This window comes from Cajanus cajan, chromosome 9 (assembly GCF_000230855.2).
Source record: "Cajanus cajan strain Asha chromosome 9, NIPB_CcT2T_4, whole genome shotgun sequence".
Taxonomy (NCBI): domain Eukaryota; kingdom Viridiplantae; phylum Streptophyta; class Magnoliopsida; order Fabales; family Fabaceae; genus Cajanus; species Cajanus cajan.
Window position 1 is genome coordinate 50,906,578 of NC_138525.1, and position 60,948 is coordinate 50,967,525.

At 34.9% G+C, this 60,948-nt stretch overlaps 4 protein-coding genes across 6 annotated transcripts in view; all 4 read left to right on the forward strand.

The window, feature by feature from the left end:
• The window catches only part of LOC109796032 (ubinuclein-1), a 16,271-nt gene extending 15,231 nt beyond the window's left edge, over positions 1-1,040 (forward strand). For both annotated transcript variants that reach the window (XM_020355640.3, XM_020355645.3), the window contains exon 13: positions 430-1,040. In XM_020355640.3, the coding sequence (XP_020211229.2) occupies positions 430-888 (459 nt within the window). In that variant the 3' untranslated portion in view covers positions 889-1,040. The remainder of the gene's footprint in view (positions 1-429) is intronic.
• Positions 1,041-13,529: 12,489 nt separating this feature from the next.
• Positions 13,530-15,180, forward strand: LOC145952155 (uncharacterized). Its single transcript, XM_083064381.1, has 4 exons — positions 13,530-13,553; positions 13,610-13,752; positions 14,099-14,247; positions 14,339-15,180. Exons 1-4 carry the CDS (start codon positions 13,530-13,532, stop codon positions 15,178-15,180), a joined length of 1,158 nt encoding a protein of 385 aa, XP_082920507.1.
• A 491-nt stretch (positions 15,181-15,671) lies between these two features.
• Positions 15,672-58,725, forward strand: MEI1 (transcription coactivator). Of its 2 annotated transcripts, none has more exons than XM_020346832.3 (17): positions 15,672-16,071; positions 16,142-16,184; positions 16,358-16,479; positions 29,522-29,629; positions 38,617-38,761; positions 38,847-38,938; positions 39,741-39,834; positions 40,732-41,221; positions 41,392-41,534; positions 41,671-42,002; positions 51,202-51,369; positions 52,817-53,107; positions 53,277-53,696; positions 53,814-53,858; positions 53,957-54,042; positions 57,961-58,048; positions 58,254-58,725. In XM_020346832.3, exons 1-17 carry the CDS (start codon positions 15,892-15,894, stop codon positions 58,332-58,334), a joined length of 2,928 nt encoding a protein of 975 aa, XP_020202421.1. In that variant the 5' UTR covers positions 15,672-15,891; the 3' UTR covers positions 58,335-58,725. The 2 variants fall into 2 exon arrangements, with proteins under 2 accessions (XP_020202421.1, XP_082919336.1); XM_083063210.1 differs by having other exon boundaries at positions 52,919-53,107.
• Positions 23,856-28,831, forward strand: LOC145951640 (uncharacterized). Its single transcript, XM_083063211.1, has 4 exons — positions 23,856-27,055; positions 27,143-27,955; positions 28,046-28,164; positions 28,251-28,831. Exons 1-4 carry the CDS (start codon positions 26,065-26,067, stop codon positions 28,713-28,715), a joined length of 2,388 nt encoding a protein of 795 aa, XP_082919337.1. The 5' UTR covers positions 23,856-26,064; the 3' UTR covers positions 28,716-28,831.
• Positions 58,726-60,948: the final 2,223 nt, after the last annotated feature.

Below are 60,948 nucleotides of genomic sequence, written 5' to 3' on the forward strand. Positions count from 1 at the left end.
TATCTCGTCCTGCTATTTAAGCTCAAGTCCTTATTAAAAACATTAACCATCAAACCAGTTTACTATTCTACCTAACTGCTATCTGGGCCCTATCATAGTATGGTTAATTTAAATCTGTTGGTTTATTGTTCAAACTCTTAAAGCAACGTAGCTTGTCAAAGGTTTATCTTGGTATTTTCACTAGATATTTATTAATAAACCGTTTCCGTGTGGCTATAAAATTGGGGGTGGGGGTAGGAATTGGTTTACATGGTGCATTTAATTTTTCATGATTTAAATGCTATGAATTTACCATTGATGTTCTGTGAAGAATTGGAGAGCTTTTTTTTGTTCTTGGCACACGCGCAGATGACAATCAGGATTTGATATTTGTTTGAGGATGATGTTTTTAGTTTATTTCTATCTCACTGATTACAAATATATTGTTAGGATCGGGAGAAAATCAAGAAGAAAAAGTTATTGGCTCCTCGGCAAGACGAGAATGTTCAATTTGATGCTAGTCCAATTACTTCGCAACAGCACATGCGAGAGAGATTAGCTACAGACTCTAGCAGTCATACTCATGCTCCAGTAACCAAGGCAGTTTCTAATACAGTCACCGCTGCACGGGTTATCAATCCTTCTGTGAATGGTCCAAAACAAGAAAAAGCAAAGGGAATTTCAGGTGGTTCTGTGGATGATGTCAGGGGTGCAGATGGTGTTTTAATAAAGAAGAAGGTAAAGAGAAAGCTAGAACAGGGCTCAGAAGGAACTCATTTTCGCTCCGAGAAGATGGCAGCTTCTTTGCAAGGAGAAGAAAAGCCTAGGTCCCTGAAGCAGTCTGCAGGTGTGCCCCTCAAATCAAACATTCGGCCAACTTCTCTTCCTGGTCTTGAGCAGTCAAGTTAACATGATATAACTAGGATGTTTACACAACAGAATGTCTTCATATCCCCCTAATATTTTTTGGCTCAATTCATATCCTACTCACTTTTACCATTTTTGTAATTAATGTCCTTGCAAGGTTCCTTGAAATATAGGTAGATTCGTTTGTCAAGTCATATTGGCATTTGGCATTTGTTTGTTAGATAGCCTCACTATGCTTCTCGCAGGTTCTGCAGTGAGCGTGAAATTTTGATAAAACATACTAATAATCTTGAATGGGGTTTGAGTTAACGAGCAGCAGTTGCCCCCACAATGTGTTGAATAAGGGTGGGCAAAAAAAACTAAACTGAACTGAACTGAACTTGTGGTGAACTGTACTATAAAAAACTGAATTGTTTGTAAAAAAAACTGAACTGAACTGTTTTAAAAAAATTGAACTGAACTGAACTGTTGTAAAGTTGAACTGTACTGAACTATAAAAACTGAACTGAATTATAAAAATTGAACTATTTTTATAAAAGAATAAAAATTAAATGTGTTTAACATGTTATGTCTTAATAGATTAGCTCGATAGTTTAATAGCCAAAATTTTAGAAAAAAAGTGATTTGAAAAAAAATTGTATCAATTTTGTTGAACTTAACGGATCAATTGAGCTATGTTGAACTACTTATTTTTAGGCGTAAAATTCACTGAGTTTGTTTGACTTAATTTTATATTTTTTTCCTTTGAAAAATTTAAATAAAATAAAAAATAAAGTAAAGTTGACAAATGTGTCCTATTTTGATAGATCAATGAGTCAAAATTGTTCAATTCAAAATATCATAACAGTTTAGTGCAATTTAAATTGCAGTTCAGTTCAAGTTTTTATAGTATAGTTCAGTTCAGTTCAATGACACAAAAGAATAGTTCAGTTCAGTTCGTCTGAACTAATATTTAGTTTAGTTCAGTTCATATGAACTACTTTTAAGTTCAGTATAGTTTTTATAAGTTCAGTTCAGTTCGTTTTGCCCACCCTAGTGTTGAATAGGTCCGACGCTGAATACACAACAGATATCGTAATTTGGTCTTCCAGAGTTATATGCATTAGTAGTTCTTTTTATATATAAAAAAATACTAAAACAGTGGTTCATAAAATTGTCGTCAAATCACTGGTTCAAATATCTAAAATGTAACCAACTCACGATGGTCTTTGTAGAGGATTAAAGTAATGGGAGATAGGGTGTTTATTACTGGTAACAGATTAAACTTTTTAAGAGAAAATTTTAAAATGTTAACATTTGTCTCTATGGAAGAGTGAGGCGGTGATAATATAATTTGAAAGGGACTAATTAAATATTTAGGGATTGATTGACACTTTAATGACTAATCAAAAATTCCAACCAATTAGAGGTATAAAACCTTCTAAACCTTTATTATAGATATTGACCAGAGACAAGGAGGGTAGAACCAATCAAATGGTTTTAACTTACTTGTCCTAATTTAACTTACGGATTATTGGGTTGATTTTAGTTTAAGCATAGGTTGGAATTTATTAAATTGGTCTGATGAAAATTTAGGAACAGGTTAGGGTTAAATATAATCTGACCAAATCTATCCTTATATCTTTGTAATGATTTCATTTTTTGTATTTCATCGGAATTTTTTTAGCCTATTTGCTTCTTTCATTTATATTTTTCATACTAATGTCAAAACCTTTTTTTTTTCTTCAGCAGATTATACAAGTCACCATCATTTAATTTATACAATATAATGAATAATGTTGAGATGTAAATTATTCTTGAAATCTCAATTACATTATTAATAACATACTTATTTTATCATTTGAATATCATTCAACAGGATTTTTTACACTTTTTAAAACAAAAATGTAGAAGTAAGGGAAGGGATGAATTGACAATCAGTTTCATCTAACGTGAAAACAAATATACGTTAAGAAGTGATAATTTATATTACTTATATTTTGAGTCAATTTAGTCTTGTTGTAAATGAACTTGATTTTAATTCTACTCGTGAATTATTGGATTTATTTAAATTTAAGGATGAGTCAGAATCGAAAATTTGACTTGATTAAAATTTTAGGAGAAATTAAAATGAAATATAAACAATTCAACTCGAACTTTGCTCCGGAATGCTAACCTTATTTGGATAAAAAAAATTGTACTTAATATCTGTACAGAGAAAGAATCATCCATTCTTTCTACCATACTTACATAGTTGCTGTGAAGTTCAACAAATTAATTAATGTACAACTCTTGATAATTGTGTACATGCAGATACATTGGTCAAAAACCAAAAAAATATGAATTGCACTTCCCAACAACTAAATCTAACCCAACTTGCAAACTTTGCCAAAAATTAACGTGCGATTTCTTGTTCCTGTAGCAACTTATCTAATAACAACACACAAGGTAACAATTGCTAGCTACTTTCGTATGCTTAACCAATTCCGACAGTGTATGATATACCCTCAATTTTAGATTAAAAAGTTTATGAATTCCAAAATATATGCAAAAGATAACTACACTAGACTCGTTTTTTCATACACTACCATGTCTTTTTAAAAGTCCTATAAAACAATTTCATTGACCGGTTTATCATTTCCCAAGTATACGAAACAAACCATTTTTCTCAAATTTATCCGTATTAGATACTGTGTTGGAGGGATATATGTCATTTTGAATTAATTCCACTTTACATCTAAACTCTTTCATTAGAAACATTAATTAATATCACTTAATTATCATTAAGTAAATTCTTTGGGAATGATATCGCAAAGAAAGAAAAATTATATGCTTTTGCAACAATCTCAAATATAGAAAGCCTAAAATTCACTTTCATTTCAATATAATGCCACAATTAACAACACTTTCATTATTTCCTACACTCTTAACACCTAAATTAAACAACTTCAAATACATCACACACTTCCATCTTTTCCTAATAACCATAACATGGTCACTGTTACATTAAGTACAAGTAAAACAACACAACTAAACATGAAGAACTTCAAGCATCTTATACTTTTCTTTAGCAAACTCTGCATTGAAACCAACTGTCTCCTTTATCTCATGATTAGGATATCCTTTCGTCAGGAAGTCATTTGAACACCATTCAAAAAAGTTGCATGTAACACCATCATCTATTTGCTGCAATGAAAAAGAACAAGTTTTGTTAAAGAACATCCTAACAGGAAAAATGTATTGTTCTCCATTAAGGCTCTTCAATAAAATGTCTTTACCTTGCAATACCTACATCCCTAAAATTTTTGCCCAAGAATGGTATCTGTTAAAGTTGTATGAAAAAAAGAAGAAGCCATTACCCTACAATAATGACATATAGGCACGCTTTTTCATGTTCCACCATTTGACCCATGCAAATGAAAATTTAATTGTTGATTTTTTGAATAATTTGGACTTTGGATGTCCAAACCATGACAATGCACTCATTGCGGTCATTATGATATGAGTTTTATGGGAGATGTAAAATTACAAAAGAAATTGGAAAGAATTTCACTAACCCCAACCATTTCACAATTGGGAAAGAATTTCATTGATCTTAATCGTTCTTGTGTTAGGGACTAGGGAGGAATGGAAGAGTAGCTTCAACAATACAAAACATGTGGATGTCAAGTCAAATTGTCTTTAATATATTTAATGTCATGTGGATCTTAATCGTTCTTATGTTACAGCTAATTTTTTAAATCAATAAAAATGAGCAAGTGTAAATTTTCTTTTTCTTTTCACTTTCACTTTTTTTTTCTTTTACACTAAGTGATATGTTTTTATTAAACAAATAATCTAAGTATCTTATTCTTTTTTTCTCACTAAATACTGATTCAAATGTTTCGAATTGTTTTGTAGAAATTAAAATAACTTTGAAAAAAATAATAAGATTTTATAAATTTTTTATTCAATTTATTCCTCATAATTTGCACACAATTTATAAAAAAAATCTCAATTCATCATGGATCATAATATACTTAAAAATATCCTTACTAAATTTGAGTATTTTGTATATATATTAAAAATTTTAGGAAAAATATATTTAAATAAAAAAAATCATGAAAATCAAACAATTCTAAAATTAATTGTTCACATATTTAAAAAAAACATTTTCAAAACCCTTTAAATATAAAAGCTACGATAGAATTTGTCGGATAAACGTGCTTTAAAAGAAAAAAATGTTAAATAGTACAAAGGAGTTTTTTGACGAAAAGGTACGAAATGATAAAACAATAGCTCACATGATTTCCATCCAATTCTATTTTATTATTCAAATTTTGAACCAATATTAACAAATAAACTACGCACTACATTTCGCAAAAAAAAAAATCGTAACATATGGCTCTGCTCTTAATATATATATATATATATATATATGTTGGAAAGTGATTGCTAAAATGAATACTGATTTATTATCACAATGAAGTGTATTTATACACATTACAATCTATAGAGCTAAATTGGCAAAAATCTAATTTAGCTCTTCTTTCAACTAACTTCTAACTAACCTGAATTAACTAACTTCCTAACACACCTCCTTAATTCAGGTTATCCATGTTTATGACTCCAAGTAGTTCTCTCATCATCTTAAATTTCTGTCCACCAAGTGCTTTTGTAAGCACATCTCCTGCTTGCTGTTCTGTGCTGCAATATTGCAGTTCAATTTTCTTCTTCTCAACTTGATCTCGTATGTAGTGGAATTTGGTTTCAATGTGCTTTGTCCTCCCATGTGCAATAGGATTACTAGCTAAGTTGATAGCAGATTTGTTGTCCACCTGAAGCTTCACAGTAGAGTTGAGCTTCACCTTCAAGTCCTTCAACAAGAATCTGATCCATGCTGCTTGACAAGCTGCTGAGGCAGCAGCTATGTACTCAGCCTCACATGATGATAGGGCTACCACTGATTGCTTCTTTGAACTCCAACTGATAGGTACTCCAAGGAACTTGAACAAGTACCCTGTAGTGCTTCTCCTGTCTTCTGCATCACCACTCCAATCACTGTCTGAGAAGCCAACCAACTCAACCTTTTGTTGATCATGTTTCTTTGGAAACAGTAAACCAAATTCCAGAGTTCCTCTTATGTATCTTAGGACTCTCTTAGCAGCAAGCAAATGTGAGAGTCTTGGATCACTCATAAATCTGCTGATCATTCTAACAGCAAATGAAATGTCTGGCCTGCTGTTGCACAAATACCTCAAACTCCCTACAATCTGCTTGAAAAGAGTTGGGTTAACCTGCTTTTCTTCTGAATTTGACACGAGCTTCAATCCAGTCTCCATTGGTGTCACTGCAGCATTACAGTTTAACATGTTAAATCTCTTCAACATCTCAGTAGCATACTTCTTTTGATGAAGTATCAGGCCAGCTTCAGTATCTCTAAATTCAAGTCCCAGGAAGTATGACATTCTTCCTAGGTCAGTCATTTCAAATTCCTGCATCATCTTCTTCTTTACTTCTTGAATCAATTTTTCATTGCTGCCAGTGATAAGTAAATCATCTACATATAGACAAATGATAACAACATTATCTCCCTTGGTCAGTGTGTACACTCCATACTCTACTTTGCTTTTAACAAAGTCAATTTTCTGCAAGAAATTGTCAATTCTTTTATTCCAGGCCCTTGGTGCCTGCTTAAGACCATACAAGGCCTTCTTCAACTTGTACACCTTTCTGCCATCTTCACTTGTACTGAAACCTGGTGGAGGAGTTACATAGACTTCTTCTTCTAGAAATCCATTCAAAAAAGCAGATTTCACATCTAATTGATACATTGGCCAGCTATTAAAACTTGTCACTGCAGTGATGATTCTCACAGTCTCCAGTCTTGCTACAGGAGCAAACACCTCATCATAATCTACTCCTTCTTTCTGTAAAAAACCCTAGCCACCAATCTTGCCTTGTACTTTGCTATAGTACCATCAGGATTCTTCTTTATCCTAAACACCCACTTTAGATCAATTGGTTTCTTCCCCTTTGGTAACCATGCAGGTTCCCAAGTCTCATTTCTTTCAATTGAGGCTAACTCTTCCTTCATTGCATCTCTCCAAACCTGATCTTCTTGAGCTTCTTCAAAACTTATAGGCTCAACATCAGCAAGAAAAACATAGTGAACTTGTTCTTCCTGCTGCTGTTGATCTTCCAGAAATTGTTCTTCAACCAGTTCTCCTTCATTAGTGATAGCACTATCTGGAAAGACATGATATTCCTCCAACCTTGTTGATTGCTTCTTAGTTCTTTTAGGCCTTCCAGTTCTTCTTTCAACTTCATAAGAATTCTGCTCAGTTTCACTTTCAGTGTTGTTTTCTATTGGAAGCAAAATTTGATTCTTCACATTTTTCTCCTCTAGCAGCTCCCAATTGTATATGCCATCTTCATCAAAAACAACATCCCTGCTAATGACAATCCTTCTAGTTCTTGGATCAAAGAGCTTGTAGGTTCCTGTGTGATGGAAACCTACCAGAATCATTGCTTCACTTCTATCATCAAGCTTCTTTCTCTTCTCTGTTGGCACATGCTTGTAGCATAGTGATCCAAAAACTTTCAGGTTACCAACATATGGCTTTCTACCAGTGAGTGCTTCCTCTGGTGTTTTATTCACCAGCCTTTTGGTTGGTGACTTGTTCAGTAAGTAAACTGCAGTTGTTACTGCTTCTCCCCACAACTCCTTGGGCAACTTCTTTGCTTTCAACATACTCCTTGTCATGTTCAGCAGGGTTCTATTTCTTCTTTCTGCCAAGCCATTTAACTGTGGTGTGTATGGAGGAGTGATCTCATGACTGATTCCAGCTTCTTGACAGAAACTCGCCATCTCCTTTGATGTATATTCTCCACCTCCATCACTTTTAAAAATTTGAATTTCATATCCATACTGTTTCTCCACTGCCACTTTGAATAACCTGAATACACTGAATACTTCTTCCTTCTTCTTGATTAGAAAAGTCCAATTCTAGTAAATTCATCAACAAATGATACAAAATATTTGTTTCCTCCCACAGTAGCAGGCTCTATGGGACCACAAACATCACTATAGATTATTTCAAGTGGCTTAGTAGCTCTTTCAATTACAGCTTTGGCAAAATTCTTTCTAGGTTGTTTACCTAGCAAACATCCTTCACAAATTCTAGTTTCTGTTTTAATCATAGGTAGCCCTTTTACTAAATCATTTCTTTGCAACCTACTCAAACTGTCATAGTTGAGATGTCCATACCTGAGATGCCACAACTTAGCATCATCATGATGAGTTGCTATCAAGCACTGGAAATCAGCCACATCTAGCTTTGCTTTAAAGGTCTTGTTTGCTGTAAGAGTTGATTTGAAAACCAGATGGTGTTCTTCATCATACACTCTCAGCACCTTCTTCTTGGTACCAAATTCAAAACCTTTATGAGTCAATTGTCCAAGATTGATCAGGTTACTCTTCATTGCAGGAACATAAAGTACATCTTCTATCACAGCTGGCTTGCCATTCTTCCTCTTGATTGCAACTTTTCCAAGTCCTGCTGTTTTGGTAAAACTTCCATCTGCAAACATGACTTTATGCTTCACTGTTGGATCAACATCAAATAGCCAATTTCTATTTCCTGTCATATGATTAGAGCATCCTGTGTCAAGATACCAGAAATCTTCGTCACAAGCCTTTACATCAGTAGTGATCATCAACACAATTTCTTCTTCACCAGAGTCATCACTTCCTGCTGCCAGATTAGCCTTTTCATGCTTCTGATTGCCCTTATTATTCTTGTTGAACCAGCACTCTCTACTGAAGTGACCCTTTTTGCCACAATTATAACATTCTATCTTCTTTTTCCATGTTGGCTTTTGATTATCGTTCCCTTTCTCATTCTGATTCGAGCTCTCACCTTGTTCCTTCTTTACTGAACCATCACTATTATTCTTCCAATTTCCCTTCTTACCCTTATTACTCCAATTTTTCTTTTTATCAAACTTCTGTTTTGTTACCTGTGTCTGTAGTGCTTGCACAGTGTTCTTTTCCCCATTTCTTTCATTTAATCTTTGTTCATGAGATTCCAATGAACCTTGCAGTTCTTGGACATTCATCTTTGCAAGATCCTTTGACTCTTCAATCGCTACCACTATGTGATCAAACTTTGAGATGAGAGTTCTCAAAACCTTCTCTACCACTGTTTGATCTGTTATCTCTTCTCCACAACCCTTCATAAGATTGATTAAACTCTGCAATCTTGTGAAGTATTGACTGATAGATTCTGATTCTTCCATCTGGAGCAACTCATATTGCCTTCTCAAGGTCTGAAGCTTAACTTTCTTGACCTTTTCATTTCCTGAATAAACTTGAACAAGTTTATGCCAAGCTTCTTTTGCACTTTTGGCAGAAGAGATCTTCTCAAAATGAGCCACATCCACACATTGATGAATGAGGAAAAGGGCTTTACAATCTTTCACAAGTTCTTGAGTTCCATTTTCCACGACTTCAAGCACATCTTGAAACCCAAACAGAACCTTCATCTGCACCTTCCATCTATCCCAGTTCTTGCCATTCAACACTGGTAGATTACCAAGAAGATTTCCCCCAAATCCATTACCATTAGTTTCCATTTTCACCAACTTTAATCAGAATTTCGGACCAATGAGAAGAATGATGAACACCTCGTGGAATCTTGAAGATCTTGCAAATTGATCACCACATTCAATTACAATCCCGGTCCTCAATGATCGAACCTTGCTCTTGATACCAGTTGTTGGAAAGTGATTGCTAAAATGAATACTGATTTATTATCACAATGAAGTGTATTTATACACATTACAATCTATAGAGCTAAATTGGCAAAAATCTAATTTAGCTCTTCTTTCAACTAACTTCTAACTAACCTGAATTAACTAACTTCCTAACAATATATATATATATATATATATATATATATATATATATATATATATAAGTGACCATTTAAAAAATTTTAAAATGGAGAACCAATGTGAAACTACAAATTAAGTTAAGTAACCAAGGTCTATTTTAACCTAAATAATAATACTTATAATTGGGATAATGTATTTCAAAAAATTCTTATTATTGTTTTGATTCTCTATAAAATAATAAATTAAATATAATTTTATTCTCTTAAATAAGTTTATTTTTGTTATTCAAATTAAAATTAATCTTTTTAGTCTCTCAAAATTACCTATGGAGAGGATCTTTAACATTGTTGTGTCAATACAAATTAAATTGGTTGTGTTATATCAACATAAGAAATCTTAACATTTTAGGATTTTTGGGTCTCATTAGGAATTCATGTGGTGATTGACTCTTGAATTTTTTTTAGTAATTGTGATGTTACTACTACTATGCAACTTTTGGCTATCTATCATTGTTGATGAATAGTTTGGGATGTTGATTTTAGGAGAATCACTTGTAAGACTGATTTTTTAATGACAAATAATTTAATCCAATAAAGTTATCTTCATTAACACACATGTAATTCTTATTAACCAAATCAAATTCATCATAAGACAACCTTGACAATTTTTCTTTCGTCACATTTTAAAAGAGAGAAATAAATGTGTATATTGACCGGTTAAACAAGTTTCTTCTTGTTTAAATCTTTTTTGTAACATGTAAAACTTATTCTCCAAAGCTAAATTTCAGTTGATGCCATAAGTATAGCTTTTGTTTAACCTTGGTTTATCTTGTACTTTCCTCAATGATAAAAAAAAAATTATTTGTGTAATATCACATGATTGCGATATTTTTATCAAAAAAAAAATAAGTAGGACAGTTTTATATAACAAATTTAGAAACATATGAGTTTAGTCATTTAAGATCACATCTAACACAGTTGACAAAATAAATTACATCAGTAGTAAAATATCATATTTATTTAATGCGATATTTTTATAAATAAAAATATTAATAAAATGTCAAAAATTTTGTATCAAATAAATTTTATTCAATAATTTCACTAATAATATTTAAACATGTGAAATAGACTTTTTTTTATTCAATTTAAATTACATGATTAAAAAATTAATTTAAAAATTAAAAAACTAAAAATAAATTTACTCTCTTTATATATAAATAAATAAATATTTATTTATTTTACATACTTATAAACATGATATAAAGATACTAACTAAATGCATATATATCGACCTTTTTTTTTAATATACTGTTTTTTTATTTGTTTAAATAACCTAAACTGATTTATATTTACCTAAATATACTATTTAGTTTTTTAGGTGAGAAATCGGTTACTGGGTAACCGATTTCTCAAAGGCCCATTTTTTTTTTGAATAATTTTTTCCAGATTTGTTATTTTTTTTTAGTTTTTCAGTTTAAAATATTTATATTTTAAAAAAATTATAAAGAAATTTTAAAAAATTAATTTAGTTATTCTTTTTATTTTAGATTATAAAAATGTATTTAAATTAAATTTTTATGAATAAAATTGAATAAAAATAATTTTAAATAGAATATCTAGAAATGAAAATATTATGATAAATGACAACTTTAAATAAAAACAACATTAATTGAGTTGAACAACTTGAAATAAAAACAAAATACAACAATAAAATAGGAGATCGAATAAAAAAGAACAACAACAGAATTACAATCCAGTAAATTACAATCCAAATTTAATGATGTCTATGGTCACCCGTTCCACACCTCAGAGGTTGTCGGTTCCTTGTTGGGTTTCGACGACCAATGCGTGGTTGTTGTGGTTCAACCTGGTCCTTGTCATGTTCTATAATAACAGTATCGGTGACTGGATTTGACGAACCACTTCCACCGACCTCAGAGTGATCAGACGAAAATGAAGGGAAATTCATGCTTTGCATGTAATTATATGCACTTTGTGGCGTGTGTACGTCGACGCCGAAAAGATTGCTCATGAAGTCCCCTGTTGGAGTTGTTGTTGATGGTGGTGTGTACATGAATTGTTCATGGTGCGTATGAAATGATGGATAAGACTAGGGATGTTGTTCCACACTATAAGGTTGGTGATTATCTCTAGCCATTGGGAATGTTGTTACGGTTGTTGTTGGGAGTTGCATACTAGAAGTGGATGCATGAGATGAAGAATACTGGCTACAAAGAAATAATTTTGAATTAGCACGAAACTATTGTAAATACTCCGGAGTGTGTTGGAGAGGCCCTTGAAGTGGTTCCCCAAAAATAACATGTTTGCGTCTGTCTTTTCAAATGGAAATCCAGTCTGCATGTTCAGCCCAGTTGGTGTCGCTATGTCCTCTCATGTCTATTTTGTGCATTTTATCAAGATTATGAGCTTCATTGGGGATTGGTTTCCATAAGCCAAATTGCAATTGGACTCTATCAGTTTGATGCTAGACTACAACTGCAAATGAAGTTAAAGCAGTACAAGCAGTCCATATTCTATAATCCTTAAAAGCACGTGTTGGCAGTGAGGACTGAAATTCCCTATATGGCATCCATAGAAACTGAAAAAGAAAAAGGTTTAAGGTATGAATGAATTGAGTATAAGAGAGTATGTTTGAGAGAAGTTTACATTGTATTACCTCGTTATGGTTTATGTTGTCATATCTTAATCTGTAGCCAAGTAAGTCTCCATGGGGCGTGCCTAAAAATCTTAGCCCTCTTCCTGACCACCTAAAACATTTGTACATTTATAAAATTTTAGGTTAAATATTTTACTTGTTCGATGTATTAAAGTGGTATAGAAATTAATCCATACCTCGATGCTAGAGGAAATGTAATATCCCGTTGGACTCTTGGTTGGATGGAGGGCATGCGATACCAAGCCCAAGACTGTAGAGGCAAAGAACATCCACCCATTTTCTTTGAGGATGGATAGATTGCCCTAGACATTTCTCTGTACAAATATGCCAAACAAGCAGAACCCCAACTATATCGTCCTGCACGTTCCAAGTCAGCCAATAATGGTAAATACATTAAGTGAATTATATTACCTGACTTGTCTGGCATAATAAAACCACCGATCAACCCTAAGATATATGCTCTACAATGTTAGAGCAATTGTTGTTGAGTGGGTTCATCTAGTAGTGCAATTGTATGGTCTCTTAACCATTTTAGTTTTATGGTTGAGCCAACTAGAGCTTCCCCTTTCGGAGGTACGAAGCCTAACAACTCGTAACATTATTCATCCCAGTCAAAGAAAGTTGGTCCTGTTACTGGTTTGCCGTCAATCCTTAAACCCAATTGTAGTGCCACATCTTCCAAAGTGATCGTGCACTCACCAACTGGGAAGTGAAAAGTATGTGTCTTAGGTCTCCACCTCTCCATCAAAGACGTTATCAAACAATCATCGATTTTAAAATGTCTTATTTTCGCAACCTCGCCAAAGCCAACAACCTCCAACAAATTCTCAATTCTTGGGTCAGGTGTAGGCATGGAATGATAGTAAGATTGAATGACTTGATCACTTGTTATCTACGAAAATGGTAGAATTGAAATGTTAGTAATGAATAATATTAGTTGTAAACATTATGCAATGTATAATAACTTACCATAAGATGAGTTTCATTTGACCTATGGAGGTGTTGTTTCCACAACATAGTTGAAGATGAAGAAGACATTCTTGAAAAACAATAGCAACGAAATTCAATAGTGCAATAGCTGAAGAGAATTGATCTTTTATTGTGTGTTTAGGGTTGGATCGTATGTAGTGTATATATAGTGGAAAACATCAATGGTTGATGCAGAGTCATCAATGGTTTGTCCCAGAGCGTCAAAAAAATTAATGTTTTGTGCAGAGTGTCATTGATGCAGTGTGTCATTGATGCAGTGTCATCAATGCTTTGTCCTAAAGCGTCAGAAAAATCAATACTTTGTGCAGAGTCATCAATGCTTTGTACTAGAGCGTCAGAAAAATCAATGCTTTGTGCAGATTCATCAATGCTTTGTCCCAGAGCGTTAGAAAAATTAATGCTTTGTTGAGAAGCAAACAAGGCCACTATACAACCAACAAGGTGGGATGGTTCATCATTATGTTCAATTCCATAGAGTATTTTGGACATTTAAACCTTGTATCGATGGGTTCAAATACTACAAACCCATTTTTCAAGTTGATGGCACATTCTTGTATGGCAAATACAAAGAAACTCTCCTTGTGGCCGTGGCTCAAGACGGTAACAACAAAATCTTTCCAATTGCCTTTGCAATTGTTGAGGGTGAAACAACAGAAACATGATTTTTCTTTCTACATTATCTCAAAAGACATGTTTGCCCTCAAGATGGCCTTTGCTTAATTTCGGACAGGCACGAGTCTATTAAAAATGCCTACGCTAGACAAGGCAGTGGTTGGACACCCGAGAATTCAGTGCATGTGGTCTGTATTCGCCATATAGTTCAAAACTTCATGAGGCATTTCAAGAATACAGAACGGAAAAAATTAATCATCAATATGTGTATGTACTTAACATCATTAATTACTTTAATTTGTTTCACCATATTTCAACATTACTAAATTGTTCATTTTTTCCTAATCTGATTTCACAGCTTATGGGATGACTGAGCCAAGATTCAATTACTACTACAACACGCTAAGGAGCGAACCAGAAATCGAAGGTGTAATTGAATGGCTCAACAACATACCAAAAGAACAATGGACTCTTGCATGGGACGGTGGTCGACGATGGGGACACATGACTACCAACTTGGCTGAGGCAATTAACTCCATTCTTAAAAAAACAAGAAATTTGCCAATTTCTGCAATCATCATGTCGACTTATAAGATATGTAATGCCTTATTCATCCAAAGGGGGAAGGAAGTCGATGCTAAACTTAGGGCTGACCAAGTTTATACGGAAATAATGAATAGGGCCATGAGAGATGCAGAATCAAAGGCTAATAGTCATCATGTCCTCGAATTTGATCGTCACAGTACACGTTTTCTGGTACAAGAGACCATTAACCTAAGGGAAACACGACCTACTAGAACTTTCACAGTTAGACTACATGACAATTGGTGTGACTGTGGAAAATTCCAAAAACTACACATGCCATGCTCGCATGTTGTTGCTGCATGTAAGCATGTTCACCACGATTATAAATCTTACATAGATCCGATATACACATTACAATATGTTTCAAACGTGTATAACGAATTATTTGGTGAACTGCCTAATGAATCTTATTGGCCGGATTGTGAAGAACCGCAAATCATACTAAATCCGGAAAAGATTAGAAACAAAAAAGGTCGTCCAAAGTCATCCAGAATACGCACTGAAATGGATATGGTTGAACCAGGACAACCAAGAAGATGTTCTCTCTACAAAAATGTAGGTCACTCAAAGAAGAAATGTTCTTATCGTCAAGGGAGTTCAAGTCACCAATCTTAAAATGTCATCAAACCTTTCAAATATTGTATTTTGTTTACTATTATTTTAAATAAATATTTTGTCTTTTTTTTATAATAAAATTTAATTAATATTTATTTCATTATTTATTTAGTTAATAATTATTTCATTATTTATTCTTATTCTAAAAACTTAACTAAATTATTTTATTTACAATTACTAAATTTTTTTTAAAAAAACAAAATTTTAAATTAAAATACAAAAAAATAATAAAATTACAAATCTGGAAAAAAAATTAAAAAATAAAAAAAAAACAAAAACACAAAAAAAAAATTGGGCCTAGGTAACCGATTTCTCAAAAGAATTTTTCAAAAATTTGAAAAAATCCATTTGAGAAATCGGTTACCTCACCTAAAAAACTAAATGGTATATTTAGGTAAATATAAATCAGTTTAGGTTATTTAAATAAATAAAAAAAAAACAGTATATTAAAAAAGAAAAGTCCATATATATCCGGAAACATATTAACTTTTAACCTGAAAGTGGCTTCTGAGAGCCAAAGAAGCGAGAGCACATCACACACTTTACTCCATCAACCACATCACCAATCCACAATCCCAATTCACTTTCCCGCGTTTTTGTCACACCACGCTCTTCGCTTCTTCTCCACTCAAACTCCTTCCACCAATTCCCAAATTCAAATCTCTCTCTCTCTCTCTCTCTCTCAATTTCAATCTCATTCCTTCGAAGAAGATGCTGAAGACGAAGGCGTTCCAAGGCGCCAACGTCTTCATGTCGCGAAACCTTGTTCCGCCCGAAGTCTTCGACGCGCTGCACGACGCCCTCAAAGATAACGGCGCCCAACTCCACCTCTGCTGCGACCCTTCCCGCAACGGCGCCAACGATTTCCACATCATTTCCTCCAGCAAACACGTAATTAATCCCTCGCTTCCTCTCTCCTTTTCCTCGTTTTCTCTTTCTCATTCCTTCCTCCGTTTCGCAGGAGAAGTTCAACGATCTTAAATCCAAGGGATGCAAATTGCTCGGTAATTTTCTGTTTCCGCTTCGCAACAACGAATATGTGTTTCAATTGAAACAGTTCTAGGTTTCAGTGATGGCGTACGCGCACGCACGCTATAACTATAAGTGTGACTTTGTGTTGGTTTGTATAATTGAAATTGGTGTTGTTTGTGTTTATTTGTTTGTTATTGTTTAACAGGTCCTAGATGTGTTCTTTCGTGTGCAAAAGCCGGAAGGCCTCTGCCTACACGAGGCTTCACTTGTTGCCTTGTCATGGAAGGCGTCAAAGTACTTGCGTCTGGCTTTGATATGGATGAGAAGGTATTTTCGTTTGCATGTTCCTTATTTTTAGTTGCGAGTTTAGGGCGTATTTGGAAGAGCTTATTTAAACTTATCTTATGACGTACTTACTTGTGTAAGTGTTTAGAAGAGGTTATGGAAAGAATTTACGAGCTTTTATTAAGCTTATTTGAGTAGTTTTCCTGAATGGTTTATGAAAACAGCTTACAGCTTGTATGAAAATAGTTTTATCCTATTTGTGGAAACAACTTATACATAATTGTTTGTATGGTAAGCAATTATTTCATAAACAATTAAGTTGTTTATTCAAACAAACCCTAAGGTCCCTAGGATTGAAAGCAATAACCCTGACTTGGCAAAACTCTCAATTCGTCCCTGAATTTGTAAAATGTTTCAAAATTCTATTAACTTTTGTTCTTTTTTACTAGATTTTTTCACTGGCATTGAGGATTAAGATGAATGAAATTTTACATCATTTTATAGAGTCATGGACTAGAGGGAAAGTTTTGTAAAGTGAGGGACAAAAAGTGAATAGCACCTACAATCTAAACAACCAAAGTGAGAGGTTTACTCAGTTGGATATCAGTTGAAGGCCGTGGTCGTATGTTAATTTTTGAGAACAACCCTTTTTGGATCACTTTCTTTGTCAGCAATGGCATGAATTACAATCTGGCTCTCTTTATGATTTTAATTATTGTTACTAATTTTGGTTTAGTTATTATTTATTCTATTCATTTTTTCTGTCTTGTCCTTTTTTTCTCCCCTTTCATTTAATTTTAACTAGTGAAATTTTGATGTTTTCATTCTCCTTGTTGTTTTAGGCTTTTAGTCTTCATTAAAATGTTGTTACCATTGCACTTAAGGTGCTTCTGTTTTCAATTATTTTGATCCTGGATGTTCATTTTAAGAGCCATAAACCAGAAAACCCAAAAAGATACAAATCCAAGAATCAAGTGGTGGCATCTCAAGGGAGCTAAACATTTGACTTTTAAGAAAAAAGTATTGAAGGTAATTAGGTATTACAAGGTAGTGGTTACCTCATTTGAGATAGGGTGTCTAAGAGGATTAGGAAAGTTGTTAAGTAGTCTTGTGAATCAAAAGGTTTTAGGCTGAGAGGTAATTAATCTTGGTGGTGGAATGAAAGTGTTCGAGACAATGTAAGAAACAAAAGAGATTGCTTTAATAGTGTGTTTGGATGGGGAATTTAAATGAAGTAATTCATTTATTTGAAGAATTTCAAATCATTTGAGATGAAATACCTTATTTGGATGGAGAATTTATAAGGAATTTGAAATTCAAGCATTTGTGAAATTCCTTGAAATAGTAGAATTTCAAATTCTCCAAAAAAAGTAAGAATTTGAAATTCTTCATATTTTTTTTTCTAATTTCACTTATATATTTTATCTTATCTCTTATCTCTTCATGTTTTTAATTATTGAATATTTAAAAATATTTTTAAAATTATTAAATATTATATAATAATTTTTAAAATTATTAAATATTTAAAAATTAGCTAATATTTATTTTTATAAAATTTAATTTAAAAATCTCAACATATAAATATATTTTTAAAATCAATTTTATCATGGTGGAATTAAATTATCGTATCCAACCCAATAATTTAAAATTTGAGAAATTTGAATTGACTTATCCAAACAAAATATTTGAAGAATGATAGAAATTGAAATCAAAGTAATTCAAATACTAAGAATTTAAAATTCCTCATCCAAACACACCATAAGGCTTTACATGGATGCAATAATGTTGATAATTGAGCGAAGTACTGAAATACTAGAAAATAAGGCAAGGAAAACTATGAGTGAGGCATGATCCTGAGCTTTTGAAGAGTTATATCAAGATCATGGGGTAAATAATGGAGAAAATAAGATATATAAGCTTCCCAAAATAAATAAAGGAAAACAAAAGATTTGGATTGAGTAAGATGTATTAAAGATGAAAAAGGGATAATTTTGATTACAAATTAGGATATCAAAGACAAAGAGATGGGAAAGTTATTTTTCTAAGTTTTTCAGTGATAGACAAGGATCAACTTTTATGAAAGGACTAGAAATCCAAGAAAACAAACAGAATTGGCATACTACTATAGAATTAGGATTGAAGAGGTAAAAATAGCCCTCAAAAAAGGATGAGTAATGGTAAAACTGTTGGTCATGATGGTAATCTTATTGAAATTTGAAAGTTTGTTGGAGAAAAAGGTATCATTTGGTTCATTACTCTATTTAATGAGATTTTGAGATTTAAGAAAATGCCAAATGAGTGAAGGAGGAACAATTTGGTTCTTATATTTAAGAAAAAGAGAAATATTCAAAATTGTGTAAAATTACAAAGGAATAAAATTTATCAGTCACATTATAAAATTATAGGAAAAAGGTGATTGCATAAATGAAGAGAAGAGACTAGGATTGCACAAAGAACCAATTTGGTTTTATGGTCATGAAGGCCTACAACACAAGTAATTTATCCTTGACAAAGCTTGGGCGAGGTATCAAAGCATAGAAAGGGACATATATATGGTTTTTAATTATTGACTTGGAAAAAATATATAATTGAGTGTTAAGAGAAGTGTTGTGGAAGACTTTGGAAAAGGTGTTTGCATGACTTCTATTTGGATTAAACAAGACATGTTTGATCTATGAAACATGGACACCTTTGTAGAATGCCGTATCAGTGTGTTTAACATGTTTCAGACACGACACTTGTCAGATACGCCTTGGACATGCTTTCGACACCTCTCCACCTTGTCAAAATAAAATTTTTTTTATTTTGTCTCAAACACCTCTTTGACACATCTAGGGCACTTCTTTGATATAACTTAGACACCTTTTTGACACAACTTGGACCCAAGCCAATATAGTGAGCCGACACCTGCTCTTAATTAAACACTTATCTAATACTCTTATTTTGTGAGGCTCATTTTCATAGGAATTCCTATTTGTTTTAACTTTTAAGAGATATGATTCATTTTTTTATCTTGATTTTTTATTTAAAAAGATGAGAAATTCTATGGTACCACTTGAATATGAATAATTTCTTATTATTGAATCTGAATGGGTACAATAAAATAAATAGGCATAAAACATAATCAATCCCTAAAGTTTAGGGATTTAGATAAAATTGACTAAGGAAACTAAACTAGAAAATAGGAGAAGATAAACTAGTATATCTAAACTATATCTTATAGAATTATCTTAACACTCCCCCTCAAGCTGGAGCATATATATCATATGCATCTAGCTTGTTACATATATATGTTATCCTAGGACCTCGTAAACATTTAGTAAAGATATCTGCAAGTTGATCCTTGGGGCAAACTGAGGAGGTCTTGATGATACCGGAGATGATCTTTTCTCTGATGAAATGGCAGTCAACCTCTATATGCTTTGTTCTCTCATGAAAAATTGGATTAGAGGAGAGGTATAAAGCTGACTGGTTATCACAAACTAGTTCCATATGACCAACCTTGCAAAACTACAACTCTTGAATTAAGAATTTTAGCCACAAGAGCTCACATGTGGTGTGAGCCATAACACGATATTCTGCTTCTGTACTTGATCGTGCAACAACACTTTGCTTTTTACTCTTCCATGAGACAAGATTACCACCCATGAAGACATAATAGCCTGATGTTGACCGCCTATCACTTGCATCACCTGCCCAATCTGCATCTGAATATCCAACAATGTCTGTATGTCCTCTATCATTGTAAACAAGTCCTTTTCCTAGTGATCTTTTGATGTATCTAAGGATTCGAACAACTGCAAGCCAATGACTCTCACAGGGAAAGTTAAGAAACTAACTTACAACATTGACAGGAAACAATATATCAGGTCTGGTCATGGTGAGATAATTCAATTTTCCCACTAATCTCTGATATCTCCCTGGGTTAGGTTAAGGCTCCCCCTGATTAGGCATAAGCTTTACATTAGGATCCATGGGAGTGTCAACTGGCTTACAATCTGTAAGTCTGGTCTCTTCTAGAATATCAAGGGCATATTTTCTCTGAGAAATAGCAATATTGGACTTTGACTGAGCGACCTCAATCCCAAGGAAATAACGTAGGGGACCTAAATCCTTAGTTTGAAAGTGTTTAAATAAGTGTTGCTTCAGAGCCTTGATGACCTCCTAATCATCACCTGTAATCACAATATCATCTACATAAACAACAAGATAGATAAATCTATGTGTCGATGAGCGTCTAAAGAAGATAGAGTGGTCTGTCTCGCAGCGGATCATTCCAAATTCCTGTATAACTTTGCTAAACTGAACAAACCAAGCATGAGGTGATTGTTTGAGGCCATACAAGGATTTTTGTAATTTACATACAAGACTAGACCCCCCCTGAGCAACAAACCCAGGTGGTTGATCCATATAAATCTCCTCCTCCAAATCACCATGTAAGAAGACATTTTTGATGTCTAATTGAAACAAAGGCCAATGCCTCATAGCAGCCATAGCTAAGAAGAGACGAATTGAGGCCATTTTCGCAACTGGAGAGAAGATGTCGCTGTAATCCCTTAGCCATAAGACGAGCTTTCAATCTATCCACCTGTCCATCAGGGCCCACTTTAACATTAAATACCCATCGACAACCAACAACAGATTTTCCAGGCGGAGGTGGGACAAGTACCCAAGTGTGGTTGGAGTCTAAAGCTGTCATCTCATCAATCATTGCTTGTCGCCATCCTGGATGGGTTAAGGCCTCCTGTACTGTCTTGGGAATGGTAATAGAGAAAATAACATAGACAAAAGCATAATAGGTAGGAGACAAACGATGATATGAAAGAAAGTTATAAATAGGATGAGGATTACAAGTAGAACGACTACTTTTACGAAGAGCAATGGGCAAGTCAACTGAGGTAGGTGGGGCCGAAGTAGGTAAGGAGACCGGAGCAGGGGCATAATCACATGGCTCAATTGTAGAAGTACTGGGAGGAACAATAGTATGTGACCGACGCTCATAAGTTATCCCAAATCGGTGTAGAGGATGATCAAACCCTGGTGGTGTGCTAGGAATCTCTGGTGCCTCTAAAGTAGTAGGTGTAGAAGGCACACCGGGATCAAAATGAGGAATAGGCAATACCTGAGAAAGGAGATTTGAGTCAACTGAAGAGACATCTATAACAACGAAATATGGTGTATTTTCAAAAAAGTGACATCTGCACTAGTGTAAAACCGATGCGTAGCAGGAGAGTAACAACGGTACCATTTTTGAACACGGGAGTATCCTAAGAACACACATTTGATAGCCCGAGCAGACAACTTAGCACGTTTTGAGAAAAGATCATGGACAAAACAAGTACAACCAAAGACACGAGGATGAATAGAGTAAATGGGATTCAATGGGTATAATAGGGAATGAGGTACTTGATTATTCAAGACAGAGGATGGCATTCAATTTATTAAATACCCTGCAGTAAGTACAACATCTCCCCACAACTTTGGGGGTGCATTGGCATTCAATAAAAGAGTACGAGCAGTGTCCACAATATGTTTATGTTTTCGCTCAGCTACACCATTTTGTTGAGGTATATGAGGGCAACTAGATTGATGTAGAATGCCATGGGAAGTCATAAATGATTTGAAACAATCTGAAAAATATTCTTTAGCATTGTCACTTCGTAAAATCCGAATTACTTTGCCAAATTGAGTTTTGATCTCCGAATAAAAACTTTGGAAAATATTGAATAACTCAAAACGATTTTTCATTAAAAATATCCAAGTACATCTAGTAAAATCATCAATAAAGGTGACGTAATACCTATGCCCTAAAAGAGAAGGAACCCAACTAGGGCCCCAAACATCAAAATGAATGACATCAAAGGGAGACACAGCTCGACTATTAATACTATTAGGAAAAGAAGTTCTAACATGCTTCCCTAATTGACACGACTCACACTCTAAGGATTCCAAGCATGAGAGATGAGGTACCATTTTCTTTAATTTATTCAAGCTTGGATGACCCAGGCGACGATGAATTAAACTAGGAGACTCAACAGATGCACATATGGTAGAGGTAGAAGGCTGAAGGTAGTAGAGACCATGTGATTTAGATCCGACTCCAATCGTCTGTCCCGTACTCCGGTCTTGTATCAAGAAAGAATCAAAAGTGTAGGTTATGGCACAATTTAGTGACCGAGTCAACTTACTTATAGAAATATAATTAAAAGGACATCCAGGAACTAGTAAAACAAATTTTAATGGTAGTGAAGGGGTAGGTGATATTTGGCCAATACCAATGGCTTGGACTTTTGACCCATCTGCAAGAGTGATATGATGTGGAGTTTTAGGTGATGATAGGCTAGGGAAAAGGGAGACATTACCGGTTAGGTAATCAGAAGCACCAGAGTCCAAAGCCCAAGGTCCAATAGACGTAGAGTGAGAGAGATAAACGGTAGAATTACCAGTGTGAGCAATACTGACAGAGGAAGAGGCTTGTTGCGCTGCCTTTAGTGGAAGATACTCTTTGTAATCATCGATAGATAATGAGATTGGATGATTGCCCTCAGATTCAATCTTGAGCTCTAGAGCCGAAGTTGGAGATTGAGCCATGAAGAGAAAAAAAAACAACAATCAAAAAACCACAGAAACAACAAACAGTCAACCACGGAACACCGAGGTAGCAACCAATCAATCACGGAACTCCGAGACAGCAACCAAACGACCATGAAACTTTGAGCCAACAACCAAACGACCACGGAACTCCGAGGCACAGCCAAACAACCACGGAACTTCGAGGCAGCAACCAAACGACCACCAACAGACCACCTAGAGTGTGACTCACAACCTGAAAAGGGTCAAAACGAGAAGAGGGAGGGCTGACGAGTCCACCGGAGTGAACCGCATCGCAAATGGAGGCCTGGAGGGCGGCGCGTGAACCCCACGCGTCGACAAGCTTCCTCAACAAGAATCGCGCGTGAGGGCGCGTGAGACAGCGGCTGGTGGTGGCTCACGACAGAGAGGCCGATCGGCGACCTCTGAATGTACAAGCGGTGTCAACTCCGGCAACTGCCGACAAAAGTCGAAAACCATAGATGTTGGTGGCTGGATTAGGGTTCCTACCAACTTGAATATGAATAATTTCTTATTATTGAATCTGAATGAGTACAATAAAATAAATAGGCATAAAACATAATCAATCCCTAAAGTTTAGGGATTTAGATAAAATTGACTAAGGAAACTAAACTAGAAAATAGGAGAAGATAAACTAGTATATCTAAACTATATCTTATAAAATTATCTTAACAGTACCCTTGTATATTTAAAGGGTTTTGGAATTGTTTTTATTTATTTTTTGTTTTTTTAAATATTTGACCATTTGATTTAGAATTTTTGATTTTTAACATGTTTATATTTTTCACATTTCAATATATGTTTTCTTAAAATTCTTAATATATATATGAAATGTTTATATTTTCTTAACTATGGGCCCCCTATCAAATTCAGAAAAAATATTTTTGATATATTAAGAGTCATGATAAATTAACATTTTTTAGACTTGTGTACAAATTATAAGGAGTAAATTAAATAAAAAAATTTACAACATCTCCCTCAACTTCAACAAATAAAATCTTATTGTGTTTTTCTCAAAGTTATTTTGATTTTTACAAAATGATTTAAAACACTTGGACCAATATTTGGCAAAAAAAAAATAGTAAGTTAATTACTTAGGATCATTTGTTTGTTAAGAACATATCGCTTAGTGTAGAAGAAAAAAATTGAAAGTGAAAAGAAAAAAAAATTCACATTTTACTGTCATTTTTATTAGTTTAAATAATTGACTGTACCAAAACATCCCAATTTACAAGGATACCCTAGTAACTCCCTATAAAGATTACATTTATGAAATGATCTGTCTTAGTATACATAATTACATACACACAATTTTATTTCTACTAAGTGAATATATCTTAATTCTCAATTTAGATTTTTCTCATGTTGATTTTATATATATACATATGCATACGCTTGTCGTGTCTCGATGTCCTATATTTTGAATATTAGCCATGATCGTGTCCGATATTTGTTTTGCAGTTAGTGCTTCATACTGTATTATGGGGTAACTACTAATGCGAGAACTCTAGGAGATGAGACTAAGGATTTTTTTTTATAAGGATAGAATTGCATCAGTCATTAGGGCTCAAGCTTGAGAGTTGAGATGGGACCAGTCTTTAGTGTGCTCAACAGGGACATACATAAGATTATTCTTACTGCATGCATGTTGCGGATGATATAGTTTTTATTGAGAAATAAAGGGAAGAGGTTAACTCTAAACTTGAGCTTTGGTGATAGACTTTTGGAACGAGAGAGTTTTTAAGTAGGAGTTAAATGAATTATATGCATTGCAATTTTAGCAAGAAACAAGAGGAAAACAACTTGGGAGTAAATGTGGGAGAAGATGTCATACCATATGTTTCTAAGTTCAAATATCTGAAATCAAAATTATATAAATGATGGGAAATTAATAAAGATGACACACATAGGATACAAATTGGGTTGTTAAAATGGAAAAAGACATCAAAGATTATATATGATTGTAGAGTACCTACCATAGTAGTCAATAGCGGCCGGAGCGGCCGCTATCGCGGCGCTCCGGAGCGGAGCGGCGTCACCCCGCAACGTGGCTGCTGTCGCGTGGCGGATTTCTGTAGCGGCCGGAGCGGCCGCGTCGGAGGCGTAGCGGAGCGGCCGAAATCGCGGATTCGCGAGCGCGATTTCAGACTTACCCTTCATTAAGGGTAAGTCCGTCTTTTCAATGGGGTTTTTTTTTGCCCTAATCATCCCTTTCCCATTCGCGATTTCAGACTCCTCGAAACCAAACCCCTCCGCTCGTCTCTCCCTCTCATATTTTCTTCTTCTCTGGCAATCGCGTGCAGCTCCGACGAAGTCCGGCTCCGACGCACCTCCATCGGCGACGCGCCTCCAGCTCCGACGCACCTCCGACTCCGACGAGCCTCCAGGTCCGACGCAGCTCCGACGTGGCCGCAAGCTCAGACGCGCGTTTGTCTTCTCCTTCCTCCGACTAACGTTTGCCCTCTGTTGTCTGTTCCCCTATTCTATTGTGTCTTTTACTCTTTTATGCAACATGCAACATATCTTTTTTAATTATTTATTAAATTATTTCCACTGATTTTTTTTTAATTTTTGATTAAATTTAATTGAACAAATTTTATTTTTAAATTCTGATAAAATTTAATTCAACATATTTAATTTTTAAATTCTGATTAAATTTAATTCAGAAAAATTTATTTTTAATTTCTGATTAAATTTAATTCAGTTAATTTTATTTTTAATTTCTGAATAAATTTAATTCAACAAATTTTATTTTTAATTTCTGATTAAATTTAATTCAGCTAATTTTATTTTTAATTTCTGATTAAATTTAATTCAACAAATTTTGTTTTTAATTTCTGATTAAATTTAATTTAGCAAATTTTATTTTTAATTTCTGATTAAATTTAATTCAGCAAATTTTATTTTTAATTTCAGAAAATTCTATTTCTATTTCAGCAGCATATTTTTTTTTTTAATTTCTGATTCTATTATATTTTTATTAGGCTGTCTTTGTCTTTGATAATCAGTTTAATCATGAGCCAACCAATCTCTGCTGGAACTGAAACTAATCCCAATTCTGGTCCCACTCCCAGAACAGAAATGTTTAAGCCCACCGGTGACAATATTGATGTCTTTTGGAAGTGGAACAGCTTAAAAGACAAAAATAATAGGAAGAGTGTCACTTGTGATTTTTGTCTGAAAACATCTACCGGTGGAATTACTAGAGCAAAAAGACATCAACTTGGAATAAAAGGCGATGTAGGTGCTTGTAGAAAAATTCCTGAGGATCTAAAATTGGAAATGAAGGCTGCCTATGAGAGTAAAAAAATTGCCTCAGAAGTATATATGGAGTGCGTAGATGAAAATGAAGAGGAGGATGACATCCAAGCCATTGCTAGAATTAAGAGACCTTCATCTACATCAAGTGAAGCCACTTCTGTTTCCAAGAGGAGGGGTATAAATGTCAAAGGTCCCCTTGATTTGCACTTTACTAGAAAGGCAGAAGAAAGTATCAAATTGAATAAGGGGTTGTGGCAAACAAGTTTAAATGATGCTTGTAACAAGGAAGCAAGAGCAAGGGTAATTCAATACATTGCTCGCTTTTTTTATCGGAATGGAATTGCATTTAATGTTGCTAGATCAAAGAGCTTCAAATTGATGGTTGAAGCTATTGGCACCTATGGTCCCCATTTAAAGCCACCAAGCTACCATGAATTAAGAGTGCCACTCCTTAAAAAAGAGTTGGAATACACCAAAGGCTTATTGAAGGGCCATGAAGAAGAGAGAGTAAAATATGGGTGCTCAATTATGTCTGATGGTTGGACAGATAGGAAAAGTAGAACTTTAATTAACTTTTTGGTTAATAGTTCAATGGGAACAATGTTTGTGAAGAGTGTAGATGCTTCTGAATATACCAAGACCGGTGAGAAGGTGTTTGAACTTTTAAATAGTTTTGTTGAGGAAATTGGAGAGAAAAATGTTGTTCAAGTAGTAACAGATAATGGAAGCAATTATGTTATGGCGGGTAAGAATCAATTATATTCTAATTTTATACTCATACGATTATAAGATATAAATTCTAATTTTAATTATTTTGTTATTGTGTTTTTAGGCAAAATTTTACAAACTGTGAGACCACATTTATTTTGGACTCCATGTGCTGCTCATTGTCTTGATTTGATGCTAGAAGATATTGGAAAGATCCCTAAAGTCAAAAGGGTAATACAAAGAGGCATCAAGCTCGTGGGTTACATTTATAATCATACCTTGACCCTAAACACCATGAGGAAGTATACAAATAAGGTTGAATTGGTGAGGCATGGAGTTACAAGATTTGCTACCACCTTCCTTACTTTGCAACGATTGCATAAGTTAAAGGCAAATCTTAGAAGGATGTTTACTTCCGACGAATGGTTGCAATCAAAAGGAGCCAAAGAACCTAAGGGGAAGAAAGCAACGGAGATTGTTCTTATGCCTACATTTTGGAGTGATGTTGTTTATGCTTTAAAGGCTATGGGGCCTATTGTACGTGTGTTGAGGTTGGTAGATAATGAAAAAAAACCGGCAATGGGTTACATTTATGAAGCAATGGAGAGGGCTAAGGAGGCAATTCAAAATTCTTTTAATCATAATGAAGAAAAATATAAGGATATATTTGCAATTGTTGATAGAAGATGGGATTGTCAACTCCATCATCCGTTGCATGCAGCAGGATATTATCTAAATCCTGAGTTTTATTACAAAAATTCAACAAGAATGGATGCTGATGATGAAGTGGTGGATGGCCTTTTCAAATGTATTGATAGGCTTTGTGAAAATAATGACATTGTAGACAATGTTCACAATCAATTGGCAATATATAAAAGGGCAGGAGGAAGATTTGGCATTCCTGCAGCAGTTAGAGCAAGGGTTAAAATGGCTCCTGGTAAGTGAGACTTTTCTTAAGCTTCAACTTCACTTACAAATTTTATAGTTATTTGATAATTTATTTATATAATAATATTTGCATTTATAGCTGAGTGGTGGAAGATGTATGGAGGACATACACCACATTTGCAAATTGTTGCCATTAAGGTACTAAGCTTGACGTGTAGCTCATCTGGTTGTGAGCGTAATTGGAGTACCTTTGAGCATGTAAGTTAATGAATTAGTGGATTTAAATTTGAGTTTACTATTGAAAATGGAAAATTAACTAACATCATGTTGTTAAATTATTATAGATTCACTCAAAGAAGAGAAGTAAGCTTGAGCACCAAAAGCTTCAAGACTTGGTTTTTATTAAATATAATCAAGCTCTTCAAGAACGCTTTGAGTGTCAAGATCCAATTGATCCAATTGCTTTGAATGAAGTTGATGATAACAATGAATGGATGTTGGGAGAAGAAAATGATGAGGATGAATTTGAAGATGACTTGGTGTTTGGTGATGATGTTTTGACTTGGAGAGATGTTGCCCAAGCAAGTGGTGCCGGTGAACCTTTGAAATACACTAGGAGACAAACACAAGTGAACAAGACATCAACAATTGCATCTACATCCAAGAAAGATAAAGGAAAAAAAGTGATGGAAGTACTAGAAGACGAGGATGATGATGTAGAGGAAGAAGAAGAATATAATTCTAATGCTAGTGGGAGTGATGAATTTGAGGGAGAGGAAGACTTTAATCTTGATGAGGAAGAAGATTAAACTATAATGTTTAATTTTTTACTTACTTAGAGCTTTAACACTTTGTTTTGGAGACATTTTATATTATGTATTGTTTGAGTACTATGAACTTTTAATTATTAAAAATGTTTAATGCATGAATTTAGAGTTATTTTTTTGTTTTTTTTAGCTTTTATATATATATTATTAATTATTTAATATATATAAATTAATATTTAAATAGCGGTTATCCCGCTCCGCGTCATCCCGCTATCCCAGTTTTGGGGTCGGCCGCTCCGCGCCGCTATCCGGGATTGACTACTATGGTACCTACCAAATTCAAAGGAACGTTTTATTGTATTGTTGTATGTTTAGCTATATTCTATGGTAGTGAATGTTGGGTTTTAAGATGGAAGTAGCAAAAATAAAAAGTTAAGTGGATGTGTGGCCACACAAAAAGGACATGATATGAAATGATTATATATGGGAATATATTGGTATGACACCAGTCGAGGAAAAGATGACATTAAAATGGTTTGGACTCATGCAAAGAAGCTCACTAGAAACTTCAGTGAGGAGAATAGATTGTGTAGTTTTTAGGTTTGTGGAAAGAGGGAGAGAGCGAAATCAAGAAGGATATTTGAGAAAATTGTAGAGGGATCTCATGGTGAATGATATCCTTGAGAATTTGGTCTTTAATCGAGCTCAATGGTTTCATGCGATGCATGTAGCCAACTTCACCTATTGGCATAAGACTTCTGTTGTTTGTTTGTTGTCTTCTCCTTCCTTCTTATTTATTTATTTATTTTTATCTCAATTGGCAGTATTTAATGTATGTTAACCTGCAGGTTAAAATAGAAGAGTTAGTGGCTGAAATGGGTGGAGTTCTACAGAATAAAGCATCATCAGATATGAACTTTGTCATTGTGAAAAATGTTTTAGCTGCAAAGTACAAGGTCTGGTACATCAGGTTTTTATTGCATATTTCCAATTTAATCTTAATTATCAAACACTGAGACACATTATGCAGATATTGTTGCAAGCAGGCAGCTCTTTATTTTCTGTCTTATTGTATTCCATTTTATTCATGTTGCTGATTAGTTTGTGTCATGTTTCATCTTGCATCTTATTATCCCCTCCCTCAATCCGCCACAGTACCTCATGTTAACAAAGATCTCATTTTCCGAATATGCTTGAGTGATAATTCCACCCAGCAGAATGGATTTATTTATATACAAGAGAATTACAAAGATAATTAATGCCAAAAAAATTTACAAGAGAACAATTAAGATACCACTACTTCCTAGGATGCTTTGAACCTATCTATACCAAGTATCTAGGCAACTTAGAGAAATAAACATTAAAGGAGTTCTTATCTCATAAAATCTTGCTATTTCCAACACCACACATACAAAGAATAGGGGAATTGTATGTGTTGTGCAAGCTTAAGTCTATTGAAAGAGCTATCTACCTCATTGCTTGACATTTGTTGAAGGGAGTAATAACAGAGCATTTGGTCCAAAAAGGCAAAGCTTCTGGACTTGGACATTAATAGAGTTGTGAGAGAGAAAGATAAAGGGAGTGAGAGAGAGAAAAGAAAACAGAGGAAACGAGAGAAAGTATATGACAGAAAATTGTAATTTCATTAGCTAGCTGAAAAGTGAGTACAATACAGATATATATAGAGCCAATTTATATTGGTCTATATTAACAGAAATAAATGTGTATATATATATTTTAGGAGTAAAGCTATACTCCAATAGACATATTCTGTGTTAACTGGCTAACAATTTAGAAATTAATATTTTTTTCTGTCCAGGCTCATTGTCGTGTCTGTATTTAGTACAATTTGGTATGATACCTCAGTAGTTACATTCAAAGTCAATGTTTCCGATTCTTAAGTAAGAATATTCAAATCATGACAGATTGCTTTCCCAGGTTTCCATTGTTATAGCTTGGTGTTCTTTTCTTAAAGTTTAATAATGACTTTCAAGTTTCAACGTTTTCTTTATTGCTGTATTGTTTGTTTTTATTTTTTTTGTTAGATAAAATCAAGGGAGATAAAAATGTAATAGAGAAGCTTCATTATCATTGTTGCTTACAAATGAATACACGGGTTCAAAATATATAGGGAATCCTTTCTAAAATACAGCAGAGAGAGAAAAGTGTGAAAACAGTTGTAAAAAGCAACCAGCAAAGAGAGAAAATCATGAGAGGTGGCTGGACAGATGTCCACTAAAAGATTCTGAAGTTATCCAAAAGATATAACAGAATGCAAAAAGTAAATAAAGGCTAACAAACAAATATTCCCTTTTTGTTGTAATTTTATATACACTAACAGCCCCCCTCAAACTCAAGGTGGAGGTTTGTCACAAAAACTTTGCGCGTTGAGTTTGCCCCTAAGAACTTCAAATTGAGTATCAGACAGTGGCTTAGTAAGAAGATCAACCCATTGATCGAGAGCGGGTATGTGATAAACCAGAAGTTGCTTGGAGAGAACTTTGTCACGAACAAAGAACACATCAATCTCCATGTGCTTTGTTTTGCTGTGGAAGACAGGATTGTGGGCAATGGCCACTGCACTTTGATTGTCACAGAGCAAAGTAGGTATAGATAAGGGAACCTGAAGTTCCTGCAGAAGAGCTTGAATCCAAGTTAACTCAGTAGAAGCTTGAGCTATACTGCGATATTCAGCTTCTGTGCTGGACCGAGCAATAACGCGCTATTTCCTGGACCACCAAGATATCAAATTGGGTCCAAAAAAGATAGCAGAACCAGAAGTGGACCTCCTGTCATCAATATCAGAGGCCCAATCAGCATCACAGAAAGCAGTAAGAGAGATGGGATCGTCTACATCAGCAGGTTGCATATGAAGACCATAAGAGAGTGTGCCTTTTAAATACTTTAGGATTCGTTTGACAGCCACCCAGTGAGAGTCAAGAGGATTAGCCATGAATTGACAAACTTTGTTAACAGTAAAACTAATTTCAGGTCTTGTTAGTGTAGCATACTGTAAGGCACCAACAATAGATCTAAAAAGAGTGGGATCATGAAAGAAGTCATTCCCAGACCTGGACAATTTGCAGTTAGAGAACATAGGAGAAGGAGCACCATGAGCTTCAGCCATATTGGTTTTATAGAGAAGATCTCGAATGTACTTGCTTTGAGTCAGAACCAGAGATTTGTCAGGCAAGTATTTAACCTCAATACCTAGAAAGTAATCCAAGCTTCCCAATTGCTTTAAAGAAAAAATGGAGTCAAGTTGATTGGTGATTTGGTGAATGAGGGAAGAAGAGTTGCCAGTGATAATGATGTCATCCACATAAACTAGAATAAAGATGGTATGAGTTTGGTGTTTGTACCAAAACAGAGATGGATCACACTTACTAGCTTGAAAACCAAACTGAGTAAGAGTCAATTTCAGTTTGTCAAACCACTGTCGAGGGGCTTGTTTCAAGCCATAGAGAGCCTTGTTGAGCTTACAAACTAGAGTCTTATCCTCAGCTTCAAAGCCAGGAGGCTGCACCATGTAAATAGTTTCTTCTAGATTGCCATTCAGAAAGGCATTATTTACATCAAGCTGAAATAGGTCCCAGTTATGGGTGAGAGCAAGAGTGATAATGATTCAAATAGTTATAGGTTTAATAATAAGAGAAAATGTCTCATGAAAATCAAAACCATGCACTTGATGAAAACCTTTTGCAACCAGCCGAGCTTTGAGCTTATCTATAGAGCCATCAACATTTTCCTTGACTCTGAAAACCCATTTACATCCAACGGCTTTGCGATCAGATGGCAGGGAAACTAAATCCCAAGTATGGTTGAGCATTAAGGCATTGTACTCTTGTTGCATAACAAAGAACCAATTAGGATCAGCAAGAGCTTGCTTAACATTTTTAGGTTCACTGTGAGCCAAGAACAGAGATGGATGTAACCGAGGATTATGAAAGCCAAATTTAGACCGGGTTTGCATGGGATGGTTATTAATGGTTCTAGGAATACTTTCAGTGTCAGTGGAAGAGGTATGAGAAGAGACATTATGTGAGGAAGACTCATGAGATGAAGGAGACACATTTTGTGAAGAAGACACTGTAGGATTGATTGATACACTTGGATCAGCAATTTGAGACGACAGAGGAGGCTGTTGTGAGAGAACAGGTAAAGTATTGCAAGGAGGAGACAAATCCGGATTGAGAGTGAAGTATTGACATGGAGAGACATTTTGAGTAGGACTTGGCTAAAACAAATCTGTGTAAGGAAACCTATGTTCATTAAAAATGACATCTTTTGAAATGTAAATTCGGCTAGAAGAAGAGAGACATTTATAACCTTTGTGAGAGTTGGAGTATCCCAGAAAAACACACTCCTGGGATCTGAAATGAAGTTTATGACTGGCACAAGGTCTTAAGAAAGGAAAACAAGCACAACCGAATGTTCTTAAGAATTTATAATCAGGTGATTTGTTGAATAAAACAGTGAAAGGAACATCAAAATTTAATGCAGCAGATGGAAATCTATTGATAAGATAAATTGCAGTAGTAAAAGTAAAATCCCAAAATTGTAGAGGTAAGGAGGCATGATGAAGAAGGGTGAGGCCAATTTCAACAATGTGTCTATGTTTCCTTTCAACCACGCCATTTTGATGATGTGTGTGGGGACAAATCAGTCTATGTTCTATTCCATTTGTGGCAAGAAACGAAGTAAAAGCTTGGTATACCCCTCCCCAATCAGATTGAACACTTTTAATTTTGGTGTTGAATTGAAGTTCAGCCATAGCCTTAAATTGTTGAAAAACAGAGAGAGTTTCAGCTTTTGATTTTAAGGGATATACCCAGGTGTACTTAGAGAATGCATCAATGAAGGCAACATAGTAAATATAACCAGAAAAAGATGTAATGTGAGATGGTCCCCACAAATCAGTGAAAATTAAATCCAAGGGAGCAGAATATACCGTTTGAGACGCAGAAGAAGGAAGTCTATGAGACTTTCCAACATAGCAAGATGAGCAAAATTCAGTAACATATGTATTTGATGGGAGAAGGTTACATTGTGTAAGAACAAGCTTAAGAACATGAGAATTAGGATGACCTAGCCTAGTATGCCACATAGTGGAAGAACTAGATACATCAGAACTTTTATTTAAATTGAGACAATAGACTGAGAGGGTATTTTAGCTAAAGAAGATACCAATGCTGAGGGACTTTGGAGCTTTAGATTTGGAAAAGAATAAAGCCCATCAGCACCAACAATACCTTGAAGAAGAACCTCATTGGTTTCTTGAGATTTGACAAGGCAATGATTAGCATGAAACTCAAAGAAAACACAATTGTCTTTAGCAAACTTACTAGCACTCAACAAATTTTTGGTGATAAGGGGAACATGAAGAAGATTATTCAGTTGAAATTTAAATTGAGAGTTAATAGGAGAAACAAAAAAGGAAGAACCAGAACCATTGATTTGCAAACCTTGACCATTTCCTATGAAGATTTGGTCTAGTCCATCAAAATGCTCAAGCTGATGAATGTTTTGAGGCTCACCAGTAATATGAAACGAAGCACCAGAATTAGGAATCCATGAAGAGTTAGCACCTGCTTGAGAAGTATTAGCAACCATAGCACTTGGTGTGACATTGGCATGAGCATCCTGGCTGGGCTGTTTCTGATTAGGATTCACCCAAGTGTTGGAGACCTTAAGATTTGAAGAAGGAGTGACCTGCACAGGCTGCAGTGTGGTAGGATCATACAGAACAAGGAATTCTACAAGTTGATAATTAACATCAGCTCTATAGAAACAAACATTGGCAGTATGGCCATACTTGAAGCAATTCTGGCAGTGGAAATTTGCAAATCGACCACCACGGCCTCTGCCCGAACCTTGACCACCGCGACACCCACTATGACCACCATCTCTATCTCTAAAAGATTCACCACTAATACTGCCACGAGAATAGCCCTGAGTGTAATTAATAGAAGGAGAAAAAGATTGCTTACGGAACCGGTTAACTCTTGACTCATGAGCAAGAAGAAGAGCTTCCACTTCAGCAATAGGAGGAGTGACGAACTTGCTTTCAATAACAGAGACCACAGGTGTATATTCTTGAGGCAGACCTTCAAGAACAACATCAACATATTCTTCAAGTGACATAGGACTCCCAACTCCAGCAAGTTGATCAGCAATATTTTTTATTTGAGTCAAAAAGTCACGCATGGATTTACCATCAAGAGTGGTGGAACGCAAATCAGTACGGAGCTGTCGTGCACGAGCTTTAGTTTGAGTATGAAAATACTCATGAACCTTGTCCCACACTTGATAAGAGTGAACGGAGCCAATGACACGTGAGAGAATGGTCTTCGAGAGCATTGATTGCAGCCATGTGAGAAGCATTTGATCTTGGACCTCCCAGGTTTCATATGCTGGATTAACAATATCATAATCACGATCAGCATCGGTCAAATACCGAGGTGGAATTTGCGGATTAACCACAAACCGTTGAAGTTTGTGGGACTTGATGATTGGTTTGATCTGCTGCCTCCAGTGAAGGTAATTCGAATCATCAAGTTTTTCAGCTATGGAGTTGGAGAAAAATTGTGAAAAGGGAGAGAGATTATTTGACGTTGCCATAGAAGAGATGAGGAAGGAAATTTAGGGTTCTGGTACAGGATCAGAAGGCTTTTGATACCATGTTAGATAAAATCAAGGGAGATAAAAATGTAATAGAGAAGCTTCATTATCATTGTTGCTTACAAATGAATACACGGGTTCAGAATATATAGGGAACCCTTCCTAAAATACAGCAGAGAGAGAAAAGTGTGAAAACAGTTGTAAAAAGCAACCAGCAGAGAGAGAAAATCATGAGAGGTGGCTGGACAGATGTCCACTAAAAGATTTTGAAGATATTCAAAAGATATAACAGAATGCAAAAAGTAAATAAAGGCTAACAAACAAATATTCCCTTTTTGTTGTAATTTTATATACACTAACATTTTTAATTTCTTCCCATGTCATATCAAGTCCCTAAGAATTTATCATTTACTGGATGGTGTTGTTGTTGCTTAAACCAGGAGCAATGTATGTGCACTGCAGAAGTGGGAAGTTGTACTGAACATTTGTTACTCAGCTATTGTAGATGGAGGTGATAGGCAAAACAATTTAATCCCAGATGTAGTACAGATACAAATCAATAAACTTATGATTCAACTTTGTGTGTGTGCCACATGGTTGCATTTAAACACCTAAAAGGACAGATTTTTGTGTCCTCCAAGTATTATATGTGAATGGCTGCAATACTTTTGAGGCCAATTATTGGAAGGATTAAAGTTTGTGCATATTCAAATTCAAGCTCGGGCTTAGTTTGTTGATTCTTCTTGCTGAAGTGATTCAACTGATTTTCTTTTCCTCAAGTCATGACTCAGTATTCAAGGAAATTTGACATATCTATTTGGAGTGGAATAAATTGTTTTGCACTCATTTTTTGTTTTGTGCTTTGAATGGTTTAGCTTCCACATTGTTGGTGGCTAAAATGGTTCTTAATAGAGCTCATATATGTTTCTTGGTCTAGCTCATTGAGTTGAGTTAGGTTACATCTCCACATTGCATCTAGATGGCCATTTGATTATGTAAATATGCAAATACTAAAAAACTCATTTGTCCTTCATAATTACCTTTTTTTTTTTGATAAAAGATAGATATATATTGCATCACTACACAAAAAGTGATCCTAACTAGGTTAGCACCACAATCTGTATCAATCATTTACAGCATTTCTAAAGTATTATTAAGAAAATATAAATGAATACAAGAGAAGCGGGAGGGGGGCGCCAAACCCACTTAAGAGAATCTGTAATGCGGCAAACTACACCTATCACGACTGAAACTACTTATACAAATAGGTACATAATTTCACCAATGGTATCTAGTATTTCTAATACAAAAATTTGCTATACTATCAACACATGAATTTCCTTCTCTATACCTGTGAGAGAATTGAAATTTGATCTTTTTGATAAACTCCAAAGTATTATGCCATATGTTTCTCAAAGTCCGAGGTATCAAAGAGTGATCATAAAAACACTTAGAGTGCCAGAAGTGAGTCTGTCTCAAGCTAGAAGGCATTCCATCCTTTTGCAGCTACTATCTCTAGTGCATGTACAATGGCCAGTATTTCTGCTTCAAAAGTAGGATTAACATTCAAAGATTTAGCAAAACATCCAACTAAATCTACATTATAATCTCTATGTATAGCAACACAAGAGGAAAGTCCTGCATGCTCTTCATATGCTCCATCAATATTTCCTTTAGGAGGAGATCCAGTCAACCTGTATGTATGACTTTCTCTGGTTCCCTTGGCCTGCAAGATACAGAGAATGCTTTAAGAATTTTGAATTCAGATATTGTAGATTGCATAATACGTGTTGCAATAGAACCACAATTGTTTACGGCAGAGAAAATCCTATTTTTAATATTTTGATAAGGAAGAAAAGTATTTTCAAACTTGATTTGATTTTTGCTATACCAAATTTTTGTGATGACATAGGTAATAGTAGCAAGCAGTACACTGCTAGCTAGATCACTTCAAGTTTTATTTGATAATATAGATATAATATTTGCAGCTGTGAAAGATTGATTAGTTATCGTGGCTAACCATTTCCATAATTGGCCTGCAAATGGACAAAAGAAAAACAAGTCATCTGCAATTTCATAGGCATTGTAACAGTGTGAACAAATTGAAGTAATTATGACACCCCTTTTTTGTAACACGTCCTCAGTTGGTATTCTTTTATGAATTAATCTCCATACAGTAAAAGTCTTTGAAGGAGGAATGGCTTTGTTCCAAATTGCTTGTTCCCGTTTAACCTTGGAATGTGGCTTTCTAACAAAGGTATAGACATCCTTGTAGGTCATGTTCCCACTGGAAGTGTGTTTCCACCTTGGACAATCTTTTTGATCAACTATAGGAATGTAAATTCCCTTCAAAAGATTACCAATTTGACTTTCTCCCTGCAGGAATTGTCCAATTGTCATTGTATATGAAATCTGATACCCTAGATATAAGTTTTGCAGTCACATCTTTGCTGATGCTAAGAATATCAGCAACTGGATTGGAAACCCAATTATCTAGCCAGAAATTAATTTCTTTGCCATTACCAACTTGCCAGATAGTGTTTTCTTTAACAGTGGAGTAAACATATTTAATAGTTAATACTAGTCCAGACCGATGAAGCAAGGTGAAAAACCAAAGAGCCATAGCTTTTATAAACTCTATCATTCAAGAGAGTAGACCAATCACTCTTATTTCGGAAAATCACAACACAATTTAGTCATATAGGCTTCATTAATATCTACTGTTGATCTAATACTCAGTCCACCTTCTTGATAACTAGAACACAAATTGCTCCAAGCAACTGTATGTGTCTTGGAATTGGAAATATGACCAATCCATATAAAATTTCTAAACCAACTATCCAACATACTAACTAAAGCTTTCAGCCATTCATAGATCTGAAGACTATAGAACAACATGCTCTTAATGACTGATTTTATCAAGAGCACGCATCCCATGTAGGACAACAATGATCCTTTCCATTTAGCTAATTTAATCTTAATACGATCCACACTAGGCTATAGATGTATGTTCCTTGGCTTTCCTTTGAACTTAGGCACACCTAAATAGGTAAAGGGAGTTTGACCTTGCTAAAAGCCCAAGATATTTTTTATCCTCTCAATTCTGTGTCTTGGAAGTTTATTGTTAACATAGAAAGTTGATTTTGCTCTATTAACAAGTTGACCTGAGACAACACCATAATGATTAAGAATTGCCTGTCTGTTTTGATTGTGTGATAAGCAAACCAGTTACACTGTCTTCTTCAATCTTTGTGGAGGTTTTAATTGTCAATGAACTTATGTTCATGCTATACTATCTAATACATTGCTTTATGTCTGGCAGTGGGCTTTGAATACATTGAAGAAACCAATAGTCACTTTTGAATGGTTAAAACAATGCTCAGATGAGCATCGAGTTGTTCCTCAAGAGTCATACAAGGTCCTTCCATTCTCTGGGTTAAAGATCTGTGTTACTGGAATCCCAGCAGGTTGTAACTTAGCTATCTGTTAGTATTGGTCATAATAGAATGCTCCTTTGTTGGATGCTAATTTGCTTAAAATATTTTTTTTCAGATAAGCGTAAAGAGATGGAGAAACTTATTTTACAAAATGGTGGAATATACTCCAGGGAATTGACAAGGAACTGCACGCATTTGATTTCTGAGATATCCTTATGATAGTTCTTATAAATGATGGTGTATCTTTTTGACATGCATATATTTATCTATTATTTGAGTCGGGACACATCTTCATTGTTTTTAGCATATCTTTCGCTAAATCTTCAATGTTACAACATGTGTTTCCTAATTCTACACTAATGACTATCTACTTTTTGATACTGTAACGCTACACATTATTGCTTATTGATAATCAGTTTACAAGACTTACCTAGTACCTATTGAAGAGCATACATTGTTCCAATTATTTCCAGTTTATCGTTCTTATTTAACCATGTCTCCCCTTGTATTGACAAATTTCTATAGACATTTTGGTTTAACATATAAGAACTGAGATTCATTTAGACAAGAATTCAAGTTAATCAGCATTGATGGCTTCATATGTGATAATATTCTGCCTTTTGTTTTTTTATTCTTAATCTGTTAGAATGTATGATTTATTTTTATTTTCTAACAATCTGCAATGAATCTTCAGATTTTTTTCTCTACACTAGCTGGCTAGTTGAATTGTTTTCCAACTGCATTAATGAACCGCTTGATGAGACAAATTCCTGTATATGAAATATTTTTGTGCCATGTTATTCTGTATTTTGCTTGTTTCAGTGTCTGCAATTGCATTATCTTATGGGTTACATGCTCTACTTGCAAACTATGTAAAAGTTTGAAAGATTGTTCTTTTTCTTTTTCTGTGTTTGTGATCCTCTATGCCTGAAAAATTCAGTATTTAAATTCAAGTATCTGTTATTATGGTTTAAACATGGTGGATATTTGTATTCTTGACTGTTCTTACGCTCCTGAAGGTGCCAAATATAAGGTGGCAAAAAAATGGGGCCACATTCCTATTGTGACAAGGAAATGGTTTGATCAATCTATTGCTCGAAGAGGTAACTTCTATGTTTTAATGATGTATGTTGCAATACCTTTCAGGTTTGAACCTAAATAATAGGATACCACACGTTAGAACATAGTGTTATTCTTGTGTTAGTGATCCCTTATAATTTGGGTTTCTGCCTAAATCAAGCCTAAGAGCTAGTTCAAGAGGTGAGGGTTACCCCACTTATATATACTTGTTGAAAATTAGGAAAGAATATCTTTTATTTATAATAGGAAAATATCTTGTACTTAAGGGAAACATAATATTCACTATTCATGCCTATCTCGTGTATTTTTCCTATTTAATAAACTTTAGTTGTGTAGTTGAGGCACAAGGATTCAGCCTATTATATCTCTATTTTTCATCGCCTTCAACATATTCTATTTTGTCATATCACTAGTTAATTTGAGATCTTCAACATGGTCTTATTATGTCTATCTAGAAAATTATTCGGCTTCTCTTTTACTAGTTGTAATACACTTGAACCAGATTTTATTTTGGTCCTTGAGGGATATGTGTGATGTCACAATGGTGCACCTTTTGTCAGTGTCAGTGGTATAAAATTGGTCCTTCAAAGATAATTAATGCCATCAGTTTTATTTTTAAAGTTTAAAGGTAATGTCATTTTAAGGGTAAATTTGATGCTGTGCATATCATTGGAGGACCAATTTGTATGTATTTACAAGTGGAGGACCAATGTGATGTCACTAATATCTTAGGACTAAATGAATATTTATTCTGTCCGTAGGAGTTTATAGTTAGTGTTTGTATCATGATACAATTATTCAGAGCTCCATTGCTTTAATATATTATCTTTTTTCTCCTTTCCAACTCATCTCTAAAATTTCAATACCCCTCAGAATTTCACCTTTAGATTTTATTTACCTGTATTTTGTTTCATGGGTAGCATGTCTGAATGAGGAGTCCTTCCCTGTTCAGCATGGATCTGTATCTTCACATAAAGTAACTAAGGACTCAACAATGCAACATAGCCAAGAAATGGATATTGGGAGATTGCAATCTGCAGCATCCTCAGGTGCTACAGATTCAAATATGCAAGTTCATTGCACTGAGTTTATGGATAGAGATCTAGAAGCTACGCAGCAGTCACAACCCGTGTCCTCAGTTCCAAATGCTCCTTTATTTGTTAAAGAGGCATATGCTGAACCTTCACCGTTGAAGACCAGCAGTGAATTGAACTTTGATGGCGCTGTTGCAAATGATTCTGAATCGGATGATACTGACCTTTACTTATCAAAGTGCAGAGTATTATTGGTTGGTTTTGAAGCTCGTGAAATGCGGAAACTAGTTAATATGGTGCGTAAAGGTGGAGGCTCCCGGTATATGTATTTTAATGACAAATTAACCCACATAGTGATTGGGAATCCTACTGAAATGTAAGTCAAGTCTGATTTTAAAAATAATATTTATGGCTGCCTTTCATGTTTGTATTTCTTGATAGTTTCTTGAATTTATCGTAGATTGTTAGTATCAAACATGAATGTTTTGGAAAACCTTATTCTTTATTCTTCTTTATTTATCTTCACGTGCATTTGTGTTTATCAAGGGAAAAGAAGGATGTGAGGAGTCTTGCTGCTTTAGGTGTAATTTATGTTGTTAAAACTACATGGCTTGAAGATTGTGACCGTGAAAAGAAAGAAGTCCCTGTTCTTAGGAGACACATTGCATATGATCTACTTCATCAAAAAGGTCTGCTATTATTATGTTCATGTTCATGTTTGTAGTCTGTGTCTATTATCTCTTAATCATGTTCAAGCTGGAGAAATCTTTGTAGTTACTCTATTAGATTCACGCTTTAATTTGTTCTTTGATTTCTTAAACTCAGCAAGCTTGGTAAAAGGAGTAATAGGCAGTATGTCTATGGATCATGGTAAAAGCTCCAACTTTCATCAAAGCTTACAGAGTGATCAGGGAGACTTTGAAATTATAAAGCCAGAATCTTTGGAGAAAAGACAAGAAGAGAAAACAGATAAGGGTGTAAATGGTCACTTACTCGGTAAAGCAACAGGCAGAACTATGCTGCAAAATCAATATCCTGACAATAAATCAAGGGCACAAAGGATGACCCAACATGACTCCAGTGTTCAATATGCAAAGTCAACAAATATTTTCAGAGGGAAACTATTTTGTTTCTCAAATTTATTTCCTGAAGAAAGGGTAAGTCCTTAAGATCTTAATAGGTCATTAAAGAGGGATATAATATGATTTTGCCATAGAATTGTGAGTTTAAATGCAAGGGATCAATATTATGATTTATTAGGTTTGCTGAATTGTCTATAGACCACACCTTCAATGCTTTTTTTTTATTTTAATTTATTTATTATTATTTTTTTATGATTAAAATGGTAGATAGGAGATAACATTCTCATGATTACTGGACAAAAAGTAAATGATATATTGAGAATTTTCAAACCTAGTATCACTGTCCACTTAGTTGTTAGTCAAAGTTCAATAGTGTTCGATTTGACCTAGCATTTTACCTGTCGAATTGAGGACCAATAGAGACTCACAAGAAGAATTTCACCTTTGGCCCCCATGATTACCACACATATGATGCTTTATCTATAATCAATCAATAAGGATACAATTAAGGAAACAAATAATAGATGTAATCCATAATTTTCAGCTATACAATATTGACATATTTCCCTATTTACAGAAAGATAAAATCATGTCTTTGACACCTCCCTCAAGCTAGAGCATACATGTCTGAACCAATCATGTTAAAAATTTTGTCAACACAAGAGTCCTTGACAAATTTAGGGAACATGTTTGAACCCAGCTAGTTGATCATTGGAGCTGACAAAATCAATGGTGATATCACTTGAAAGCAAGTTTTCTCTCACAAAGTGATGGTCAATCTCTTTAGTCTGCTTATGGAAGACTAGGTTTTTGATGCAATGTGGAGAGCAACTTGATTGCCACATTTCAGTCTATTATCTTGAGTGTGTCCAAATTTTAGTTTAATAGAGTTGTGTGAGAGAAAGGTAGAGAGAGAGAGAGAGAGCAAAACTAGAGGAGACGAGAGAAAATATATGACAAGAGAATTGTAATTTCATTAACTGATTGAAAAGTAAGTACAATACGGGTATATATAGAGCCAAATTGTATTGGTCTATATTAATAGAAATAAATGTGTATATATATAATTTAGGAGTAAAACTATACTCAATACCCCCCCACAAGCTCAAGTAGGGTGAGGAGACTCAACTACTTGAAGCTTGGACCGAAGATCACAAAACCGAGAAGGAGAGAGAGCTTTAGTTAGGACATCAACACACTGATCAATGGTAGGAACATGTACAACCTGAAGACACTTGGCAGCAACTTTCTCTCGAACAAAGAAAAGATCTAATTCCATAAGTTTAGTGCGAGCATGAAGAACAGGGTTGTGAGCAAGGGCCACAGTGCTCATGTTGTCACAGAAGATGATTGGAGGTGAATGATTCACTCTAAGTTCAGAAAGTAATGTCTGTATCCACATAACTTCAGCAGCAGCAAGAGCAAGACTGCGATACTCTGCTTCTGTACTGGAACGAGCAACAACAATTTTCTTTTTGGACCACCAAGACACAAGGTTTGGTCCAAGAAAAATGGACGCGCTTGAGGTGGAGCGCTTGAGGTGGAGCGCCTGTCATCCGGGTCAGAAGCCTAGTCTGCATCACAGTAGGCTTGAATGGAGAGGGAAGAAGTGAAAGGAGAGGGTTGCAGGCGAAGACCCCAAGATATAGTGCCTTTAAGGTAGCGTAGAATACGTTTGACAGCAATCCAATGCTGTTCAAGAGGCTAAGACATAAATTGACAAACCATGTTTACAGAAAAGCTAATTTCAGGTATGGTTATTGTGGCATACTGTAATGCCCCAACAACAAATTTGTAGAGAGATGCATAAGGAAATTTTTCAGAACCAATTTTGGATAATTTACAGCCACAAACCATTGGGGAAGAAATGGGCTTTGATGCTTCCATGTCCGTGCGATTTAAGAGGCCCTTAATGTATTTGCTTTGAGTTAAGATTAGAGAACCATCTGACTGATTTTTAACTTCAATGCCAAGGAAGTAATCAAGATCACCAAGGTCTTTGAGGGAAAATGCAGAATGAAGACGAGAGACAAGGCTCTGGAGAACAGTTGAGTTGTTTCCTGTAATAATAATGTCATCTACATACACCAAGACGTAGATGATATGATATTATTGTCAACTGAATAGATGAACAAGGATGGATCACATTTGCTGGCCTGAAAGTGGAACTGTAGCAAGGTAGATTTTAGCTTCTCAAACCAGGCACGAGGTGCTTGTTTGAGACCGTAGATAGCTTTGTGAGGTCTACAAACTAGAGTCTTATCAGAAGATTCAAATCCCGTAGGTTGAGTCATATAAACCTCCTCGGCAAGAGTACCATTTAAAAAGGCATTGTTGACATCTAGTTGTTTGAGAGGCCAACGATGAGTCAACGCAAGAGTAAGAATGAGCCTAAAAGTTACAGGTTTGATGACAGGTAAGAAGGTTTCATTATAGTTGTAGCCAAATTGTTGATGAAAGCCTTTGGCTACAAGACGGGCTTTATACTTATGGACAGTGCCATCAGGGTTTTCCTTGACTCGAAAGACCCATTTACAACCTATGGGAGTTCTGTTTGGTGGCAGAGGAACAAGGGACCAGGTGTCATTGTGAAGTAGAGCATTATGTTCTGCTTGCATAGCTGCGAACCAGGTGGAATTAGACAAGGCCTGTCGAGTGGTTTTGGGTTTAGTATGGGTGAGTAAAAGCGTTGGTTGAAGGCGTGGCTTAACAATGTCGTCTTTGGCTCGTGACCATAGGATGAGTGTTGTGAGGATGAATAATAGGTTGTGATTCAGGCGCAAAAGATGACGAGGTAGGAAAAGACAGGGTGTTGGGAGATGGACTGGGAGTGGTGTTTGGAAAATTAGGTGGGGTTACAGGTGTGTAAGACTCAGAAGCCACATTGGATGATGATGTATGAGTGGGAATTGAGGTTGTTTCATGGGGTTGAGTGGATGAAGAGGGGAACGAAGTGATAGTGGGAGGGTTGGTCACTATAAGGGGAACCGCAACAGTATCTTGAGAAGCATGGATTGGGGACGGAGAGAAGAGAGTCTTGTAGGGAAATTTAACTTCATTGAAGATGACGTCTTTAGAGATATAAAGGCGCCTATCAGCAGCAAGACACTTATAGCCTTTGTGAGAGGTAGAATACTCCAAGAAGAGACATTCTTGTGAGCGGAGTTGAAGTTTGTTTCTGTTGTAAGGTCGAAGGTGGGGGAAGCAAGAACAACCAAAGACTTTAAGAAAGTGACAGTCAGGAATTTTGTTGAAAAGTTTTTTATAAGGAACTTCGTTTTGAATGGAGGAGGATGGGAGCCGGTTGATTAGGTAAACACTAGTAAGAAAGGCATAGTCCCAGAATTGCATGGGTAGATTAGCTTCAGCCAGTATGGTGAGGCTGAGTTCAACAATGTGTCTATGTTTGCGTTCAACCACACCATTTTAATGGTGTGTATGTGGGCATGAGACGATGTTGAATCCCAACATCGTTGAGATATGCAGTAAATGGGCGATACTTTCCTCCCCAATCAGTTTGTAGGGCTTTAATGGGAAGTTGAAATTGATTTTTAACCATGTTATGAAATTGTTGGAAGATACCAATAGTTTGTGCCTTATTTTTGAGGAGATAAATCCATGTAAAGCGCGTGTATGCATCAACAAAGGTAATATAATACTGAAACCCACACGTAGAGGTGAAGGAGGCAGGGCCCCATAGATTGCTGAATATTAGTTCAAAGGGGGCAGTGTAGACAGATGAGGAAGGGCCAAAATGTAATCTATGAGATTTACCAAGACAACTTGAATCACAAAATACTGGTGTAGTATTATTTACGGGTTGAATGTTGCAGTTTCGAAAAACTAGTTTCATTACATTAGTATTGGGGTGACCTAATCTGGAGTGCCAAGTGGCAAAAGAAACAGAACCCTTGGTGGTGGAATGAGCAGAGCGCTGATGAACAGTGGCAGGGGTCTGGACCGATTGCAACTTGGTGTTGGAGAGCAAGGCTGGAAACTGGTATAAGCCATCAGGACCAACCGTGCCATGAAGCAGGACTTCTCTAGTAGCCTGTGATTTGACCAAGCAAACTGAAGGGTGAAACTCAAAGAATACAGAGTTATCTTTGGAAAACTGACTGACACTAATTAGATTTTTGGTAATGGAGGGGACAAAAAGTAGGTTGTTTAGAGCAAAACGAAACTGGGAATTAATCGGAGAGGGAAACATAGTGACACCTGCGGAATTTATGTGAAGACCTTGTCCATTCCCAACATGAATTTGATCCGGTCCTTCAAAGGGGGTGAACTGCTGAATGTTTTGTGACACATTGGTGACATGGTTGGACGCACCAGAATCTGGGTACCAGGTACTGTTTCCTGTGGAAGAAGATGAGGCGAGCATGGCCTGGGGTTGAACAGGTGTAGAGGTAAAGTGGATTTGTGAGGGTGGTTGGGGTCTGGGTCCAAGAATACCAGATAGGTGTGGTGAAGAATGAGTGGATTGAGAGGATTGCGGAATGTAGTTAGCTGGAGCAGATTGGGTGTTATACCAAGGGCCAGAATTGGCAGTGATGAATTGTAGAGCTTCTAGCGGAGAGGAAGGAACATAGGTCTCATCAAACCTGTAGTAGCATGAGGAAGTGACGTGCCCATAACGATGACAAACCTGGCATTGAAAGCCAGCGTATCTGCCGCGTCCGCGGCCACCACGATTTGGGAAGCGACCACCCCTAGAGTTGGTGCGTCCCCCACAGCGGTGAGCAAACTGAGGGCGAAGGTCTTGATGAGTGAGGTTGGCTTGTGGGTGCGGTATAGGAGGGTTGGGTTCAAATAAAGGTGTAGTCACATTAAGAGATGCAGCGACTTTCTTCTTGAATTTCTCAAGACGGGATTCATGGCCTAGAAGCAAGGTTTCGACTTCTATGGATAGTAAGTCAAAGCGGCTTCTGATGAGCGACACAGTGGACTCATACTCCTCAGGCAGACCTTCAAGAATGATATCAAGATGTTCTTTCACAGAAACAGAGTCACCAATGGCAGTCAGGGCGTCCACGAGGGTTTGAATTCGAAGAACATAATTTGAAATGGTCTGATTTTCAAGATTGGTATCGCGCAGTTCGGTGCGGAGTTGGCGAGCTTTGGCGTTCATGTGAGAGTGAAAGTATGAATGTATTTTATCCCAGAGTTGAAAGGAAGTCTTGCAGCCTATGACGCGAGTTAGCATGTCTTTAGACATGGAGGATTGTAACCAAGACAGTAGAAGTTGATCTTGTTTTTCCCAGGCAAGGTATGATTTAGAAATTAGTCCAGCATCACGATCTGGGAGCATAAGGTACTTTAGTGGAATTTGTGGGTTGACAAGAAAGTGGTGGAGGCGGTGCCCTTTGATTACGGGTTCAACTTGCTGGCACCAAAGAAGGTAATTCTTGGTGTCAAGTTTCTCCGATATGGTATGGAGAAGGTGAGAGACGGGTGAGAGGGGGTGGGAGGGTTCTTGGATGCAACAGTATTGATGGGTGTGGCATTGATGGGTGGCGGAGGCGGTGGTGGCAGAGAAGAATTTGTCGGTGGGTTAGAATCAGCCATGACCGGAATTGTCCAAGATGATTGTGAGCGAAAGAAGAAGAAGAAAAAGGGGAAAGGATCGACGAGCTCTATGATACCATAATAGAGTTGTGAGAGAGAAAGGTAGAGAGAGAGAGAGAGAGAGAGAGAGAGAGAGAGAGAGCAAAACCAGAGGACACGAGAGAAAATATATGACAAGAGAATTGTAATTTCATTAACTGACTGAAAAGTAAGTACAATACAGGTATATATAGAGCCAATTTGTATTGGTCTATATTAATAGAAATAAATGTGTATATATATATTTTAGGAGTAAAACTATACTCCAATATAGTTGTTGGAGAAGTTGCCCAAGCCATGCAATTGATGCCATAGCATGGTATTCAACTTCAGTACTAGATCTAGTAATTGTGTTGTGCTTCTTGTTCCTATCAAATTCCTTCCAATAAGAACACAACACCTCGAAGTGGTCCCTCTTATTGAATGGTAATCTTGCCCAATCAACATGAGAGTAACAAGCAACTTTAGCATTGTCTTTGTTTTAATGTAGTAATCCACAACATGGTGCAATCTTAATATATTGAAGAATGTGTATTACAACATCTAAGTAACTATCAAGGGGCATTTGGAATCTGACTCACCATGTGACAATGAAGTAATTAAGTCTGCCCATGAGATGATGATATCTTCCTGGGTTTTTCAAGGCTTTCCTTGACCCAAAAGAAGCCACACATTAGGATTAAAGGAGTACCACTCCGGCGATAATCAAGCATATTGGTCTTGGTCAAAATGTTCAAAGCATACTTTTGTTTGGAAATGACAATACCAAATGAGGATTAGGCAACTTCAATTTGCAATAAGTATTTGAGTTGACCCAAGTCTTTTGTTTGAAATTGACATTGGGGATGGGTTTTGAGTTTGTGGATATCGTCTGAGGCATCGCCAATGGTGAGTCAACATAAACAACTAGGTAAATACATAAGCTAGACAGAGAGTGGAGGAAAAATAGTGAGTGACCAACCTCAAAACAAGTCATATCAAATTGAATCAAGGCAGAGCTAAAGTGGCCAAACTAAGCACAAGGTGACTGCTTCAAACCATAAAGAGAGCAACAAAGCTGACAAATATGGCAAGAGTCACCTAAAACTGTGAATCTTGGTGGCTAATATATATAAATCTCTTCTTGCAACTCACGATGCTAGAAGACAATTTTGATCTCCAATCGGTGAAAAGGCCAATGACAGATGGTTGCCATAGCTAGAAAAAGATGAAAGTGATTTTGACCATGGGAGATAAGGTATCCCATAGTTGAGACCAAAAAATTGAATGTATCCTTTAGGCACCAAGTGAGCCTTAAAGCGATCAATGTTGCCATTTGGGCTGATCTTCATCATAGAAACCGAAGGGCAACCCACAATTGTCTTGTCAAGAAGTAAGGGGACAAATTTTGAAGTGTTGATGGCATGTACAATGGTCATCTCTTCTAACATCTATTGTTGCCATTTGGGATCAACCATGGCTTCACTTATAATAGGCTTGGTAATAGATATCAAATCCAGTGAAGAGATAAAAGAAATGAGCGGAGATAGATGACCATAATTATGACAAAAAACATATAAGGGGTTAGGATTGTGAGAGGAGCAAATACCTTTTCGAAGAACAATGGAAAGGTTATGTGCAAGCTACATTGGCAGACGGGTGGTTGGAGTAGGATATGATGTTGGAGGAGGATCAGTCGATGGGACTGTTGGTGAATGTTATGTCTTTTTATGGTATTTGAGTAGTGCTGGTGGAGCAGAAGCAACTTTTGGAGTTGGAACAATAGGCAAAATATCTAGGGGACCATCTACAATGGTGGAACAAAAGAAAAAAAGAGGTGGTCTCGATGCAAGTAACTTCAGTAGAGACAAGATACCGTTAAAGCTAAGGTCAAAAGCAACAATAGCCTTTTTGAAGGTGACAAACTTTACCTGGATTGAGATCACGGACAAAACACAAACAACTAAAGACATGAAGAGAGAGAGACTTGAAAAACTTGGTGGAAAGTTTTTCTTTACCTGGAGTGAGATCATGGACAAAACACGTACAACTAAAGACTTAAAGAGAGACAACATATAGAGGCTGTTGAAGGTATAAGATGGAGAGAGGAGCCTAATGTCAAATCATCTTCAAAATTATTTCAAATAGAAAAATCATTGGCATATTGCATGTTCAAGATTTATACAAGTTTTTAAATAGAAAAAATGCCAAAAACTTATTCTAGCAAAATTTGGAACTTAACTCTCTTTTTTTATAATAGTCGTTTAAGGTTGTTTATACAAACTAAAAAATGTAATAGATTTTCTTATTTTCTATAGAATAATTTTGATGTTTCCTATCATACCCTCTTTCATTTTTGCTTCATAATAAATGCACATTAGTTGTCATGTGTAAATAAGTAAGGAGAGATGTAAGGGTATAATTGATAACATAGTAATTAATGTTGTCTTAAAATTTGAAAATGACAAGTAAATAAAAACAAAATTTTACTAAAAATCCAATAGATAAAAAGGAATGGAGGGAGTATTTGAGATGTCATATAAAAATCATTCATGTGCTTTCACATCACAACTTAAGCTTTTGGGATAGTTATTTCATTACATGATATCAATCTTAGGAGGGTTTATTACCAAAATAGTTTTGAGATCAATCCTTACTATCCATATGTGTTAAGCCCAAATGGTTTTTGTGTAAAGAGATGTGAGAGATGTAATAAAAATCACTATTTGTGTTCCTTCACTTAACTTAAGTTTTTGGGATAGTTTGTTCATGAATATTAGAAAAGCAAATGTAAGATTTCAATTAACCAAATAAGCTCTCTGTCAATTCAATAGGTTGGCATAGTAGTTAGACACTCTACACTTGCATGTTGTGGGGATGACCTATTTAGCAAGGAATCTTGTGCTCAATTCTCGCCATGTGTGAAACCTTTTGGGCCAGTGACAATCACAGTATTATAAGGAGATTAATCTCTAACTCGGTGGGCTAGGGATACTTGCGACAAGACCAAAAACAAATTCTCAGTTCTTGATATGTATCATTTAGAAGTAAGTTTATTTTTCTGCAAACCTCAAGCCTTAGTTGAGGTTACTTAAGGTCGTGTCAAGTAATTAGTTATCAATTTGAGTTTAATGATGTACCACTATTCTGTGTTAGTTGTTAATTAGTCATCATAGATTGACATAAACCAATTATCCAAAAACTTAAGTTGATTGGTGAAGGCACTTGACTGGTTGTATATTAAACATGCTCCTTCATGAATCCTTAGGTCTTGTAACTAGTGCTAAAATTTAACCTTTTAGATTTCATGGTCAGAGGTCTAGTACCATGGCATAAGCTATACCAAAAGCTTAAGTTGTTGGGTGAGACAGAGTTTTATTTCTAACACTGGTGATTTATTAGAAGTTTTGTAGACAATTGTAAATAAATTACTAAAATTGTTGATACCATACCTACCTATTTCAATCATAATCTTGTAGTGCTTGACCTTCATTTTTTTCAAATGCCTCATACCAGAATCATCTATTTCATTTGGTGTAGCTATTTAGTGTGTTGTATGCTATTTTTTTTCTCCAGTTTCTAAAATTAACACTTTCTATATGTAAACATATATGTTCTGTTTTACCAAAAATATGCACATATTTGTTCTTTGATGTAGTTTAATTTTACTTTTGATCTCTTTTGTTAGAGAGCTGAGATTGTTCAATGGATAAGTCAAGGGGGAGGAGAGATAATAAGTGGGCAAACAAAACACTCTGTCCACTATACTATTGAGTGTCATGGTGTAACACCCATGTTGACTGGTCATTCCAAGAGTTTACATATTTCTAGTCATTGGATACGATCTTGTTTGGAGGTAAGCCTTATTACTATTAGACACAAATGTAGATTTCCCTTTTCAGCTTTATATTTCAATATTTTTATCTTCTGCATTTTTCTGGTGTTCGTTTGTCTATAAATCTTGATTTATATATTGAATAAATAGGATGGGTTGATGGGGTAAAGCAAAACTTGTCTTGGCCCAACTGTTCGAAGTTAGTATCTCATGAATGCTATTAAAAAAAATAAAATAATGATGGAAAGTAATGAAAGTTGGATCTATTTATACATGGCTGCAAGAACTTAATACTTGGATCCTATGTAATGCACGTATTCTATTCCTTATGTTTATTTAATTTAAATCCAAAATTCTGGTTACACATCTTCTTGTCTATTCTCCAGTATCATTAATGTACAAGTGGTTTTTTAGTATGGAGACTTTCCATGCTTTAGATAAGGGCACTATCTCCTTAATCTAAGAGTATGTTTGGATACAATCTAAGAAGGGTTTTTGACAACTTTTTTATTAGAAAATACTCTTTATTTTCAGTAGAGAAGTTCTAAAAAATACTTCTATCTTGTATCTGAACAGATTCTAAATGTTTTTTGCATAAGAAAAAGGAAATTAAAACATTCTAATAATGCATTATACTTTCTTAATAGTAATCCTAGTAAATGATCCTCCATTGTGCATCAATAAAACGCTTTTGATGCTTATTGGCTAACAATGAATACTGTTTGTCTTTTGTCGTCATGGTATATAATCAGTGTATTCATGAAAATTACATTACTGTTGTGAGCTGAATTCATGAATGTAGCCAAGTAGCATAATCCTTTTTCATGCAGTTGTTCTGCTGATTGTCTCTATTCTTCAGGATGATTGTCAAGACACTGAATATTCCAAAAGCTTAAGTTTGTAGGAGAAAGCTCTGGCACAATTTTTGTTAATGACAGATAATGGTAAAAAAAAATAATGTGGCCATGTTTATAAAGTAGTAGTAGTAGTAGTGTAGTAATAATAATAATAATAATAATAATAAAAATTACACTTTATCCCCTTGCAGTTTCACACTTTGGTTCAGTTTGGATTTTGGATTATCTTTTAACTTGTGAGAAGTTTTCAGTTAAGTATTTAATTCCTAACTTATAAAAGGCCCTTGAAAGGAGAAGTTAGATGGGGGAGCTTCTAAATAAGTTGAGGTGCATAATTTGATTGAGGCTTATTAACTGCGTTTTTAACTGTGGTTTTAACATTTTTTTTTTTCACTTTAACCTAAACTTTAGGGGGGTTATGAGATTGAAAAATTATAGGGGTTAAAAGTTGGGAAAGTGTAAAACTCTACAAAGAGATAAAGTGTAATTTACTTTATTGATAAAAACAATAATAATACAGTCACGATGATTCCTTCTGTTAAAAGCTGTATTCTTTGATATCATATGTTGGTTTACATACTTATACTGTGATTATGGTGTTTTTGTTCAAGGTTGAATCCTTGCTGGATGTTGACAGTCACATTCTTTATTCTCCACTTCCCTGCCGTGTTCCCTTGCCTGGGTTTGAAAGCTTCTGGTTTTGTGTTTCACAGTATGAGGAGAAAGACAGAATTCTCCTAAGGAACTTGTGTTTTGTTTTGGGTGCTAAATTTGTGGAGAAGTTGACTAAGAAGGTCACCCATTTGTTGTGTAAATTCACCAATGGGCTCAAGTACGAGGCTGCTTGTAAATGGGGCATCCAATCAGTTACATCGGAATGGATATTTGAATGCGTCAAACAGGTAATATATTTATGGTGACTGCGTACATTGCAGTGAGAACTTCAACGTATGTTTATGCATATACACTTTGTTATGCATGCATATCTACATGCATTTTATATGTTATGTACTTTTTGACCAAGAAAAGGTCTATCAATATGCAACTTTTTTTGTTTTTTTTCCTTTCCAGAATGGAGTTGTTGCTATTGATCAATTTTTACCAAAAGAAGTCACTGCTCAAGACCGAGAGGCAGGAATTTGCACTGTAAGTCAATTTCCTACCCAGGCTTTTGATGTGACGAGTGACATGCCCTCTCAGTTGTCAAGTCAATCACAAACTTTAAGAAGCACCGCAGATAAAAATGTCAGCTGTGGAATTGATAATCATGAGACCAATTTTAAGATACCAAGTATTTATAGCAGCAAAAAGGCAAGGCTTATGGAGGAACCTTGCCTATCCAATAAGATGCCTTTGGCATCAAATTCAGGTATTCATCCCTCTGACAAATTGTTTTCCAAAGACAATATGGTTATAGATGATGGGGAGGTTTGTCATGCTGTTCCTGATGTTGCTGCTGCAATTGAGGACTTGTTAGAGCAGACAAGCAAGGTAAAAGTGCTGATTTATGGTATGTTGATATATATATATATATATATATATATATATGTTTTGCTCCACTATGTCTGAATTATTCATGCTCTACTTTCTCTTTTTCTTCTCTCAAAGATGCATGATCAGAGGTCCCCAGCGCAGACAGGGTGTGAGAGAAGTGTATCCTTAAGTGTGATCATTTTCATCGAGGTTGTGTTTTGTTTTATAATTTTCTCAATTTGTTTTGTGAGTAGTAGTGATCCTTGATGATAGAATAGATTTACCCATCTGATCGTTCTGTCCTTGGTGAAGATAATTCCAATCCTCGTACTGTCTTTGGATTATCTAAACACTGGTTGAACAGGTTAGCTCTCTTTTGTTCCCTGTTTAAAATTAATCATATTGTTGTCATCTTGCCACATAATCTTCCTTTGTCAAAATTAGACTGTTTTATATTAATGACCTTTAACATAGTGTTTGGTTAGAGGGAAATGGGGGGGAGGGAAGAGATTTTTAAAATCTTTTCTTGTTTGATTCAATTTTTAGGAGGGGAGAGGAGCGAAATTCCTTTTAATCTAATTTTAGCTCATCTCCAATATTGGGGAGATTTGGAGGGGAGGTGAAATATTTTAAAACATTTTTAGTATATATCAAAAATATCTTTATTTATGTTATTAAATTTAAAATTATAAGAATACAAAAGTAAATTGATTTTTAAAATTCCTCACCTCGTATGAACCAAATAAGAAAAAACTACCTCCTCTCCTCTCAACCAAACAAAATTTTTAAGTCCTCTCCTCCCTTCCTTTCTCCTTCCCTCCCCTCCTTTGAACCAAATGGGCCTTAAAAGATCTGTTTGATCTGCTTATTAGTGATTTAGTTCAGCATTTCATGAATTCAACATGTGCAGAACTTTTTGCCTTTATAGTTCAAAATAAATTGTGTGCAATACCCAAACCTGATGTTTATAATATTTTCATTACTCAATTATAACTAATGGATAAATAATTATCTGATTACTTATTTCAATTTGACAAATTAATTGAAGTAGTCATATTCGTTTTGTTCAGATTGGTTCATAAATATTTTATCTTTTTTTATTGGCCAGGATAGGTTGGGCGCAAATATCTTGTTCCTGCATATCTAACATATTTTAGCTTCTCGTTGAGTTTGACTTTAATACAATTTGAATTCGAAACCAGTTGAGCCCTGTCCTGTCAAATTGATCTAACTCAATTCTTAGCTAGCCCAACAAAAGACTTGCCAATATATTTATTTATCCTATTACTTGTTTTTATTTATTTATTTGTAAACTTAAAAAACAGAAAAATTTACTCCACTTAAAATTTATCCCTATAATCTATCTCAATCTCCAAGTTACCCCTTAAAAGATTTAAATCATAATTCTATTAAAATTGAAACTTGAATTTAATAGATGGGGGTAAATTTCACCAATTGGAAAGTTGATGGTGTAAATTACTATATTTTATAACTGATTTGAGTAGTACTACGATGAATGTCTATGGGGATGAATTCCATCAACCAAAACCTTGCATACATAAAGTTAAATAGGATTGACAACTAGCTTGTTGCTCCACTGGCACAAGCCAAGTCTTTTAATTTTGAGACTTGGGCCTGATTGAATTGACACCAATGACATACAATTTTGTGAGAAGGAGAAATCAAGAGACATAATTGAATTTGTGTTTTGATTACACAGCAAAGTGTATCATTATATACTATTGGTAATAAATAAATAAAAGAATAATTACAACTATACTAGTTGCCTGATTAGTGACTACCATAATTAAGTAGGTCCTAGAATAGGCCCAAGACAAAAAACCCAAGATACATTGTCTCTACATATGTAACACTCCTCAACCTGGAACATGTTGGCCATATGCACTGAACTTGTTACTTACATAATTCATTTGAGAACCCTTAGAGAGTTGGTGAAGGCATCTTTCAATTTATTATTAGAATTGACAAAAATAGTGATGTCACTAGATAAAATCTTTTCTCTAATGAAGTGGTAATTAGCCTCAATGTTCTTAGTACCACAACTCAAGTATGATGTTTGTCTTCATACAAGAGACCTTTCCTTGGAGCTCCTTTGATATATTTTAGAATAAGAATGACTGCATTGAGTGCATTCCTATGTTTTTTACAATGCAAAGGAGATATTTGATTGGGTGATAGTGAGATATTCAACATCTATATTTTAGAATAAGAATGACTGCATTCCTATGTTTTTTACAATGCAAAGGAGATATTTGATTGGGTGATAGTGAGATATTAAACATCCCCACTAATTGTTTATATCTCTATAGATCTAACAATGACTTCCTTTGGGAAATGGCAATTTCAGACGAGGATTGAGCAACCAACCTTAATGCCCAATAAATGTTTAAGTGGTTCCAAGTCTTTTATTTGAAATTGTTTGTGTAGATGACTATATCGTCATCATAGTTGTCACCGGTAATGACTATATTGTCAACATAACAAGACAAATATACAAGCCAAATGAAGAACGAAGAGAAAACACAAAATAATCAACCTCATAATTAGTTATAACAAATTGAAACAAGGTGAAACTAAAATGACCAAACCAAGCATGGGGGGATTGCTTTAGACCATATCGAGAGCGATAAAGACGACAAACAAGTTAAGGGTTACTAGAAGAGATAAAACATGGAGGTTGACTCATATCACCATGTAAGAAGAAATTTTTTTTATGTTCGGTTGGTGAAGAGGCCAACAAAGAATAGCAACCATATCAAGAAACAAACGAAATAAAGTGATTTTGGCCATAGGGGAAAAGGTGTTCCTATAATTAAGACGAAAAATCGGAGTGTAACCCTTAGCTACTAAGCAAGCTTTGAGCTGATCAATTTGTTCATATGGCACAACCTTCACTGTGTACGCCCGGCAACAACCAATTGTAGTCTTATTCAAAGGCAAGGGAACAAGTTCCCAAGTATCACTAGCTTCTAAAGAAGCCATTTCTTCAAGCATCGTCTGATGCCAATGGGGATTAGCCATGGTTTCACTTGTAGACTAAGGGATAGACACAATTCAAGGAGGAAATAAAAGAGAAGTAGGAAGGGAATAAACTATCATAATGAAGAGTACAAGAATATAACGGGTTAGGGTTGTGAGAGGACCAAATACCTTTACGTAGTAGGGCAATAAGAAGTTCAGGTGGAGGTGGTGATGATGGAGATTGATATTTTCTTTGTTCAAGAACAAGTGTTCTTAACAAGTCAGTTATTGTTTCTTATGTTCTTGCTCAAGCTCAGGTGGTTGACATTCTCTCTAAGCCTCTTCCTAAGGCACAATTTTGTTCTTTCATAGACAAGCTCAAGGTTTTAAGTTCCTCACAAACTCAAGTTTGTAGGGAGAGTAATAGTGTTCTCCTTTGTATCTATAAGTTATGTGACTATCTACCACATCAAAGCATAGTTATGTTATTAATTAGTCTTAAAATGTGGGTTATGGGCTTAACTCAATCTTACAAAACCAACTTGTAAGGTGAAAGTTGTCTTCTACTTATATATTATTTAATTGCCTTATTTCTAGTTGATGTAAGACTTAAGTTTTTCTCAATACAGGTCCTTCACATTCAGTTCTATTGAGTTTGGTACATGAATAAATGATATGTGACTCTTTTTTAACGATCTAGGATACGCAAAACTTGAATTTTTTCCAATATACCCTCTCACAGGCAACACTATTGGGCTTGGTGTGTGTATCAATGGTGGGTGGCCCTTTTAGAGTGAATCTATGATAACTTTGATACCATCTTAAAATATGAGTTATGGACCTAACTCAATCCTACAAAAGTGGGTTGTAAGGTGAGAGTTGTTCCTTGTTTATATACTTTTTAATTATCTTATCTTTAGTCAATATGAGACACGGATTTTTCCCAATAATTAGGATATTTGTAAGATGATTGTCTTATGCCTCATCTCATCAACATTGTAAGTTAGTTGCTCGTGTGTTCTTTCTTTCTCTATAACTAAATAATCTGATCTCTTCTCTTGAAGAGTTCAGAATATCAATAACAAATACAAAGCTTCATATCTTTTGTTTTCTGTAATTCTACATTTGTATATATACTTAACCTAGTAGTATAAAGAGAGTCGCTACATATTGTAACATCCAATTACAGTTTACTCATGTATTTCTATCTCTGTACCTTCTCTTTCTCTCTCTCCCTCTCTCTCTATACACAGCATTTTTTACCTTACTCTAAATCAGTACTGTGCTTATATTCTTTTAGAAGTGGCAGAGATGATAACGGGGAGGGCTCTGAAGAAAGAAGAGCAGGAATATATTATGGTTTTAGTGAAACACAGACAGAATCTCAGGTTATCCTTTGGATATTAGCAACCTTTTAATGTTCAATTTTTCCAATTACTTTGTCTTGATTGTGACTTCTGTTTTGTTTATCATTTATTATTAGATACCTATCTCTCCCTGGAACAATAATTAGTTACCTTTGAACTGGCTGTTGATTAATGACCACTTTATAAGTATACTTGGTGAATGTCATTTACTTTTGTCATAATGCAGGTTGTTGGTTATGAAGAAGATTTATCAGGAAGGCAAATGCTTATTGACAGAGTCCGAACTCGAAGTAGCATGCCACAGTGAACAGGAACTAGAATCTGTCTAGTCATGATCTCAACAAAAATGAATATAGATTAGAGAAAGAAAACTCAACCTTGATCAGATAATGAAGGGTCAGTATAGGTCAATATCATTTATATTTGTACCTTCGTGTTTGAACATGTTGAGTTGGATTTTGAGGAATAGCAGCCTTAATTCCTGAATCATGATGTAATCATTTTTTTTGTAATCTAAAATTATGAAATAAGAAACAGCCAAGTAAGAAAAATGTAGTCTTACTATTTTAGTGGGATAACGATGTGCAAGTTGTGTAAATGAGTAATTTCTGTTGGCATGTCTGTTCTGACCGGATATGGATAAGCAGAATGCTTTTCACGAATCTGAAATCACATTGTCGTATTTCATTTGTATACTATTTCATGTTTAATACTAATTAAATTTAACAAATTATGATTTATTAATATATAAAACATAAAGAATCTCAACTGATATTTTGACATAAAATAATTAATATTTATGGTGAGGGTTTTTATTCTATATTATTTCATAAATAATTTAGTTTGAAACCTGAAATTTTTTGGACTAAATTTGACAATATTACTAAATTAGGAATTAAATACAAATATAAAAAAAATGCGCATGAAGTTTTATTTTAAAAAGGACAATTTAATTAACAAGAATAAGTTTACATAATCCAGAATTACTAAATTTTAATTTATAATTCTCAAAATTAAAAGATAAATACTTATATTTCATTGCTTTTCTTATGAATATTAATAGTTATTAACATATCAATAAAAAATTTATAAAAGAGCATAATAGAATATCTACATTTTTTAAAGAAAAACAATTCACAATCTCCCCTAAAGCATTTTATTTTATTTCATTTTTGTTATAAAAGAAAGTAAAATAGAGAGAACAAAGAAGACAATATGAGATGGAGAATAGAATCTGACTTGTATATTATCTTTGGGAAGGAATAACTTATTTATAAGTACATGTGGTAACTAAACAATTATACAATAAAGGGATAACAAAAATATAAATGGTAATGATTGATAATGAATATTGACATCCATTAATTAAGTTACTAATTATTATTCATAACACTCCTTCTTGGATGTCCAATATTTAGAATGTGTCTCGTTAAAACCTTACTAGGAAGAACTCTGTGGGATAAAAACCTAGTGAAGGAAAAAGAGTACATCATTCATAAACTCTCCCTCATGCATATAATCTTTAAGACGACGGAGTCCAATCTTGTGTATCAACTGTTCAAAAACTTTTCTTGGAAATGACTTTTTAAAGAGATCTGCTAGGTTGTCACTTGAGCAGACTTGTTGAACATTTATATCACCATTCCGTTGAAGATCATGGGAGTGCACAATGGATGTGATTTGTCCATATAAAACCTTTTAAGCACCTTTGTTATATAAGCTTCTTGATGCAAAAGAATTCCATTTTCTAAGTATTCAACTTGCAGTCCTAGACAAAACTTTGTCCTTCCTAGATTCTTCATTTCAAATTCTTTTTTTAAGCAATCTATTGCTTTTGAAAGTTCTTTAGGAGTTCCAATAATGTTTATGTCATCTATATAAACTACAATTATGGCAAATCCATTTTCATATTTTTTTATAAATATACACATTGGATCATTTTTATATCCTTCTTGTAACAAGTATTCACTTAGTCGATTATACCACATACGACCTGATTGCTTTAGCCCATATAGGGACTTATTCAATTTGATCGAATAATCTTCTTTAGAAATTGCATCGTCAGACAAATTAAATCCTTCTAGGAGTTTCATATAAATGTCAGCATCAAGAGAGCCATATAAATATGCTGTAACTACATCCATTAGATGTAAATTAAGTTTTTCATGTACAACCAAACTAATTAAATATCGAAAAGTGTTTGAATCCACTACAGGTGAATATGTCTCTTCAAAATCAATATTGAGTCTTTGTGAAAAATCTTGAGCAACTAGTCTTGCTTTGTATCTCACAATTTCACCATTTTCATTTCGTTTTTGCACAAAAACCCATTTGTATCTAATTGGTTTTACACTTTTTGGTGTACGTAGTACTGGTCCAAAAACTTTTCGTTTAGCAAACGAGTCTAATTCTGCCTCAATTGCATCTTTTCATTTTGGTCAATCATTTCTTTGTCGAAAATCATTGATGGACTTTAGTTCTTGATCCTCAATATCATTTATTTCTTTTAGCGCTATATTATATGCAAACACATCATCAATATTGACATTGTTTCGATTCTGTCGTATTCCATTCATGACATAATTTATTGAGATCTCTTCATTTTCAATAATTTCGGGTACCTGAGTTTCTTCTGGAACTGGAATATGAGTTATGTCAAAGGAATCTTTTTGAGTTTTTACATCCTCAATTTGGTCATTTTGCTCTTTAGCTCCCTTTTTTATTCGATGATTCTTATCCTTGGAACCAATTGGTCTACCACGCTTCAGGCGTATTTGTGACTCGTTTGTAGTATTAAATTGTCTAACAGGGACTTCGATTCTTATTAGAGCATTAGTCGCTAGTACATATGACTTAGTCACCCCTTTTTGGATTTGTGAATACATTTAGTAATTGATTGACTAGATTTTGCAAATGAATTA

What these genes read in the sequence shown, in the direction of transcription:
- LOC145952155 (XM_083064381.1), top strand. Translation starts at nt 13,530, where the DNA reads ATGGTTGATGCAGAGTCATCAATG. An exon ending in TTGATGCAGAGTCATCAATG is followed by an intron (nt 13,554 to 13,609) that starts GTTTGTCCCAGA and finishes TCATTGATGCAG; the next exon opens with TGTGTCATTGATGCAGTGTC. An exon ending in AAAATTAATCATCAATATGT is followed by an intron (nt 14,248 to 14,338) that starts GTATGTACTTAA and finishes CTGATTTCACAG; the next exon opens with CTTATGGGATGACTGAGCCA.
- MEI1 (XM_020346832.3), top strand. Translation starts at nt 15,892, where the DNA reads ATGCTGAAGACGAAGGCGTTCCAAGGCGCCAACGTCTTCATGTCGCGA. An exon ending in ATTGGGAATCCTACTGAAAT is followed by an intron (nt 41,222 to 41,391) that starts GTAAGTCAAGTC and finishes GTGTTTATCAAG; the next exon opens with GGAAAAGAAGGATGTGAGGA. An exon ending in TCTAAACACTGGTTGAACAG is followed by an intron (nt 54,043 to 57,960) that starts GTTAGCTCTCTT and finishes ATATTCTTTTAG; the next exon opens with AAGTGGCAGAGATGATAACG.
- LOC145951640 (XM_083063211.1), top strand. Translation starts at nt 26,065, where the DNA reads ATGAGCCAACCAATCTCTGCTGGAACTGAAACTAATCCCAATTCTGGT. An exon ending in AAGCAATTATGTTATGGCGG is followed by an intron (nt 27,056 to 27,142) that starts GTAAGAATCAAT and finishes TTGTGTTTTTAG; the next exon opens with GCAAAATTTTACAAACTGTG. An exon ending in AAGGGTTAAAATGGCTCCTG is followed by an intron (nt 27,956 to 28,045) that starts GTAAGTGAGACT and finishes TTGCATTTATAG; the next exon opens with CTGAGTGGTGGAAGATGTAT.